Source organism: Triticum aestivum, chromosome 2A (genome assembly GCF_018294505.1).
Source record: "Triticum aestivum cultivar Chinese Spring chromosome 2A, IWGSC CS RefSeq v2.1, whole genome shotgun sequence".
NCBI classification, from domain to species: Eukaryota; Viridiplantae; Streptophyta; class Magnoliopsida; order Poales; family Poaceae; genus Triticum; species Triticum aestivum.
Window position 1 is genome coordinate 4,594,293 of NC_057797.1, and position 72,089 is coordinate 4,666,381.

General features: G+C 45.5%; 1 protein-coding gene across 1 annotated transcript; it reads left to right on the top strand.

Moving 5' to 3' along the window:
* The first annotated feature begins 14,769 nt into the window (after positions 1–14,769).
* On the top strand, positions 14,770–18,221 carry LOC123184161 (cytochrome P450 94B3-like). Its single transcript, XM_044596328.1, has 2 exons — positions 14,770–16,134; positions 17,484–18,221. Exons 1-2 carry the CDS (start codon positions 15,111–15,113, stop codon positions 17,993–17,995), a joined length of 1,536 nt encoding a protein of 511 aa, XP_044452263.1. The 5' UTR covers positions 14,770–15,110; the 3' UTR covers positions 17,996–18,221.
* The last annotated feature ends 53,868 nt before the right edge of the window (positions 18,222–72,089 follow it).

Below are 72,089 nucleotides of genomic sequence, written 5' to 3' on the forward strand. Positions count from 1 at the left end.
AAGTGTGACTTAGTTTCAACATGTGCTCCTGCTCCAAAAATCCCCCATATAACAACACGCTGCGAACATGAGGCATTAACATTTGCTATTTCTTGTACAAGCTGGAGATATCGGCATTTCTATATAGTTATCGGCTTAATTGATTTGAAAGTGAATTTTTTTAAGTATGCCCCCAAAGGATCTCGAATTCATTAAGATATAAAAGAGTTGCCCAGCTAAGTATTAATGGTGATGCTGGTAAGACTTAATAATCAGATGATCGTACGAAACGTACTGCTATGAAATGAGTATATTTCCATCAAGCGACCCGTATGACCCATAGTATCCAAGGTTATTCAATGATGATAAATGTGTGAAAGCTATATTTTTCTAGTTTCAAGGGAAATAGCGTGCACGTAATCGGAAATTGCTAATGGAGCTCGGGCTCCATGGAGCCTTAGTTTTTTAAAATCGAAATTCAAATGTGTAGTTATAAAAAATTTCTGAAAAAATTACACATGTATACAGAGGATTGTTGCAACATATCTGTAATTTTCATGACTAAATACATTCTGATGTGAGCTACACAGAAAAGTAAAATCATAATTTTCTAACACATACACTATTCACTGTGAAAGCTACACTTTTTGCGTAGACCACATCAAAACCTATTTCATCATGAAATTTTGCGGAGATGAAGTATACATCGCTATATGCATATGTATTTGTTTTCACAATTTTTTAAACTTAAAAAATTGGTTATTGAATTTTTCAAAGTAGTATCTATCTCCATGGAGTTTGGGATGCAAAATTCCACTCTCGCATGTAATTGTAAATACATCGCACAAAGTGTGACTTAGTTTCAACATGTGCTCCTACTCCAAAAATCCCACTCCGGCATATAACAACACGCTGCGAACATGAGGCATTAACATTTGCTATTTCTTGTACAAGCTGGAGATATCGGCATTTCTATATAGATATCGGCTTAATTGATTTGAAAGTTAATTTTTTAAAGTATGCCCCCAAAGGATCTCGAATTCATTAAGATATAAAAGAGTTGCCCAGCTAAGTATTAATGGTGATGCTGGTAAGACTTAATAATCAGATGATCGTACGAAACGTACTGCTATGAAATGAGTATATTTCCATCAAGCGACCCGTATGACCCATAGTATCCAAGGTTATTCAACGATGATAAATGTGTGAAAGCTATATTTTTCTAGTTTCAAGGGAAATAGCGTGCACGTAATCGGAAATTGCTAATGGAGCTCGGGCTCCATGGAGCCTTAGTTTTTTAAAATCGAAATTCAAATTTGTAGTTATAAAAAAATTCTGAAAAAATTACACATGTATACAGCGGATTGTTGCAACATATCTTTAATTTTCATGACTAAATACATTCTGATGTGAGCTACACAGAAAAGTAAAATCATAATTTTCTAACACATACACTATTCACTGTGAAAGCTACACTTTTTCCGTAGACCACATCAAAACCTATTTCATCATGAAATTTTGTGGAGATGAAGTATACATCGCTATATGCATATGTATTTGTTTTCACAGTTTTTTAAACTTAAAAAATTGGTTATTGAATTTTTCAAAGTAGTATCTATCTCCATGGAGTTTGGGATCCAAAATTGCACTCTGGCATATAATTGTAAATACATCGCCCAAAGTGTGACTTAGTTTCAACATGTGCTCCTACTCCAAAAATCCCACTCTGGCATATAACAACACGCTGCGAACATGAGGCATTAACATTTGCTATTTCTTGTACAAGCTGGAGATATCGGCATTTCTATATAGTTATCGGCTTAATTGATTTGAAAGTGAATTTTTTAAAGTACGCAACCAAAGGATCTCGAATTCATTAAGATATAAAAGAGTTGCCCAGCTAAGTATTAATGGTGATGCTGGTAAGACTTAATAATCAGATGATCGTACGAAACGTACTGCTATGAAATGAGTATATTTCCATCAAGCGACCCGTATGACCCATAGTATCCAAGGTTATTCAACGATGATAAATGTGTGAAAGCTATATTTTTCTCGTTTCAAGGGAAATAGCGTGCACGTAATCGGAAATTGCTAATAGAGCTCGGGCTCCATGGAGCCTTAGTTTTTTAAAATCGAAATTCAAATTTGTAGTCATAAAAAAATTCTGAAAAAATTACACATGTATACAGAGGATTGTTGCTACATATCTGTAATTTTCATGACTAAATACATTCTGATGTGAGCCACACAGAAAAGTAAAATCATAATTTTCTAACACATACACTATTCACTGTGAAAGCTACACTTTTTCCGTAGACCACATCAAAACCTATTTCATCATGAAATTTTGCAGAGATGAAGTATACATCGCTTTATGCATATGTATTTGTTTTCACAATTTTTTAAACTTAAAAAATTGGTTATTGAATTTTTCGAAGTAGTATCTATCTCCATGGAGTTTGGGATCCAAAATTGCACTCTGGCATATAATTGTAAACACATCGCCCAAAGTGTGACTTAGTTTCAACATGTGCTCCTGCTCCAAAAATCCCACTCTGGCATATAACAACACGCTGCGAACATGAGGCATTAATATTTGCTATTTCTTGTACAAGCTGGAGATATCGGCATTTCTATATAGTTATCGGCTTAATTGATTTGAAAGTGAATTTTTTTAAGTATGCCCCCAAAGGATCTCGAATTCATTAAGATATAAAAGAGTTGCCCAGCTAAGTATTAATGGTGATGCTGGTAAGACTTAATAATCAGATGATCGTACGAAACGTACTGCTATGAAATGAGTATATTTCCATCAAGCGACCCGTATGACCCATAGTATCCAAGGTTATTCAATGATGATAAATGTGTGAAAGCTATATTTTTCTAGTTTCAAGGGAAATAGCGTGCACGTAATCGGAAATTGCTAATGGAGCTCGGGCTCCATGGAGCCTTAGTTTTTCAAAATCGAAATTCAAATGTGTAGTTATAAAAAATTTCTGAAAAAATTACACATGTATACAGAGGATTGTTGCAACATATCTGTAATTTTCATGACTAAATACATTCTGATGTGAGCTACACAGAAAAGTAAAATCATAATTTTCTAACACATACACTATTCACTGTGAAAGCTACACTTTTTGCGTAGACCACATCAAAACCTATTTCATCATGAAATTTTGCGGAGATGAAGTATACATCGCTATATGCATATGTATTTGTTTTCACAATTTTTTAAACTTAAAAAATTGATTATTGGATTTTTCAAAGTAGTATCTATCTCCATGGAGTTTGGGATGCAAAATTCCACTCTCGCATGTAATTGTAAATACATCGCACAAAGTGTGACTTAGTTTCAACATGTGCTCCTACTCCAAAAATCCCACTCCGGCATATAACAACACGCTGCGAACATGAGGCATTAACATTTGCTATTTCTTGTACAAGCTGGAGATATCGGCATTTCTATATAGATATCGGCTTAATTGATTTGAAAGTTAATTTTTTAAAGTATGCCCCCAAAGGATCTCGAATTCATTAAGATATAAAAGAGTTGCCCAGCTAAGTATTAATGGTGATGCTGGTAAGACTTAATAATCAGATGATCGTACGAAACGTACTGCTATGAAATGAGTATATTTCCATCAAGCGACCCGTATGACCCATAGTATCCAAGGTTATTCAACGATGATAAATGTGTGAAAGCTATATTTTTCTAGTTTCAAGGGAAATAGCGTGCACGTAATCGGAAATTGCTAATGGAGCTCGGGCTCCATGGAGCCTTAGTTTTTTAAAATCAAAATTCAAATTTGTAGTTATAAAAAAATTCTGAAAAAATTACACATGTATACAGAGGATTGTTGCAACATATCTTTAATTTTCATGACTAAATACATTCTGATGTGAGCTACACAGAAAAGTAAAATCATAATTTTCTAACACATACACTATTCACTGTGAAAGCTACACTTTTTCCGTAGACCACATCAAAACCTATTTCATCATGAAATTTTGCGGAGATGAAGTATACATCGCTATATGCATATGTATTTGTTTTCACAGTTTTTTAAACTTAAAAAATTGGTTATTGAATTTTTCAAAGTAGTATCTATCTCCATGGAGTTTGGGATCCAAAATTGCACTCTGGCATATAATTGTAAATACATCGCCCAAAGTGTGACTTAGTTTCAACATGTGCTCCTACTCCAAAAATCCCACTCTGGCATATAACAACACGCTGCGAACATGAGGCATTAACATTTGCTATTTCTTGTACAAGCTGGAGATATCGGCATTTCTATATAGTTATCGGCTTAATTGATTTGAAAGTGAATTTTTTAAAGTATGCCCCCAAAGGATCTCGAATTCATTAAGATATAAAAGAGTTGCCCAGCTAAGTATTAATGGTGATGCTGGTAAGACTTAATAATCAGATGATCGTACGAAACGTACTGCTATGAAATGAGTATATTTCCATCAAGCGACCCGTATGACCCATAGTATCCAAGGTTATTCAACGATGATAAATGTGTGAAAGCTATATTTTTCTCGTTTCAAGGGAAATAGCGTGCACGTAATCGGAAATTGATAATAGAGCTCGGGCTCCATGGAGCCTTAGTTTTTTAAAATCGAAATTCAAATTTGTAGTCATAAAAAAATTCTGAAAAAATTACACATGTATACAGAGGATTGTTGCTACATATCTGTAATTTTCATGACTAAATACATTCTGATGTGAGCTACACAGAAAAGTAAAATCATAATTTTCTAACACATACACTATTCACTGTGAAAGCTACACTTTTTCCGTAGACCACATCAAAACCTATTTCATCATGAAATTTTGCGGAGATGAAGTATACATCGCTATATGCATATGTATTTGTTTTCACAGTTTTTTAACTTAAAAAATTGGTTTTTGAATTTTTCAAAGTAGTATCTATCTCCATGGAGCTTGGGATCCAAAATTCCACTCTGGCATATAATTGTAAATACATCGCACAAAGTGTGACTTAGTTTCAACATGTGCTACTGCTCCAAAAATCCCATTCCTTTCACTGCGAATGTATTTGCATTTTTAATTTGTTTTCTCTATAAAAGTACATTTTTTTTCGTTTCTCAACTTAAGTATAGGCTCAGATCCAGTTTTACGCATCATCTTGAATTGACCAATTACAAGTCGGCTCTTAGTCCTTTCTAAAGCACATTAACTTTGGATCTTCTACCGGCCCGAAATGTTATGGTGCTGGTTTTCTCATTTGAGCTGACACATTGATCCTCTCTCCCTCTAGGTAATAATGGTGAATCCGGAAAGACACAACTATGAAATGATCCTACCAAACGTACAATTATGAGAAGAGTGTATTTTCCATTCAAGTGAACCGTGCAATCCGACGTTATTTATTGATGAGTGCAGGAAAACAAGTCTTTTTGCTTTCGCGGAAAAATAGCTAGCACAGAACGGGCGGCTCGGGTGGAAACCCTAACCCTAGCCGCCTGGCACATCCATCCTCATCCCCCCCTCCGCTGCCGCCGGAGGAGGTCACCTGGCGAAGCCCCGGGCGGCTAAGGACGGTGGCGGATGCCCTCTTCCCTCCCACGTCGGATCGGGTGAGGGGGGTCACCCATGCCGCCGGAGCGTTTCGTCTCCAATCTGTGTCGCGGTCTTTCGGCTGTTCGCGTTTGGGGACGGCACAAGGCGGCGGCGTGGTGCTAGGCGGAGGCAGCGGAGCTCTGCTGGGCTTCTTGGAAGATCCGGTGGCATCAGCCACTCTGTGGGCACGCAGGCTTATGGCGGCCTTGGTCGCGGTAGCCTGTGGTGGAACATGGCCAGTTGCAGTGGCAATGTTCTGTCTGGATCCCGAGGTGGCGGCCCTAGAAGGTGGCGGTAGGTGAAACTCGGGCTCCCCGCGGCGGCATGGCGTGGTGCAACCCTGTCCAAGGCAGATCTGCGCCGGTGATCGGGTGGTTTTTGCTACGGATTGGTTCATATCAGAGACGGCGACGAGAACGTGAGATCCATCTTCGCGGCTCCTGTGGTTTGCCGAGAAGGGGTGGGAGCCCTCCTCCCAGGATCTAGTGGTGGCACGCTCAGGCAGTGGCAGGTGCGCTAGGGCTCCTACGGTGGCACTACCATTGTGGTTGGTCGCCGGATCTAGGCGGCTAGATCTGGGGCTTTGAAGGCAGTCGACACTGTGCATAGGTTGTCGGGTGGATTTCTTGGGACGGATCTAGGTGAAAACTTGGTCTTCGGTCGGCGGCCGGAGCCGGTGATGACGATGCCCTTATCATCGTTTCCTTCATGAAGGCATCATTGAGGTGAATCCCCCAACCCCACCCAATACCTCCGGGGAAAACCCTAGATGCGTCGGTCGGATGACGGCAGCAATCATTTGTCATTACCCCCTTGGGGCAGCTTTCTTGGAGGTGCACTCGGGCTCGAGGGACCAGCGGATGGCTTCTTTGGTGGAACAGTGTTTCTTTCTACATATGCATAGCGGCGGTTCTCGGTGGCGTGGAGCAGTGGAGGCTCGGCGTCAGATGTGTGGCAATGGACATGCGCAAGAGGACGGCGCTGTCTGGCGTCGTGGTGGCGTCGATAGCAGAGAGACCTGACAAGGTCAATGCGTCAGTATCTTCTTTGAGGATGTGTCGATGGAAGACGAAGGTGACGGCCCTGGACCGGAGTGTTACCCAGTCCCGCCTATGTGGCTTGGATGGGGTATCCGGTTTTAGATGTTAGGCTTTGGTGCAATGTCTGTTTGATATTTGGCCCGGACATTCGGCACCCCTTCAACAAGAGGATAGGAGTAGCGACATGTGTCTCTAGATGGTGGCCTCGAGCTTATTGATATATTTCTTTGTGAGGTCTTTGTGAATAATAAATAAAATAGTGGCATGCATCACCCAAATGCAAAGGCGGGGGTTGCATCCTCCTTTTCCAAAAAACACAAGGCGTGCTCTCACACTTAGTGTACCACGATTAGATATGGCAGAAACGACGACTACTATGACACTATAGTCTTAGGACGAACTCAACGAAGAAGGCTGGTAGAGGTGGGCGTGGCAGCGGGAGAGGTAGGAATTCTGCTACGCCTAACTTGCCGCCACGCTCAATGGATTCAGCCGACCATAGGACTGCTCCGTCTGACGTGGACCCGTCTCGGACTCCGGTCCATGAGCGTCCGGTCGCCGATCCATCGCCCCACCAGACTTGGGTTGTCGATCCTTCGCCCCACCAGACTCGGGTCGCCAATCCTTCGCCACACCAGACTCGTGTCGCCGATCCTTCGGCCCACGTGAGTCCGTTCCCAGAATCTTCGTCCTAGAAGACTCCGGTCACGGGGTCTTCATCCCAGAAGACTCTGATCCCGCAGTCTTCTTCCCACGAGACTCCGGAGGCTAGTGGCCCTATTGATGGTAGCGAGGACACCTTTTCAGATGATACCTACAGCGACGACCAGCTGGTTGAGAAGGCCAAGAAGGTCTACAATTGTGGCTGTACAAAGCTCCCGCCTGTGCCGATGACCCCCGACCAGAGGTGGTTGATTGCACCTAACGGGTTGAAGTAAGTGCATTTATTATTTTTTAACCTTTTTGACTTCATGTTCCTTCAAATTAATATCTAATGCATTGGCCTTGTCATACTGCAGGGGCTGGGAACACCCCCGTTGTGTCCGCAGGCCTAACCAGGTCCTTGGTGTGCTTTGCCGGCAGCACTTCCCAGGGTGGGTCACGTTGCCCGGTGAGGGTCAGGTTCCACAGCTAGCACTGAGCTGGGAGCTGTACTCGGTTGCCCCGACCCCGCCAGAGGAGATGGTCACCAGTGTCTTGTGCGAGACGGTGGCCGACATTGTGTTTCGTCGGTTTTGGGTAATTTCTCCTTTACAGAATTAAAATTCAACACTACCTAGTGATTGTTCTAACTAGTGTTGTCTTGTTTGATTGCAGACCTTCTAAAGGGTTTCAGAGGGAGAGCAGGAGGCCACGTGTATGGTTGTCGAAACCGAGTGCAAGCGCCTACTTCAGACCTTATGGCACGAGGCTCGGGTGCAGGCCGTTCAAGACTACTACGCCTCGAAGGATATTAGGAGGGCCAAGTCGAAGTGTCGCGGCAAGTTTCTGAGTAAGGAGAAGTACATGCAGGTAATTACCTATTCTTAAGGCCTTGAACTTAGTTTTCTTGATTTGATTTGTAGGCGTAGCGCTGAAATTTCTCTTGACTAAGTTAGGTGCCCGCGAGATGGTGTGTGGATAAGATGGACTGTTGGGAGGCGTTGGTGGATGCGTGGTGCTGTCCTGAATGGCTAGTCGAACACCATAGGGCCAAGGATAAGCGCGACCAAATGGAAGGTGTGCCACACCATCAAGGGAGCTCCAACCTGTTTGAGTATGGGAATAACTAGGTATGTGGTTTGCTACATGATTCATGCAATTTCATTCTTCATGCTAGCATTTATCCCTTCCAAAATGACTTAATATGTTTAGTTAGTTAAAAAAGGCATAGCTACCTTGGATAGTTCATTTATGACATATTTAGTCCTAAAATGACATAATAACCTTAGATAGCTCTATAAAATGACTTAATATGTTTTAGTTTGTTAGAAAATGGCATAACTACCTTCGATAGGTCAATAACGACCTAAACTAATCTTTGCTAGTTCATTCATGACATAATTAGCTCTAAAATGACATAATAACCTTAGATAGCTCTATAAAATGACTTAATATGCTTTAGTTAGTTAAAAAATGGCATAACTACCCTCGGTAGCTCAATAACGACCTAAACCAATCTTGGCTAGTTCATTCATGACATAATTAGCTCTAAAATGACATAATAACCTTAGATAGCTCTATAGAATGCCTAAATATGCTATAGTTAGCTAAAAATGGCATAACTACCTTGGATAGCTCAATAATGACATAATTAGCATAATTTGGTCAAAAATAGCATAATAATCTTGGTTACCTCGAAAATGACCTAAGCTTAGCTCATTTTCCTCGAAATGACATAATAACCTTTCTTAGCTCCAAAATGACCTATTTACATAGCAATATCATTCTTCATGCCAACTTGAGCCCTTAACTAATATTTTGATCCTCTCTCTCAGGCGCATCACGACAAGAAGCATGTGCCAAATCTGTTCGACCTCTATGGCATGACCCATATGGCCCCGTACAAGAAGGCCAAGCCATTCACGGAGTCTGACCTAGATCATCCAGAGAGCTTCACCAACATCTCCTCCCACCACAAGCTTGTGAAGTACAAAGAGGAGGGGAAGGCGAGGAAAGGGGAGGACTTTAACCTGAGCCAAGATCCTTTTGATACAGAGTTGGTGATGATATCTGGTGGCGGGAGGTCCCATGGCTCTCAAGCCATTGGTGATGGACTGATACGTTGTCCTAGGACTCTCCCGTAGATCAAGAAGCGCCTGAGTTGCTCTGATCTTGAGATAACGCCTCGTGCACGGCATGCGGAGCTCGCCATGGCGGTTAGCTATACAGACTCTCTCACCTTTCCTCCATTACATTGTGTGTGCGTTCGTCGATGATTACAATGCTAAGGAGGAGTGGTGTGTTACAGGCATTGGTTGAGAAAGAGAGATTGAAGACCCAGGAGCTTTTGGAGGAGGCAAAAAGGGAGGCGACGGAGAGGGAGAGGGAGATGGAGGAGAGGAAGGCTAAGCTGTTGGAGGAGGAGAGGAACCGAAACGAGGCGTCTAACCGGGCCCTATACGAGCTCATTGTGGTACGTTTCTCATGCATATTACCCCAATCATGCACGTAATGTTCTCATTACTAAATAATATGACTGACTCGTGAGAACCAATTGTGTAGACCATGTGCGAGAACCAATTGTGTAGACCATGCACGTAACGGTCTGGCCCCTCCGCCGATTCCCCAGATGGCACCGGCGACCACGGTGAGTTTGGTTTGAATGGTCCTTAGTTACTACTATTCACATTTCAGTTTGCATCATGCTAACGAGACATTATTGGAAATGATCTTTGGTGCAGCATGGTTCCCGACAAGCATCAACCAATCCTTCTGCTTCTTCCAATGTGGGAACCTCAACCGGTCCTTCACCTCCGTCTGCCACTGGCGCAGCCCCGACCATTCCTACACCTTACTCATAACGATATTTTTCTTCTTACTTAGCCCGTTTAGTCCATTTTGACATAATTTAGCCTATTTAGTCCACAAATGACATAATAAGATGAAGAAAATCAAGGAAGAGGAAGGAAAGAAGGAATAGGAAGAAAAGAGAAGAAGAATTCTTTTTCTTCTTCTTCTTCTTCTTCTTTTCCTCCTCTTACTTGTTTTTATTCGTAAATGGCATAATAACCTTGCTAACCTCATAAATGTCATATACTTAGCTTGTTGTCCTCTAAAATAACACAATAAACTTGGTTAGGTCAAAAATGGCATAATTAGCTAGGATAGCTCAAAATGGCATTTTTCTTCTTATTTAGCCTATTTAGTCCATTTATGACATAATTTAGCCTATTTAGGCCACAGATGACATAATAAGATGAACAAAATCAAGGAAGAGGAAGAAAAGAAGGAATATGAAGAAAAGCTTCTTCTTCTTCTAATCTTCTTCTTCTTCTTCTTCTTCTTCTTCATTTTCTATTTTTATTCTTCTTCTTCTAACTTTCTTGTTTTCCATTTTGTAGATTTAATTCACTATATGGAAGCTTGCATGGATAGAGTGCTTGTTTCCCTATTCTTCTTTTCGTTTGTATCAAAGAATAATGTGGAACTTGTTATATGGATGCATGCACTACTGGAATCAGCTACTTTGCCATCTGCCAGCTTAATTATTGCCGTCCGCTCTCTTTGCCGTCCGCCGCAGACGGCAAAGGGCCTTTGCCGTCAGCCGCTAGGAAGCAGACGACAAAGTAGCTGTTTACCGTAGCCTACTTTGCCGGAGCCTTTTGCCGTCCGCGGCTGACGGCAAAGGCCTTTGCCTCCGCCGTTCATGCCTTTGCCGTCCGCCGTGGCAGACGGCAAAATAGCTGATTCCTGTAGTGATGGAACAATGTGTTGGATGAACATTGTGACATTATTGTAATATGTATGGATCGAACTGTGTTTCTTATGTATGTATGTTGTCATGGATGGATCTATGTCACTACTAGGAAAAGGGGATATAGATGATATGAACATTAATGGCACACGATGTGTGTGGTGCGCCACTGCTATATAGCAGTGGCGCACCAGATACAGGTGCGCCATTATTGACATATTAATAATGGCGCACCTGGTGTGTGGTGCCCCATCAGAAGTTATGAAAAAAAAATTGTTAGTAATGGCGCATCATGGGATAGTGCGCCATTACTAGTTGACATAGTAATGGCGCACTGTCCACTGGTGCGCCATTACTAACAATTTTTTTTTCAAAACTACTAATGGCGCACCACACATCAGGTGCGCCATTAGTAACCCTGGTGCTAAATGCACCCCCCTGAACCGCCTTTTCAGTTTTAAAAAATAAATAAAAGAAAATGCTGGAAATGTCAAAAAAATAAAAGAAAATAAGTTTCTCATGTGATATGTGGTCTAGTTGTTGGGAAAATTTACAAATATGAATTTCGACTTTGTTTGCAAAATCTCTCTAGAATTCAGTAAAATGGGCAGAACTTTTGCATACGAACTCGGATTAAAAAGTTTTCTATATGAAAAATCATCTACTCAAAAAGTTACATACGAATTGAATCGGGGGAACGCTGTTCAACATCATCAAAATCCCCAAAAACCTAACAAAACGAAAGATACTCGGCTTTTAAGATCTAGAGGGGGGAATGAAAAAAAATCAAACTTACAAGTGGCGCACCATTTGCTAGGTGCGCCACTAGTAACAGAAAAAATGGTTTAAAAAAAGTATTTTTGGAATTTTTTTTCAAAATATGATACATAATATGACCGGGAAGTTTGAAATATTTTTTCAAAATTTCATCACACTCATGAATATGAACAAAGTCCTAGACATCAACAAGTGCCTGTGAAGTCAGCTGGTGCTGGGTTGGATAGAACTGCGAAATTACGCGTGCTCGGGCTGGAGTAGTGTGAGGATGAGTGACCTTTCGGGAAGTTTGACCACAGAGTGCGATTTGACTTGAGATGAAGCATATTGACCCAAGATTAAGCCATAGTGACTCGAGATTAAGAAAAAACGAAAACAAATTGAAAAAAAATTTGAAAAAAATTCTGAATTTTTTTTATAAAAAATTGTTAGTAATGGCGCACCGTGGGATATACTAATGGCGCACTGCGTGGTGCGCCATTAGTAAAAAATTCTAATGGTGTGATGCTAGTGGCGCCATTAGTAGCCAAAACAGATGCGCCACTAGTAGGCCTTTTCCTAGTAGTGTGTGTTGTATACATCATATGTCTGCTGTGCCTGTGAAAAAAATATGTATATATGTGTGAATTCCTGTAAAATTAAATGGATATAAATAAAAACAGGGAATATATAGCCTCTTTGTCGTCCGCTAGTGGACGACAAAGAGGACACATGGCAGCTACTTGTAGACACTGGGAACACTGGCTGTCTATTTGGTCAGCTATGACGTCTGCCAACGGATGGCAAAGACCTTTAAATCTTTGCCGTCTACTGGCAGACGGCATAGCTGCCACATAGCAGCTTCCCAGTGCTGGCCTAGCTGAGCTTTTTGTCGTCTGTTAGCGGAGAGCAAAGAGCGCCGTTAACCCCCTAACGGCTCTGACCCCACCCCACTGCCGTTTGTTGTCTTTGCCATCTGCTGGCCTTGAATGGCGGACGGCACAATCCTTTGTCGTCCATTTCTAAGAAGCGTACAACAAAGAAGGCCTATGCTGGCACGTATTTAGATGGATAGTTTGCCGTCTACTGGCAGACGACAAATAAATTTGCCATCCGGGATCTATGCCTTTGCCGTCCAGCATGGCTGACGGCAAAGAAGCTGATTCTAGTAGTGCTAGTTTCTTAATTCCCCGTTTTATAATATGTCAAAATTTACTTTTAAATGTAAAAGAAAATAGCTAAAACATATCATGGTAACTTCAGTGTAAACACCATGGCACCTCATGTGCAATAGACATGGCTACTTTTAAACCCATAATATCGTCGCGAGAGATTTAATGGTGAAAACAGATCTACGATCGGAATTTTCATTTAAGAGATCAAATATTTTAAAAACTTAAAATTCAAAAAGTTTTCCACATGCATGCATGCGGTGATATGGCGCAGTCTGTATGTTATAAGGCATGTGTTCGTGTTTCGCTTCCACCACAGATGTAGGCGTTGGCGTTGTCCTACTTAAAAGAACAGGCACATGAATGCAATATGGTGTGACTTCTCATCAGAATTGATATTTCCTTGCTTACACCACCTAGACTATTGCTTATGCATTAGGCGAGGCATTTGGCCATAGCCTAGCATCTAAGCATTCCTGAGCGCCTTCCAGGTATCGCCTTCTTCAACAGAGGCATGTCGGTATAGTACTATAGTTACGTTATGTCATGCATGTACATAATTCATTTGTTCTCACCACATTATTTCTATTATAAAAATATTTTTTAACCATGTAGGCTTATCTTAAAGTTGTTGAACTGCCTTGTGATGTCGGTGTTTTCATATTCTATCGTGAGAAAACAGCCATAGAGTAACCAAAAATGGACTAACAAAGCACTCAAACACATTGAAAACCAATCATTCAAAAGTGGATAATCCACGGCAATGCCAAGCACTGCCTTAAACTGACGCCATTCATGCAGGTATGTGGAACACATATCATCTTGAGTAAAAGAGCAGGGGCATCAACATACAGTGCCAGGCCAATTCTATGTGCACACTAGCATGCTCTCGTTGGCGGTCAAGGTAAGAGCAACTCCAACGAGACGATCCAAATGGACATAAAAGGTGACTGTCTTTTGTCTATTTGTGTGGACAGGAGGGTTGGCTTCGGCCCCTTCTTCGCCTTTTCCTTGTCAGGGCACCCAACGTGCCGACCAAATTTGTCCAACATGTCTCTTTTGTATCAACCTGTCATTTTTTCCATTCTATATATTTACAACGAAATAAATAAAATAATTGAAACATATCACATGATTAAACAAACAAGTCACATAGTTTACAACTAAATAAATAAAAAACACATAGTAACAACCCAATAAATATAAAACTCATAGTTTACAACTAAATGAATTTAAACTTATAGCGAATCAATTGGAATAAAATGAGAAGATACAACTATTGGTTTCCTATGTGACTCCATATTTGCTCAATCAAATTATTTTGAAATTGCATGTGAGTTGCCCGATCATGCATTTCATAATGAAATTGGCTGAATTGTACAAACGTTGCCGCTCCACTCTAATGCTCAACCAAATCACCCTTGTAATCCCATCGGAAGTAGCTTCCATGATCCTTTGGAGTGATGATTCCAAACCTACCAAATAGGTCGGGGGAGCGGTGGAACACCTTGTCGACGGCAACCAACGTCAACAGCCACAAGCGTGGAGCAGTCTCGGCCGGTGAAGACCACCATCCTTGCCGGTTCCAGGAGCAGGCCCGTCAAATTCCACTTCACCCAGCGGTGGTGGCGGTGTGCCAAGGGCACGCGATGACCATGGGTAGAGTGTGGGTCGTGAGCTACAACGTCAGCGGCAAGAGGTGGAAACAATGTCGGCGGTGGGGGCGGGGGTGGCTATGTAGACGAAATCTAGGTGACGGTGGCGGGGCGGAGAGGCTTAGGAGGTTGGGTTTGGTAGGGTGTGGGGGAGCTGCTGGCCTGCATGCCACCGACAGGTGGGCATGGGGAGGACAAGCAGAGGACACCACAGCATGTCTGCGTGCACACAAATGCAGTCCAAATTTGGGCTGGAAATGGGTAGCGGGCAGTGAAACAAACGTCGGTCCGTTCGGATCGCCACGTTGGGCCGTGTTATTTGTCCGCGCGGATAGGAACGGACATGGTGGACGAAATGTGTCGGCCCGTTGGAGTTGCCATAACCCGGACGACCTTCCCGGTGTTGGATCGTGTCCAATGTGGTGATTGCCTCTAGCAACTCCGCTAGAAGTGTATTTGCCTTTAAATTATCCACACCCCTCGCGAACAGCAGGCAAGAGTAGGGCAAAAATCACAATGGAACTCTCCTGGTCCTCCTCGCTGCTTCTTCTCATCCCTCTCCTACCTCTTGTTTACTTTCTCTACTTGCGTCAGGACCCCAAGAAGCAGCCTCACGCCCATGGGCTCAAGGTCTACCCCATTCTCGGCACGCTGCCACACCTCGTGAAGAACAAAGACCACTTCCTCGAGTGGTACACCGGCGTCATGCAGAGCAGCCCCACACATACCATGGTCTTCAAGGTGATCGGTCTCACCGGCCAAGCCATCACGGCCGACCCGGCAAACGTGGAGCACATACTCAAGACTAACTTTGGGAATTACCCCAAAGGCGAGCTTACCGTCTCCATGTTCGAGGACTTCCTTGGCCACGGCATCTTCAACTCTGATGGCGACGAGTGGCTGTGGCAGCGCAAGGCAGCTAGCTACGAGTTCAACAAGCGCTCGCTTAGGAACTTCATGGTGGATGTCGTCCGTTTCGAGGCAGTCGAGCGGCTGGTGCCGCTGCTGCAGCGAGCGGCGCGCGACGCCCAGACCCTCGACGTTCAGGACGTGCTGGAGCGCTTTGCATTCGACAACATCTGCGGCGTGGCCTTCGGCGAAGACCCAGGCTGCCTGGCCGTCGCCGACGAGGGCATGGCCGCGCCCCAGAGCGCGGAGTTCATGTCCGCGTTCAACGACGCGCAGAACACGATCGTGGCCCGGGTCATGTCGCCTATCAAGTGGAAGTGGCTGTGGCGCGTGAAGAGGTTGCTCGACATAGAGCCGGAGAGGCGGATGCGCTTGGCGCTTGCGACGATCCACGGCTACGCTGACAAGATCGTTCGTGAGCGTAGGGAGAGTGGAGAGGATGGGCTGGCGCGGAGGGACGACTCTCTTCTGTCGCGCTTCGCTGCGGCTGGTGAGCACAGCGATAAGAGCCTCCGCGACGTGGTCACCAACTTCATCCTTGCCGGCCGCGACACGACATCGTCGGCGCTAACCTGGTTCTTCTGGTTAGTGTCCACGCGGCCCGACGTGGAGGACAAGATCATGAGCGAGATCGGCGCAGGGCCGGTCCTGAGATTTTGGGGGCCCGGGACGAAACTAAAACTAAGGGGCCCTTAATATATATTGTTTCGACAGGTCTATAGACCTATTGATATGATCATCATAGCAATTATAGTAGATACAAGCGTATATATATTACCAACAAACATTACAGTAAATTTGCCAAAAAAAATAATAATTCCGAAATCAGTATTGATATGAAATTGTTTATACACACAATGTTGAAATAAAGAAATTTTGCATCAAAAGTACTCCCTCCTTTCCTAAATAAAAGTCTTTTTAGAGATTCAAATAGAGACTACATATGAAGCAAAATGAGTGAATCTACACTCTAAAATATGTCTATATACATAAATATGTAGTCTGGATTAAGATCGCAAAAGATTTATATTTAGAAACGGTAGGAGTATGACAAACAAACAATGCATCATGTTGATAAAGATAATTACTTAATTATCAATTAACGTATAAGGAATAATGAATGATAGTTTGACCAATGATTAAAATCGTCAGAGAAAGGAAAACGCAGCAACCAAATTTACAACAAAATTTTAGCCTAAATCAGCACGACCAAATTTACAACAAAATTTTACCCTAAATCAGCACGATCTCCCGTGATCTTGGCCTAAATGTCAATCGCGGATAAATTTTCATGCAGTATTGCACTGCAATCTTGGCCATGTCGCCCGCCATACAAAATCATGAATATGATATTACCTTAGATCGGTTGAATCGGTGTCAATAATTGTCTGATCGGGTGCTCGGCATTGACGCGGCGTGTATATGTGTCTGGAGCGAGCGCTTGGCTATGTGATGATCACGTGTGTGCTGGCCTGCTGGGTGATTCCCGTGATGGCGTTGATGGAGTAGAGCACTAGAGATGAAAGAGCGGAGTTCAGCCATGAAACGGCAACTCCGTTTAGAGTTCGCAATCGCGGCTGGGATACTCGAAGACTTTAAGCCTCGATCTGATCTGAGAATGAAATTAGGGAAACTCTTTTAAACATAGATGTGAATTAGGATACTTCTTTTAAGGAAGGGAATTATAGGAAGCTTGAACAGGCATCACACGATCAACTCGTACGACCCTACAACGACTACAAGGAGTTCGACCTATACACGGGCCCTGACTGAACGAGTGGGATATGTGCATGCGTGTGGGCTACCGAGTTGCATGTCGTGACTGCTTGCCCAGCCCAGGGCCAGCGCGTAGCTGCCAAACTGCTGCATATCTGCCGATCTTTAGGTCGGTAGGCTGCCACGTACGTACCTGGGTGGGGGCCCCTGGAGTTGGGGGGCCCGGGGCGGCCGCCCCCCTGCCCCCCCTCAGGGCCGGCCCTGTCCGCGCGGTGCGCGTGTCAGGAGTAGGCGCATCCACTTTCAGCTTGGACGAGCTGCGCGAAATGCACTACCTCCACTCGGCCATCACCGAGTCCATGCGGCTGTACTTGCCGGTGGCTGCCGACGTGCACAGCTGCAAGGAGGACGATGTCCTTCCGGACGGCACATTCATCGGCAAAGGGTGGCTGATGACATACTGCGCTTTCGCGATGGCGTGGTTGGAGAGCATCTGGGGCGAGGACTGCCAGGAGTTCAGGCCGGAGAGGTGGCTCGACGGAGAGGGCGTGTTCCGGCCGGCAAGCTCGTTCATGTACCCTGTCTTCCACGCGGGGCCGAGGATGTGCCTCGGAAAAGAGATGGCCTACATCCAGATGAAGTACATCGTGGCGTGCGTGTTGGAGAGGTTCAGCCTCCGGTACGTCGGAGGCGAGGGGCATCCAAAGCTCGAAATGTCAATGACGCTGCGGATGGGACGCGGCTTGCCAATGCAGGTGAAGAACAAGGGAGGCTAGCTCGGCTACTTGGAGGAGTCAGTTTCATCACAAATCACAACTACCGTCTACTCCATTGCTCTAGCTAGTACTGTTCTTACTTGGTCTGGGAAATAAATCTTCAACTATCGGGTTGCCAGCGCCGCGCATTTGTGCTGCAAAGTTTATATTTATAATAACTAGCAATAGGCCAGTGCGTTGCAATGGAAAATAAATATCTCACGTGAGATTTTAGGCAATCTACGATTTTTAGTTAAGCATGTTTACTAGCATTTACTTTGAAGTTAAACATCTGTCCAGTGTATACCAACAGTAGAGAAATATACATATTAGCACACAATGCAACATTTTTTTATACTCACATTTGCCAGTATTGAGCCCACGGGCCACACCTCACCCTCTCAACTCTCTACGCAACTTTCATCCCAGATTATAGCCACATCTCACCTTCTGTTTTGTTTATTTCCATCATTGCTAGATTTTTGCCACATCTTATCCTTTGTTTTGTTTATTTCCGTCATCATCGATGATAGCCACACCTCACCTTCTATTTTGTTTATTTCCGAAAAGCTTGTTGATAGTCTATCTAGGGGCATATATAAAATTGGTGGGACCATTTGTAAATCAGCGAGGATGTACTATTAATTAATATAAGAATAGTTTTTGGTAGAACCAAAAGCTGCCCCAATAGCCCAATAGGGAGAATCGTATGACGTGCCCCCTAACCTCCCACGTAGCCACGCAGTCCTCCCTGAGTTGCATACGCACGATGGACATAAAAAACAAAAACTAAAGACAGGACCCGAAATAACCAGGATTGAAGACGGAAAAACTGAGGACAAAAAGTTTGGTTATTAACTCAGCTATAACGGAAGACAAAAACTGAAATCACTTCGTTGAGTTTGATCGTTGGAGTCTGCTGGCCTAAGTGCCGAAATAACCAATATGCATTATACTTAAGAAAGCCTAGCTAATTAAGCCCCATGGCGCATCCATGCTAATCTATCCAACAAGACAAGCTAAGTAGCAATTATACATGAAATAATATAGCACTCTTTGGCTTTTGATTTTTGTAAAATCAGTCATGAATTTAGGAGCTAAAATTTTGAAGCTCACAATTTAGTTAATCATGCACTTTCTCCCGGGGGTGGCCGCCATGTACGGTTAGGTTACCTTGGAGATCTTCCTTCCGTTCCTGTAAACATTTTGACGAGTTAATAAAAACTTGGCGAGATTTTTGTCTAAAAAAACTACACGAAGCAATTTCCAATTGAGTTAGAATCTAATTTGCAAATCATGCCCACAACCAATTTTCTTGGGTCACATGTATTTTAAGGATACCAAGAAAATTTACATTCGCGTAGATTCATCACCTAACCCTCTCTATCTTATACTCCCTCCGTTCTGAATTACTTGTCGCAGGTATGGATGTATCTAGATGTATTTTAGTTCTAGATACATCCATTTCTAATGACGAGTAATTTGAAACGGAGGAAGTATCTTTTTGTGTTAATTAATAAAGAGAAAGAAGAAGAGGAGCAGGAGCGCAGCATAGCAGCTCCCTCTGCTCCAGTTAGCCCAGCGGCCCACCTAAACCTTCCTTTATCCTTTAGAAAAAAACAAAAAACCTCGACCCCCTCATCCTCTTCCTCGATCCCCTTCCTCATTCCTCCTGAGCGCCGCCATCTTCCCCCACTTCGGCCATTGAACCAGACCGCACCACCCTCCTTCCTCTTTCGCACGTCGTTCCTTGCGCTGCTGGCCCGCCTCTCCTCGTGCCGTCATGCAGCTCAGCCGAGCCACGGACTCCGCTGCACGCGTCCATGGACGACCGCCTTCAGTCGTCCTCTGCTCCGGTCTCCCTCCTCTTAGCTCTTGCGCCGTGCCCGTGGCTCTGTTATGGCTGCCTATCACCTGCCATGGCTGGTCACTAAGCGCCCCCTCCCTGTTACTCCTGCGCGCGCCTCCCTAATTCTCCCGTCGCCTCCGGCGACCTCGTCGGCTAGCAGCCACCGGCCATCGAGCTCCCGGTTGCCTCCTTCCTGCCATCTCCGACCCCTGCCTCGCTCCACCTCCTCCCGTGTTGGCCACGTTTGCTTCTGGCCATGGCGCCGCTCGCTTGCGCCTCCAACACCACCCCTGCTGCCGCCAAGTACCTTGGTCGGTGACGCCAACCGCGATCCCTCCGGACGCCGGTCATTAGGGCAACCACACCATTCGCTACTACCATCTCTCCTTCTCCTCCATCCTTCTGCCTTCTCTTTCCCTGCCTCACCGACCACCTGGCATCTCTTCTTTTCCTCCATCCCTCTGCCGTCTCTCTCCCTGCCTCTCCTCTCTCTCAATCTGTCCAGGACGCTGCCGACCCGCCAGGCAATGGACCGTCTCCGGCCACATCTTGACCGGATCCGGTGACCCCGGATGTCGCCGCCTCAGATCCACGCGCGCGCCCCTGACCTCCTCACCTCACCTGCAGCCGCGCTAGGAGCTCCCTATTGTGCGCCATCACCCGCTTGTTCTTTTTTTAATAAAATCGCTCGCTTGTTTTTCTGTGATGGGAGACGACAACCTCCAGCACAAGCCCTGCCTGAGCCGTCAGGCCTGCCTCGCTAGATCCAACCCCATGGGCCGCTACCGGATGGGTTGAGGCCCAGGTATGCAAGACGCGCTCAATTGAATTGCCCAACTTTCCATGCAACATGAAAAATTTAGTACCACCTTGGATAGCTAAAAAATAAAAAATAGTTATATGGGTGAACGGATGAAAAAACCGTAGAAACGCACCTTGCTTTATTAGTAGGTATAGATTGCACTTGTACTGATATCCGTTATTGTTGTATTTACATCCAGGAAATAAGATTATGTTGCATCATCGATATTTACTGCAATTTGCTATGATTAGTTATTTTTATTTTTACTAACTACCTGTGTGCCCTGAGCACTTGCGGGGCTAGATTTCCAATATATTTTTATATGTAATTATAGTTCACAATGTACTATGTTTTTCTAAAGGGCAACGTTACGCATCGGTCGGTGGATCTTTTAAAATGATCCGCCGCCTCGCGAGCCATGGGATCAGGCAGATTTAGTGACTGAGCGTCATCCTCTATTACTGCAACACAGGTGGTGTTGCGGAAAATTCCTGCAACACGGATTATGTTACAGAATTTTTTGCAAACAAAGGTCAAGTTGCAGATTTTTTTTGCAATAGAGGCCTGTTGCAAAATAATTATTTTTGCAACAAAAGCTCTATTACAGTTTTTTGGCAACAGAGGCCTTGTTTCAAAAAATAAATTGCATCGGATCCGACAATTGAGCGAGCGTCACCCTTTTATCATTGCAACATAGGCCATGTTGCCGGAAATTTCTGCAGTACGAGTCATGTTGTAGAAATTTTTGCAAGATTTTTTTTTTTGCAAGAGAGGTCTTGTTGCAATTTAGTTTTTTTGCAACAGAGGTCTTGTTTCATTTTTTTGTTTGCAACAGAGGTTTTGTTGCAATTTAGTTTTTTTGCAACAAAGGTCTCATTGTAAATTGAAATTTTCTGAAACAAAGGTCTTGTTGCATTTTTTACTCCAACAGAGGCCTTGCGGAAAGTCATCGTAGTGGGCATTGAGCAGCAAGCAACGAGCAATGGCTAGGATGACAGAAAGAAAGAAAAAAGACCGCTCCTAGGGGACACGTGTCATACGGACGAGCCGGCGGATGCTCGCGTGGGATCCGCTGGTAGAAGCCAAGAGTTTTCCTTTTCTAAAAGGATAATAGACGATTGTATTACAATAAGTATAACATAAAATAATAAATAGTAAATACAGTTCTGAATCTATAATTTGAAAAGTTTCATTGCACACAAAGACATGTATTAATGAACCAAGGGGCATCGTCGAATTTTATTTGACCAATGTAAATATTTACTATATACTCCCTTCGTCATTGTTTGTTAGTACGGAGGGAATATAATGGTAGACAGAGTTATAAAGGGAGTACGTACTATCCTAAATCTACAATGTGACGATTCATTGTTTGTTAGATAATGTTTTTTGAGGGATTGATTGTTAGATAATTAACTCCGCCTATGTTGTCTCAACATAGCCGGTCCCAAGCCCGGGTAAAGGAGGAGGGTTGTGATAGGCTTGGCGAGCCAACGTAAAAACTCAGCCACTCTTATGGAGATGAAACCCAAAAGATTTTCGTTGGGGCGTAACCCTCTCAGCGACGCGCCACATCGGAACCCGGGTGTGGTGGAAAATGGGCAAGGGCCGGGCCGTCACCCCCAAGTGGCGCACCGTATCTTGATCCGGATACGGTGGCAAGTGAGCGAGGATCGGGTCATCGCATCCTTAGTGGCGCGCTACATCGGCGCCCGGATGTAGTGGAAAATGAGCAAGGGTCTTCGCATTTGACTCGACGAGTGCGAAGGGTAAGGAAGCTAGCCGAGCCTAGGAGGATTCGCTTAGGTAGCTGGAACGTAGGGTCTCTGACAGGGAAGCTTCGGGAGCTAGTTGATGCAGCAGTGAGGAGAGGTGTTGATATCCTTTGCGTCCAAGAAACCAAATGGAGAGGACAGAAGGCGAAGGAGGTGGAGGATACCGGCTTCAAGCTGTGGTACACGGGGACGGCTGCAAACAGAAATGGCGTAGGCATCTTGATCAACAAGAGCCTCAAGTATGGAGTGGTAGACGTCAGGAGATGTGGGGACCGGATTATCCTGGTCAAGCTGGTAGCTGAGGACTTGGTTCTCAATGTTATCAGCGCATATGCCCCGCAAGTAGGCCACAATGAGAACACCAAGAGGGAGTTCTGGGAAGGCTTGGAAGACATGGTTAGGAGTGTACCGATTGGTGAGAAGCTCTTCATAGGAGGAGACCTCAATGGCCACGTGGGTACATCTAACACAGGTTTTGAAGGGGCGCATGGGGGCTTTGGCTATGGCATCAGGAATCAAGAAGGAGAAGATGTCTTAAGCTTTGCTCTAGCCTACAACATGATTGTAGCTAACACCCTCTTTAGAAAGAGAGAATCACATCTGGTGACTTTTAGTAGTGGCCAACACTCTAGCCAGATTGATTTCATCCTCTCGAGAAGAGAAGATAGGCGTGCGTGCCTAGACTGTAAGGTGATACCTGGGGAGAGTGTTGTACCCCAGCATAAGCTGGTGGTTGCTGACTTCCGCTTTCGGATTCGTGTCCAGCGGGATAAGCGTGCCAAGGTCGCTAGAACGAAGTGGTGGAAGCTCAAGGGGGAGGTAGCTCAGGTGTTCAAGGAGAGGGTATTTAAGGAGGGCCCTTGGGAGGAAGGAGGGGATGCGGACAATGTGTGGATGAAGATGGCGACTTGCATTCGTAAGGTGGCCTCGGAGGAGTTTGGAGTGTCCAGGGGAAGGAGAAGCGAAGATAAGGATACCTGGTGGTGGAATGATGATGTCCAGAAGGCGCTTAAAGAGAAGAAAGATTGCTTCAGACGCCTATACCTGGATAGGAGTGCAGACAACATAGAGAAGTACAAGATGGCGAAGAAGGCCGCAAAGCGAGCTGTTGGTGAAGCAAGGGGTCGGGCATATGAGGACCTCTACCAACGGTTAGGCACGAAGGAAGGTGAAAGGGACATCTATAAGATGGCTAAGATCCGGGAGAGGAAGACGAGGGATATTGGCCAAGTCAAATGCATCAAGGACGGAGCAGGCCAACTCTTGGTGAAGGACGAAGAGATTAAGCATAGATGGCGGGAGTACTTCGACAAGCTGTTCAATGGGGAGAATGAGAGTTCTACCATTGAACTGAATGACTCCTTTGATGAGACCAGCATGCGTTTTGTGCGGCGCATCCAGGAGTCTGAGGTGAAGGAGGCTTTAAAAAGGATGAAAGGAGGCAAGGCGATGGGCCCTGATTGTATCCCCATTGAGGTGTGGAAAGGTCTCGGGGACATAGCGATAGTATGGCTAACCAAGCTTTTCAACCTCATTTTTCGGGCAAACAAGATGCCAGAAGAATGGAGACGGAGTATATTAGTACCAATCTTCAAGAACAAGGGGGATGTTCAGAGTTGTACTAATTACCGTGGAATTAAGCTGATGAGCCATACAATGAAGCTATGGGAGAGAGTCATTGAGCACCGCTTAAGAAGAATGACAAGCGTGACCAAAAATCAGTTTGGTTTCATGCCTGGGAGGTCGACCATGGAAGCCATTTTCTTGGTACGACAACTTATGGAGAGATATAGGGAGCATAAGAAGGACTTGCATATGGTGTTCATTGACTTGGAGAAGGCCTATGATAAGATACCGCGGAATGTCATGTGGTGGGCCTTGGAGAAACACAAAGTCCCAGCAAAGTACATTACCCTCATCAAGGACATGTACAATAATGTTGTGACAAGTGTTCGAACAAGTGATGTCGACACCGATGACTTCCCGATTAAGATAGGACTGCATCAGGGGTCAGCTTTGAGCCCTTATCTTTTTGCATTGGTGATGGATGAGGTCACAAGGGGTATACAAGGAGATATCCCATGGTGTATGCTCTTTGCGGATGATGTGGTGCTAGTTGACGATAGTCGGACGGGGGTAAATAGGAAGTTAGAGTTATGGAGACAAACCTTGGAATCGAAAGGGTTTAGGCTTAGTAGAACTAAAACCGAGTACATGATGTGCGGTTTCAGTACTACTAGCTGTGAGGAGGAGGAGGTTAGCCTTGATGGCCAGGTGGTACCTCGGAAGGACACCTTTCGGTATTTGGGGTCAATGTTGCAGGAGGATGGGGGTATTGATGAAGATGTGAACCATCGAATCAAAGCCGGATGGATGAAGTGGCGCCAAGCTTCTGGCATTCTCTGTGACAAGAGAGTGCCACAAAAGCTAAAAGGCAAGTTCTACAGGACGGCGGTTCGACCCGCAATGTTGTATGGCGCGGAGTGTTGGCCGACTAAAAGGCGACATGTTCAACAGTTAGGTGTGGCGGAGATGCGTATGTTGAGATGGATGTGTGGCCACACGAGGAAGGATCGAGTCCGGAATGATGATATACGAGATAGAGTTGGGGTAGCACCAATTGAGGAGAAGCTTGTCCAACATCGTTTGAGATGGTTTGGACATATTCAGCGCAGGCCTCCAGAAGCCCCAGTGCATAGCGGACGGCTAAAGCGTGCGGAGAATGTCAAGAGAGGGCGGGGGCGACCGATTTTGACATGGGAGGAGTCCGTTAAGAGAGACCTGAAGGATTGGAGTATCGACAAAGAGCTAGCTATGGACAGGGGTGCGTGGAAGCTTGCTATCCATGTGCCAGAGCCATGAGTTGGTTGCGAGATCTTATGGGTTTCACCTCTAGCCTACCCCAACTTGTTTGGGACTAAAGGCTTTGTTGTTGTTGTTGTTGTGGTTGTTGATTGTTAGATAATTAATTCCACTGTTGACTAATAATCAAATGTAACCAATCTATGCATACTGATTCGACAATGTTGAACAATTATCTCTCGATTAGCCATTAAGGTTCCCCTATAAAGTTTGCATTAAGACATAAAGTTCTTTTCTTTTTTAAATTTCATGGATAATTTATAGCTTTCTTATCCACTATAAAAAAAATTCCATATAGAAATAATGACTGATCTAGATAGTTTAGATGTCACATGGAACTCAAAAGAATGCCAAATTCTTAATTTCCTTATATTCTTATTTCTAGTCTAATTTTCATTTTGTATACATATTATTATGACCAGAAATATTTCTAGATGTTTCGTCGATCGAGTTCATAATAAACCTAAATTATTGTTAAATTTTATGCTTTCTTATAATCCCAATTTTATTATATATAACATGGTTGCATATTATGTCCACCTAATAAAGAGTTCTATTCCCTGTAATTCTTTTAAAAGATTTGTATTGCTGCATGTTTTTTTAACTTAAGCAATATGGTAAATTTGCATCGTAGTAATTAAGATGCATATGATATGTGCATGAAAATGATTTTTTATGCTACACCGTATTGCATGTTCTTTTTTCACACCTAAAATAACAACTTTCTTGATCCTTCTTGGGTAATCTGCCTATTGTTAGATCCAATGCAGTACATCTTGTCGACGATTGACATTGCGATGTTCCGAGCAATAGCATATTTTAGTTGTCATTGAGATGTTGTGAGCTATAGCTTATTTTCCATTCTCAGTAATTCTGATAATTGAACAACAATGTTGGCATATTTAATTCCACTACAGTTTTTTGGATAATCAGTGAAAGAGCAATCCTCACGGAGGAAATCAAAACTTTTGTTGGAGTAAACATTGTCAAATGTATAAAATCACTATCACATGTGTTTGCTAAATTAATTAGAAATATTTCTTATTAAAAATATTTTTTATTTCTCATGTCAAAGAACCGGGTGTACCCTGGTAAAAAAAAGATCCACATGGATGTTGAAATATAGGGATTGGCCTTGGGCCCATCTAATAATTTCAGAAAATCTCTAAGGGCCCATGTGGGTTATGTGACAATGGGCGTGGTGAGAAGTTTAGTCCCATACCGCAAGTAGAAGAGGAGTTGGACCTCTTTATAAGATATCCTCTTCCACATGCTACCAGAGCTTCAGAAGAGAAGTGAACCAACCTGTGGTTGGATGGTTAGGGAGACTGTGGTATTCTCAGCCCACCAGGGTTCAAATCCTGGTGCATGCATTTATTTCAGGATTTATTTCAGTATTTCCGGTGATGCGCATTCAGTGGGAAGAGACGTTCCCGTCGACGACAAGGCGCCTACGGTGACTTCGTAAATCTTAAGATGATATGCCGGCTCAGTCTTTTGTAGGTTCTCATAGGGATAGGTTGTGCGTGTGTGCGTTCATAGGGGTGAATATATGTGCGTGTATATGAGCGTTTGTGTATGTACTGATGTTAAAAAAAAAGAGCTTCAGAAGAGAAGTGGTTCCCATGTGCTCCTCCTTCACCGCCCGCCACGCCACGCCTGCTGATTTTGACTTTAGGTTTAGTTATGGATATGGATGCTTTTGTAATTTGTTCGTGTACCACCGCTTCTGTATTAGTGATGGATACGTTTCTAACGAATGCTATCGGAAAGTGGCGTGGGCTTGTAGCTCAATGTACGATTGGTTGTATGCCTACTAGGTAGTATTAATTAGTAGGACCGGGCTAGTTGGCGCATAGGCGCTTGTTGACGTTCGCAAGCACACTGCCATATATGTTAGGTATATGTCGATGTGTCCAACTGTCTATCCTGAAAGGAAAATTGCCAGCCACATCCCCTAGCGTATGTTTCTATCATGGAAATCAGCCAAGATCATATTCCGTGTATACTTATTTCAAAATTCACAACTTTTGATTCAGGTGTCGAAATTCGAATTCATTTTCACTGTTGGGTTCCCAACGACGAGGTCTTCAAAACTAGGTCCCATACGGGTAGATTTCGTCGAACTTTTTTTCGAACAACTTTGGGTGCAATATAAAAAACTTTAGTGCTAGAGGGAAGCAACTTCTTCTTTTTGTCTTACTAGGACTGCCTATTAGGTTGGTTTGTCTAAAAACAAGAAAAATCACAAAAGGTCATGAGGCACCTTCAGTGCTACATATAAGCAATTTCACTTCGTTATGTGTACTTGTGAATTTTATTAACATTATCCCAACTTGTCTATCATGCTTGCTAAGTTGCCTAAGGTTGATGCTTAGTTGCCTGTGAATACTATGAAAATTGCCTCCATTTGCCTGCAATTGGTAATTAGTTGCCTGCTATTGCTAATTAGTTGTCTACCATTGTTGCTCAGTAGTCTAACTTTGCAAGTTAGTTGTCTACAATATTGTGAAGTTTCTTATCATTATTTTGTAAGTTGCCCACAAACACTCTGAAGTTGCCTACCGGTGATGCTAAGTTGTGTGCACTACTAGGAAAAAATATATACAGAGAGACTTATCAGTAGCGCTTGTTAAAACAAGGTGCTCCTGATATCTAACAGTAGCGTGGGTGGATAAAGCACGCTACTGCTACATATATAGCAGTAGCGCGTCCCTCATAAAAAGCGCTATTACTATAACTATTACACCATTGCCTCCATGCTTGGTATAGTAGTAGCGCCCTTCTAAGAACAACGCTACTTCTAACAAAATACTAGCAACACGTTTTAAGGCGACAGTGATGCAACTAAGAAAAGGAAAAGAAAATAAAATAAAAAAAAGAAAAAGAAAAATAAAGATAAAGAAAAAAGAAAAGCAATAGCTACATCGGGTTTTCGCCAAAGTGCTATAGCTACTTTAGCTATAGCGGGTTTTCACGAACAAGTGCTATAGCTAACTTATCTATAGGAGCAGCGCGTTCCTTCAAAAAGCACTATAGCTAAGTAGCTATAGAGCTTGTTGGGAAAAAGCTTTACTACTAAGTTTGGCATGTCCCTGCACGGGTGTTCCTCCTTCCCCCAATTCTCCCTTCTTCTCGCGTCTCCCCTACCTCTCCCTCGCTGCCCCTGCCTTCGCCGTCGTCACCGGAGCAGCACACCCTGTACGCCCCCGGAGCCACCCTTGTCTGCTGCTCGATGCCCCTACCTCCCTCGACACCCCTGCCCCCCTCGCCATCACCGGAGCCGCTGTAGACACCATCGGAGCCACCGTCGACGCCCTCCGCGCCACCGTGTCCCCCGAGCACCTCCCCCCAACCGTTCCCCCAAGTCACCCTCGACGCCCTCCTCTCTGTAAGCCCCCACACCTCCTCTCTAGGTTAATTTACTCAGGTGAATTTAGTTATGAACCCTAGGAAATAGCTAGGTTAAGTAGGTTAACTAGGTAGGTTAAGTAACTAAGTGAAATAGCTAGGTTAATTTGGTTCATTAGGTTAACTAGCTAGGTAAACTAGGTTGGCTAGGGTAGAGCAAAATTTTAGTTTAGAGCAAAAATTTATTTTGGTCAGTAGGGTTTAGAGAAAAACATTTAGTTAGGGCAGTAGGGTTTAATTATGGTTTTTGTTTTCATAGATGTTCTTTTAAAATAACAAAATGAAGAAAATGTTGCAGAAGTGCTGCTAGTAGTATATATAGTGGTACTAGTAGATGTTAATTAGGTTAGGACAGTAGTGGTACTAGTAGATGTTAATTAGATGTTTTTTGTTAGGGAAGTAGGGTTTTACTAGGTTAATTAGTAGTTAACTGAATGTCCTAAGTGAATCAAATTAGTAGTTAACTGTGTTTTTTTATTTCATAATTATAGAGCACTAAAGTTAACTGAATTTTCTTCTATTAGTACTTAATTGAATTATCTTCTACACTTAGTTTATGAATTAGATGTTAATTAGGGCAGTAGGGTTTAGTTTAGACAAAAAAATTAATACAAAAATATAAATTTCTATTAGTGATGCAAGTCCAATAGGTTCTTAATTTTTACTGATTTTTTATTATGACAGAAATGTAGGACATAATTTGAATTGAGTTCTAGGGTTACTAATTTGAAATTTAGGACAAAAATTGAGTTATAGGGTTCATAATTTATATTACACTATTGGAAACAGAGAATTTGCCATCAGTCAGATATTTGTCGTCCGCTAACGGATGACAAAGAAGGCCTTTGTCGTCTGCTTCTAAAAAACGGACGACAAAGAACTAGCTGACGAGAAAGAACCTATTTGCCATCTGCCATTTCTTTGCCGTCGGCTGGCGGACGGCAAAGAGGTGGGTGGGGTCCAGTGGAGTCCCAAACCCTAACGGCCCACCAGCCCCCCTCTTTATCGTCCGCTAGCTGACGGGAAACAACGTGCCCACTAACGGCCACCCCCTCTCTTATCCTCTCTCTCCACCCCCCCCCCCCGCCCACACCGCCGCCGCCCCACCACCCTTCTTGCCCCAGAGCCCCCTGCCCCCCGCCATCCCGTCGCCCTTGCCTCACACCGTTGTAACACCCCGGATGTAACTTGCCATATTTGTAACTCCGACTCTTGCCATTTTCATCTTTAAGTTATGAGATTCCCTTCTTTTTTGTTCAAACAAAAGCGCTTAGTTTAAGTTTAGCCTTTGTTTCCTCTGTGCTGCATCTTCTTTAAAGATCCATCCAATGGAATCCCAATTCCCTTTCTTTTGGATTTCCATTCTATTTAGATATGGCGTATGTAGATATAATTCTTATATAAAGAAAACTTTCTCGTTTCACTTTGTCTCGCTTTCTCTAGAATCTCTACAAAAAGGAATAGCTCTATCCTTTATTTAATATTTAATAATAAACTAATAAGAGACTATTAAATAAAAATGAGAATACTACTAAATGGTTGGGGTTTTGCCTTTGTTTTGCATTTTGTTCATGTCATGCATTTCATATCATGTCATCATGTGCATCACATTTGCATTTGTGTTCGTCTCATGCATCCGAGCATTTTCCCCGTTGTCCGTTTTGCAATCTGACACTCCCACGTGCACCGGCACACCCCTCTTGTCTCTTTTCGTAAGAGGGTGCTAAATGTTCTTGGAATGGACCGAGATTTGTCAAGTGGCCTTGGTACACCACTGGTAGACCTCCTGTCAAATTTTGTTCCGTTTGGAGCTCGTTTGATGCTCCAACGGTTGACCGGGTAACCGCAAAGGCCTCTTGCGTGTTGCAGCCCAACACCCCTCCAAATCAGCCCAACAACCCATCTAAACCACTTCCATGCCCTCGGTCGTCGGATCATGATCGTGTGGGCAAAAACTACACCTCATTTGGACACTCCCACCTCCTTCTATCTATAAATATGTGATCCCCTCCATTTTTCGCGCAGATGAAACCCTAAAATGCTCCCCCGCTGACGCCGGACAAAAAAATTGGCCACCGCCCCATAGCCAACCGGGACACGCCACGTGGCACCCCGGCCACCGCGCACGCCGCCTGCCCCCCAGGCCCGTGGCCGGCCCCCGAAGCCCGAGCCGCCACCCAGCTCCTCCCACGCACGCGCGCGCGCCGCCGTCCTTCGCCGACACCGGCCGCCGCCACCTCGCCGGCACCGCCGCGCGCCTCTGCTGGCATCGCCGAGCTCCTCCGCCACCCGCGCCTCCTCGAGCTCCGGCACCCTCTCCCTCACCTCCGGCCGTCGTCCTCTTCTTCCCCCTCAAGTCCGGCGATGAGCTCCGGTGAACTTCGTACCACGTGCACGAACCCTAGATTTGAGATCCGGAGGGTATATTTTCATCTAAGTCCTTTTCCCCTAACATTTTATGCCCCTGTTCATTGCCTCATATCTCCATCACCGTACCCACCTTTCATGCATATGATATATCAAAAGGTTAGTTGTGAGATGCTCTTCATTTCATTCCATTGTGGCATGCTTCTTGGAGTTCATCTTGACGACCTAAACATTGCTGAAAGAGTGCTATAAAATGTTTACTGCTGCTACTTATCAGTTTATGGTGATTTTTCATTTTTGCCACATTTGATGTGTGCTTCATATGAGCATGAGCTCTACAGGTGTTTTGATCTACAACATGCAAGCTTTACAGAGGTGCTTGCCTTGAATTTTTGTGATCAATGTGGTAACTAGCACAAGCATGCAAACTAGGCTTTGTGATATTGTTGTTTTCAGGGACTTAGGATTTGCCTGCTGTTATTTTGATGCCATGTAAACTTGATGCTACAGTGCTATCAATGCCTATTTTGAGATGCTTCAGTAAGGATGTTTTGAACATATGGTTATGCTCTATCCATCCATGCCACTGTGCAATTATGGAGTTCCCTAGCATGCCTTGTTCTTGCTCTACTTTTGCTATAAAATGTTTGTGGCAGAATGTTAACATGTTAATCAATTTTGCCATGGTTGTTGATAATGATACATGCATCCTATGAGCTTGCTCTTGGCATGGTTAGCTTCATGAACATGTCATCTTGCTATTGATATGCTTAGATTTTCATGCAATGCTTTATGGTGAGTGGTTTGAGATCGCAAAGTTGCTATCATAATTCTGTTTATGACATGCTCTGTTTTCTGCTAAGTCTGGAATTGTTAATAAAACTTGCTATGTTTACATGGGTGCCATCATATCTTCTGTGCCTTTTTGGCTCATGATCATTAATGGACTTTTGTTCTATGCATTTAGTAGAATCATGCCATGCCTTTATTTGCTATGATATTTTCCTGTAGAATGTTGTTTACTTTCTCTAAACATGACTTCCTGATGTTAATTCTGGCATGTTAGTATTTTCACCAAGTATGTGAAGCTGATATCTTTTGCACTTTTCCTATGCTTGTTTGAACCTGCTCGTGTGTGATTTAGCCGTAGCTTAGTGTTCATGTTTTGTTAAGAATCTTGATTACATCACTGCCATATGCTTTGTTGCTATGTTGGTGTGCAGTAGCTTAGTTTCTTGTTGCATTCCAGGTGGCATCGTGCTGTTAATCCCAGAATTGTGTCATTCTTGTTTTGCTTGCCATTTGCAAACCGTGCATCCGTTTCCGGTGATCTTTATATCGATTTCAACCGAAATCATCTCATCTTTCCAGCGGCATACTTGGTTTGCCAAGTTGATGCCTTGATCTTTCTTTTCCTTCTAGAGCATGCATATGCATTGCATATCATGACATATTTTGCATCATGTTGCTTGTGCATTGCACTGTGATTGATTGTTGGTCCTTTGCTTGTGTTCTTGCTTTGGGTAGAGTCGGGAGATGAGTACGTGACTGAGGAACCTATTGAGTACGCGAACGAGGATCAAGTTTTCGACAACTCTGAGAACTTTGCAGGCAAGATGACCATACCCTCGAAATCACTTCCATCTTTGCTTGCTAGTTGCTCGCTCTATTGCTACGCCGCGCTACCTACCACTTGCTATATCATGCCTCCCATATTGCCATGTAAAGCCTCTAACCCACCTTTCCTAGCAAACTGTTATTTGGCTATGTTACCGCTTTGCTCAACCCCTCCTATAGCGTTGCTAATTGCAGGTGAAGATGAAGTTTGTTCCATGTTGGAACATGGATATTGTTGGGATATCATTATTATATCTTATTTATATTAATGCATCTATATACTTGGTAAAGAGTGGAAGGCTTGGCCCTATGCCTGGTGTTTTGTTCCACTCTTGCCACCCTAGTTTTCGTCATACCGGTGTTATGTTCCTTGATTTTGCGTTCCTTACGCTGTTGGGTGTTATGGGAACCCCTTGACAATTCTCTTTCAATAAAACTCCTCCAGCAAGGCCCAACCTTGGTTTTTAACATTTGCCACCTAAGCATTTTTTTCTCTTGGGTTTCGCAGACTCAAGGTCATCTTTATTTTAAACCCCCGGGCCAGTGCTCCTCTGAGTGTTAGTCCAAACTGGGCGATGTCTGGCGCCCCATGGGCAACCAGGGTCTATTCCAACCCGGCATCTTGCCGATCCGGTGTGCCCTGATAACAAGATATGTGCGACTCCTATCAGGATTTGTCGGCACATCGGGTGGCTTTGCTGGTCTTGTTTTACCATTGTCGAAATGTCTTGTAACCGGGATTCCGAGACTGATCGGGTCTTCCCGGGAGAAGGATTATCCTTCATTGACCATAAGAACTTGTGATGGGATAAGTTGGGACACCCCTGCAGGGTTTGAACTTTCGAAAGTTGTGCCCATACTTATGGGCAGATGGGAATTTGTTAATATCCAGTTGTAGAAAACTTGACACTTAACTTAATTAAAATGAATCAACCGCGTGTGTAGCCATGATGGTCTCTTTTCGGCGGAGACCGGGAAGAGAACATGGTCTTTTGTTATGTTTGAATGCGGTCTCTTCTCGCTCTCTTTTGCGTATGTTAGCCACCATATATGCTAGTGCTTGCTGCAGGGCCACCTTACTACCTTGTCCTACCCATAAGCTTAAATAGTCTTGATCGCGTGGGTGTGAGATTGCTGAGTCCTCGTGACTCACATATACTTCCAAACAGTTGCAGGTGCCGACGATACGAGTGCAGGCGATGCTACCGAACTCAAGTGGGAATTCGACGAAGACTTGGGTCTCTATTATGTTTCCTTTCCAGATGATCGGTAGTGGTGCCCAGTTGGGACGATGGGGGATCTAGCATTTGGGGTTGTCTTTCTTTATTTTGGTTCCGTAGTCGGACCTTTGTTTGTATCTTGTATAATGTGTGGATTATTTATGTATTGAGTGAAGTGGCGATTGTAAGCCGACTCTTTATCCATTCCTTATTCAGTACATGGGATGTGTAAATATTACCCCTCTTGCGACAGACCTACCACGCGGCTATGCCTCTAAGTCGTGCCCCGACATGTGGGAGATATAGCCGCATTGTGGGTGTTACAAACTGCCTAGCCCTCCACCTCCACTACTGCTCAGTCGCCACCGCCGCCACACCCCCTCCTCCATCGCCGCCCATCGCCAACGCTGCCCTCTCTATGCTGAGCTCCACCGCTGCCCTTTCTTCTTTTTTTTCTATTTTTTAAGATTTACTTTAGTTTAAGCTTAGTTTAGTTTAATTTTCGTTAGGTTGATGGCAAAAACAATAATGCTATGTTGCTCATCTTTCGATTTCAATGTGCATTTGTTTCGTCGAGGCGAGGGTCTAGTGTTCGACGGGCTCCACCCCTGCATTCGTGGGTGAGCACAAATGACATCTCCTCCCCCTTAAGTATTTGCTCTGTTCCAGCCTTCGTGCCGATAACACTAGCTAGGTAACTACAATCGTGTAACCAGTATGCGTCTCCCGTCCGAAAGGGTTGCATTGATAAATACGCATTCATTTGCATATTTATTACCATAACTCATTTGGATTGTCCAGCGATTTCCATGGACAACCCTAGGATGTGTAGATTGAGTACGTTCTCCATGCTCTACCCCATTCCGAGACAAAATTTCTTCAGCGCCCCCCTGTTGTTCTCCGGATGCACATTCTCTCGGCTTTTTGCTGAGACATGTATCAGGAGAACAACGGGGAGGTGATGCCGAAATTTTGTCTCAGAATGGGGTAGAGCATGAGAACGTTCTCAATCTACACATACTCGGGTGGGACTAGGACCTATCTTTACCTATTGGAGTATAGGTTTGCATGGACGTAATAAAATTGACAAACTAGATGAACTGATGAATATACAATGTGAATTATATATATTTCTTGTCTGTCCAGTAGCTTAGCAAGATGAGTGATCATTGGTGGATGTACACCGGTCGCAGTAGTAAGAAAACGATTCCAATGAATGGTTAGAAAAAACCAAGGGGTTTGTGAAAGCTGCATCTGCAAATGGCTAGAGGAAAAACTGGTACCCCTGTGTCCGGTGCACGAATTGGGAAAAGAGGACGCATGATGAAATGGGAAAACACCTACAGAAGAGTGGTTTTATGCCCAATTATATGGAGTGGACATTTCTTGGTGAGTCTTCCCAACGTGCCAGAGCTGAGGTGGTTCATCGTCGCACCGGGGAGCGTGGTATAGGGATGGAAGACATCATGAAAAACTTTGATAATGCTCGGGATTCAGACCAATAGATGGAGGAATCTGCAAAGGCCTTCAATGAAATGTTGGAGCCTTCAAAACATCCTCTTCACAAGCACACTGAGCTTTGTCAGCTAGATGCCATCTCACAAAAGATGGCCCCGAAGGCTCAATTCAACTTGGGTAGAGAATGCTACGACGCGATAATGACAGTATTTGGACGCTTTCTACCCAAAGGCCATGTACTGCCTGCAAACCAATACCAGTCAGACAAAAGCTTCCATGCTCTTGAGATGCCCTAGGAGAAGGTACATGCCTGTGAGAAAGGATGTGCCTTATTTAGGCTTGAGTATGCAGACTTGAACTATTGTCCCATTTGCAAGTTCTCCAGGTACATTGTGGTAGACAACGGTATCGGTGAGAAGACGCAGACCAAAATCCCGGTTAATGTTCTTCGATATATGCCAATCATACCAAGACTTCAACGTCTTTTCATGGTCGAAGAGATGGCCAGATAGATGACATGGCACAAAGAGGGCAAAAGAACCGAACTAGATGTAGATGGGAATCTAATGATGGTGAAGCGTGGAAGTGCTTCAATGCATTATATGCGGAAAAAGCGGCAGATCCAAGGCATCCTCGAGTCGGTGATAACCCACAAGTATAGGGGATCACAACAGTTTTCGATAAGTAAGAGTGTCGAACCCAACGATGAGCTAAAGGTAGAACAAATATTCCCTCAAGTTCTATCGACCACCGACACAACTCTACGCACGCTTGACGTTCGCTTTACCTAGAACAAGTATGAAACTAGAAGTACTTTGTAGGTGTTGTTGGATAGGTTTGCAAGATAATAAAGATTACGTAAATAAAAAGTAGGGGTTGTTTAGATTAAGAAACAATAAAGTAAATATAGCGAGTGTGGAAAAGTGGTGGTAGGAGTTGTGAAATTGTCCCTAAGCAATTGCCTACTTTACTAGACCGATAGCAAGTATTATGTGGGAGAGGCCACTGCTAGCATGTCATCCCTGACTTGGAATTCAATGCACTTATGATTGGAACTATTAGCAAGCATCCGCAACTACTAACGTTCATTAAGGTAAAACCCAACCATAGCATTAAGATAATTTGTCCCCCTTCAATCCCGTATGCATCAATTTCTATGCTAGGTTAAAGCTTCTGTCACTCTTGCCCTCCAATATATAGTCCTATCAACATACAACTAACCCTATGGTGTGATCCATGCGCGCTCTCATATGATGGGCACGAAAGTACAAAAACATAACCACAAGAAAATTAAATCAATCATAGCAATTCATCAACCTCCGATAGGACAACGAAAATCTACTCAGACATCATAGGATGGCAACACATCATTGGATAATTATATGAAGCATAAAGCACCATGTTCAAGTAGAGGGTATACGGGTTGCGGGAGAGTGGACCGCTGTAGATAGAGGGGGAAAGTGATGGAGATGTTGGTGAAGATGGCGGAGGTGTTGGTATAGATCGCGGTGATGATGATGGCCCCCGGTAGCACTCCGGTGCCACCAGAAGCGAGGGGGAGAGAGCCCCCCTCCTTCTTCTTCTTCCTTGACCTCCTCCCTAGATGGGATAAGGGTTTCCCCTCTGGTCCATGGCCTCCATGGCATGGGAGGGGCGAGAGCCCCTTCGAGATTGGATCTGTCTCTCTGTCTCTTTCTGTTTCTCCGTTCTTAGATTCTACCCTTTCACCATTTCTTATATTCCTGGAGATCCGTAACTCCGACTGGGCTGAATTTTGGACACGATCTCTATCCGGATATTAGCTTTCTTGCGGTGAAAGAAGGGCATCAACCGCCTTACGGGGTGGCCACGAGGGTCAGGGGCGCGCCCCTGCCTCATGGGCCCCTCGAGCATCGTCTCGCGTGGAATTTTATTCCCAAAAAATCATATATATTCCAAAAAAATCTTCGTCAGTTTTTTTCCGTTTGGACTCCGTTTGATATGGATATTCCGCGAAACAAAAAAACATGCAACAAACAGGAACTGGAACTGGGCACTGGATCAATATGTTAGTCCCAAAAATAGTATAAAAAATTGCCAAAAGTATATGAAAGTGGTGGAATATTGGCATGGAACAATCAAAAATTATAGATACGACGGAGACGTATCAGCATCCCCAAGCTTAATTCCTGCTCGTCCTCGAGTAGGTAAATGATAAAAAAGATAATTTTTGATGTGGAATGCTACCTAGCATAATCTTGATCACATATCTAACCATGGCATGAATATTAAGATACGAGTGATTCAAAGCAATAGTCTATCATTTGGCATAAAAACAATAATACTTCAAGCCTACTAATAAAGCAATCATGTCTTTTCAAAATAACATGGCCAAAGAAAGTTATCCCTACAAAATCATATAGTCTGGCTATGCTCCATCTTCTTCACACAAAATATTCACATCATGCACAACCCCGATGACAAGCCAAGCAATTGTTTCATACTTTTGATGTTCTCAAACCTTTTCAACTTTCACTCAATACATGAGCGTGAGCCATGGACATAGCACTATAGGTGGAATAGAATATGATGGTCGAGGTTGTGTAGAAGAAGACAAAAAAGGAGAAAGTCTCACATCGGCATGGCTAATCAACGGGCTATGGAGATGCCCATCAATTGATGTCAATGTGAGGAGTAGGGATTGCCATGCAACAGATGCACTAGAGCTATAAGTATATGAATGCTCAAACTGAAACTAAGTGGGTGTGCATCCAACTTGCATGCTCATGAAGACCTACACTACTAGGGAAAAGCCTATACACAGAATCTTACCAATAGCGCTGTACAAAATCAAACGCTACTGCTACTTAGTAGCAGCGCGCGTAAATAAACCGCGCTACTGCTATGACTTTTGCAGTAGCGCGTACTAGCGAAAAGCGCTGCTACTATGTTTGAACTGGGCGCGCATGGCTAGCCCTGAAGGAAATATGCCCTAGAGGCAATCATAAAGTTATTATTTATTTCCTTATATCATGATAAATGTTTGTTATTCATGCTAGAATTGTATTAACCGGAAACATAATACATGTGTGAATACATAGACAAACAGAGTGTCACTAGTATGCCTCTACTTGACTAGCTCGTTAATCAAAGATGGTTATGTTTCCTAACCATGAACAAAGAGTTGTTATTTGATTAACGAGGTCACATCATGAGTTGAATGATCTGATTGACATGACCCATTCTATTAGCTTAGCACCCGATCGTTTAGTATGTTGCTATTGCTTTCTTCATGACTTATACATGTTCCTATGACTATGAGATTATGCAACTCCCGTTTGCCGGAGGAACACTTTGTGTGCTACCAAACGTCACAACGTAAATCGGTGATTATAAAGGAGCTCTACAGGTGTCTCCAAAGTTAGATGTTGGGTTGGCATATTTCGAGATTAGGATATGTCACTCTGATTGTCGGAGAGGTATCTCTGGGGCCTTCACGGTAATGCACATCACATAAGCCTTGCAAGCATTGCAACTAATGAGTTAGTTGCGGGATGATGTATTACAGAACGAGTAAAGAGACTTGCCGGTAACGAGAATGAACTAGGTATTGGATACCGACGATCGAATCTCGGGCAAGTAACATACCGATGACAAAGGGAACAACGTATGTTGTTATGCGGTCTGACCGATAAAGATCTTCGTAGACTATGTAGGAGCCAATATGGGCATCTAGGTCCCGCTATTGGTTATTGACCAGAGATGTGTCTCAGTCATGTCTACATGGTTCTCAAACCGTAGGGTTGGCACACTTAACGTTACGATGACAGTTATTATGAGTTTATGCATTTTGATGTACCGAAGTTAGGTCAGAGTCCCGGATGTGATCACGGACATGACGAGGAGTCTCAAAATGGTCGAGACATAAAGATTGATATATTGGAAGCCTATGTTTGGATATCGAAAGTGTTCCGGGTGAAATCGGGATTTTACCGGAGTACCGGGAGGTTACCGGAACCCCCCGGGAGCTATATGGGCCTTAGTGGGCTTTAGTGGAAAGGAGAAAGGGGCAGCCCAAGGTGGCCGCATGCCTCCCCCCTCCCCTAGTCCTATTAGGACTAGGAGAGGTGGCCGGCCCCCCTCTCTCTCTTTCCCCCCCTTAAGGAATCCTATTCCAACTAGGATTGGGGGGGGGGGGGGAATCCTACTCCCAGAGGGAGTAGGATTCTCCTGGCGCGCCCTCCTTGGCCGGCCAGCCCCTCCCCCTTGGCTCCTTTATATACGGAGGCAGGGGGCACCTCTAGACACACAAGTTGATCCTTGAGATCGTTCCTTAGCCGTGTGCGGTGCACCCTGCCACCATATTCCACCTCGATCGGTAGAACATCAAGATCGTCACCACGCCGTTGTGCTGACGGAACTCTTCCCCGACGCTTTGCTGGATCGGAGCCCGGGGATCGTCATCGAGCTGTACGTGTGCTAAGAACTCAGAGGTGTCGGAGTAACGGTGCTTGGATCGGTCGGATCGGGAAGACGTACGACTTCTTCCTCTATGTTGCGTCAACGCTTCCGCAGTCAGTCTGCGTGGGTACATAGACAACATTCTCCCCTCTCGTTGCTATGCATCACCATGATCTTGCGTGTGCGTAGGATTTTTTTTGAAATTACTACGTTCCCCAACAGTGGCATCCGAGCCTAGGTTTTATGGTTTGATGTTATTTGCACGAGTAGAACACAAGTGAGTTGTGGGCGACATAAGTCATACTGCCTACCAGCATGTCATACTTTGGTTCAGCGGTATTGTTGGACGAGACGACGCGGACCGACATTACACGTACGCTTACGCGAGACCGGTTCTCCCGACGTGCTTTGCACATAGGTGGCTTGCGGGCGACTGTCTCTCCAACTTTAGTTGAACCGAGTGTGGCTACGCCCGGTCCTTGCGAAGGTTAAAACAGAGTCTATTTGACAAACTATCGTTGTGGTTTTGATGCGTAGGTGAGATTGGTTCTTGCTTAAGCCCGTAGCAGCCACGTAAAACTTCCAACAACAAAGTAGAGGACGTCTAACTTGTTTTTGCAGGGCATGTTGTGATGAGCTGAATTTTATTGTATGAGATGATCATGTTTTGTAACCGAGTTATCGGCAACTAGCAGGAGCCATATGGTTGTCGCTTTATTGTATGCAATGCAATCGCGATGTAATGCTTTACTTTATCACTAAGCGGTAGCGATAGTCGTAGAAGCATAAGATTGGTGAGACGACAACGATGCTACGATGGAGATCAAGGTGTCGCGCCGGTGACGATGGTGATCATGACGGTGCTTCGGAGATGGAGATCACAAGCACAAGATGATGATGGCCATATCATATCACTTATATTGATTGCATGTGATGTTTATCATTTTATGCATCTTATCTTGCTTTGATTGACGATAGCATTATAAGATGATCTCTCACTAAATTATCAAGAAGTGTTCTCCCTGAGTATGCACCATTGCGAAAGTTCTTCGTGCTGAGACACCACGTGATGATCGGGTGTGATAGGCTCTACGTTCAAATACAACGGGTGCAAAACAGTTGCACACGCGGAATACTCAGGTTATACTTGACGAGCCAAGCATATATAGATATGGCCTCGGAACACGGAGACCGAAAGGTCGAGCGTGAATCATATAGTAGATATGATCAACATAGCGATGTTCACCAATGAAACTACTCCATCTCACGTGATGATCGGACATGGTTTAGTTGATTTGGATCATGTGATCACTTAGAGGATTAGAGGGATGTCTATCTAAGTGGGAGTTCTTAAGTAATTTGATTAATTGAACTTAAACTTATCATGAACTGAGTACCTGATAGTATCTTGCTTGTTTATGTTAATTGTAGATAGATGGCTCGTGCTGTTGTTCCGTTGAATTTTAATGCGTTCCTTGAGAAAGCAAAGTTGAAAGATGATGGTAGCAATTACACAGACTAGGTCCGTAACTTGAGGATTATCCTCATTGCTGCTCAGAAGAATTACGTCCTGGAAGCACTGCTGGGTGCCAGGCCTGCTGCTGGAGCAACACCAGATGTTATGAACGTCTGGCAGAGCAAAGCTGATGACTACTCGATAGTTCAGTGTGCGATGCTTTACGACTTAGAATCGGGACTTCAATGACGTTTTGAACGTCATGGAGCATATGAGATGTTCCAGGAGTTGAATTTAATATTTCAAGCAAATGCCCGGATTGAGAGATATGAAGTCTCGAATAAGTTCTATAGCTGCAAGATGGAGGAGAACAGTTCTGTCAGTGAGCATATACTCAAAATGTCTGGGTATAATAATCACTTGATTCAGATGGGAGTTAATCTTCCAGATGATTGCGTCATTGATAGAATTCTCCAATCACTACCACCAAGCTACAAGAGCTTCGTGATGAACTATAATATGCAAGGGATGAACAAGACTATTCCCGAGCTCTTCGCAATGCTGAAAGCTGCGGAGGTAGAAATCAAGAAGGAGCATCAAGTGTTGATGGTTAACAAGACCACTAGTTTCAATAAAAAGGGAAAAGGGAAGAAGAAGGGGAACTTCAAGAAGAACAACAAGCAAGTTGCTGCTCAAGTGAAGAAACCCAAGTCTGGACCTAAGCCTGAAACTGAGTGCTTCTACTGCAAGCAGACTGGTCACTGGAAGCGGAACTGCCCCAAGTATTTGGCGGATAAGAAGGATGGCAAGGTGAACAAAGGTATATGTGATATACATGTTATTGATGTGTACCTTACTAATGCTCGTAGTAGCACCTGGGTATTTGATACTGGTTCTGTTGCTAATATTTGCAACTCGAAACAGGGACTACGGATTAAGCAAAGATTGGCTAAGGACGACGTGACGATGCGCGTGGGAAACGGTTCCAAAGTCGATGTGATCGCAGTCGGCACGCTACCTCTACATCTACCTTCGGGATTAGTATTAGACCTAAATAATTGTTATTTGGTGCCAGCGTTGAGCATGAACAATATATCTGGATCTTGTTTAATGCGAGACGGTTATTCATTTAAATCAGAGAATAATGGTTGTTCTATTTATATGAGTAATATCTTTTATGGTCATGCACCCTTGAAGAGTGGTCTATTCTTATTGAATCTCGATAGTAGTGACACACATATTCATAATGTTGAAGCCAAAAGATGCAGAGTTGATAATGATGGTGCAACTTATTTGTGGCACTGCCGTTTAGGTCATATCCGTGTAAAGCGCATGAGGAAACTCCATACTAATGGACTTTTGGAACCACTTGATTATGAATCACTTGGTACTTGCGAACCGTGCCTCATGGGCAAGATGACTAAAACACCGTTCTCCGGTACTATGGAGAGAGCAACAGATTTGTTGGAAATCATACATACAGATGTATGTGGTCCGATGAATATTGAGGCTCGTGGCGGATATCGTTATTTTCTCACCTTCACAGATGACTTAAGAAGATATGGGTATATCTACTTAATGAAACATAAGTCTGAAACGTTTGAAAAGTTCGAAGAATTTCAGAGTGAAGTTGAAAATCATCGTAACAAGAAAATAAAGTTTCTACTATCTGATCGTGGAGGGGAATATTTGAGTTACGAGTTTGGTGTACATTTGAAAAATTGTGGAATAGTTTCGCAACTCACGCCACCCGGAACACCACAGCATAATGTTGTGTCCGAACGTCATAATCGTACTTTACTAGATATGGTACGATCTATGATGTCTCTTACTGATTTACCGCTATCGTTTTGGGGATACACTCTAGAGACGGCCGCATTCACGTTAAATAGGGCACCATCAAAATCCGTTGAGACGACGCCTTATGAACTGTGGTTTGACAAGAAACCAAAGTTGTCGTTTCTGAAAGTTTGGGGCTGCGATGCTTATGTGAAAAAGCTTCAACCTGATAAGCTCGAACCTAAATCGGAGAAATGTGTCTTCATAGGATATCCAAAGGAAACTATTGGATACACCTTCTATCACAAATCCGAAGGCAAGACTTTTGTTGCTAAATTCGGAAACTTTCTGGAGAAGGAGTTTCTCTCGAAAGAAGTGAGTGGGAGGAAAGTGGAACTTGACGAGGTAACTGTACATGCTCCCTTATTGGAAAGTAGTACATCACAGAAAACTGTTTCAGTGACACCTACACCAGTTAGTGAGGAAGTTAATGATGATGATCATGAAACTTTAGGTCAAGATACTACTGAACCTCATAGATCTACCAGAGCGAGATCTGTGCCAGAGTGGTACGGTAATCCGGTTCTGGAAGTAATGCTACTAGATCATGATGAACCTACGAACTATGAAGAAGCAATGGTGAGCCCAGATTCCGCAAAGTGGCTTGAAGCCATGAAATCTGAGATGGGATCCATGTATGAGAACAAAGTATGGACTTTGGTTGACTTGCCCGATGATCGGCAAGCAATTGAGAATAAATGGATCTTCAAGAAGAAGACTGACGCTGACGGTAATGTTACTGTCTACAAAGCTCGACTTGTCGCGAAAGGTTTTCGACAAGTTCAAGGGGTTGACTACGATGAGACCTTCTCACCCGTAGCGATGCTTAAGTCTGTCCGAATCATGTTAGCAATTGCCGCATTTTATGATTATGAAATTTGGCAGATGGATGTCAAAACTGCATTCCTGAATGGATTTCTGGAAGAAGAGTTGTATATGATGCAACCGGAAGGTTTTGTCGATCCAAAGGGAGCTAACAAAGTGTGCAAGCTCCAGCGATCCATTTATGGACTGGTGCAAGCCTCTCGGAGTTGGAATAAACGCTTTGATAGTGTGATCAAAGCATTTGGTTTTATACAGACTTTCGGAGAAGCCTGTATTTACAAGAAAGTGAGTGGGAGCTCTGTAGCATTTCTGATATTATATGTGGATGACATATTACTGATTGGAAATGATATAGAATTTCTGGATAGCATAAAGGGATACTTGAATAAGAGTTTTTCAATGAAAGACCTCGGTGAAGCTGCTTACATATTAGGCATAAAGATCTATAGAGATAGATCAAGACGCTTAATTGGACTTTCACAAAGCACATACCTTGACAAGATTTTGAAGAAGTTCAAAATGGATCAAGCAAAGAAAGGGTTCTTGCCTGTGTTACAAGGTGTGAAGTTGAGTCAGACTCAATGCCCGACCACTGCAGAAGATAGAGAGAAAATGAAAGATGTTCCCTATGCTTCAGCCATAGGCTCTATCATGTATGCAATGCTGTGTACCAGACCTGATGTGTGCCTTGCTATAAGTTTAGCAGGGAGGTACCAAAGTAATCCAGGAGTGGATCACTGGACATCGGTCAAGAACATCCTGAAATACCTGAAAAGGACTAAGGATATGTTTCTCGTATATGGAGGTGACAAAGAGCTCACCGTAAAAGGTTACGTTGATGCAAGCTTTGACACTGATCCGGACGATTCTAAATCGCAAACCGGATACGTGTTTACATTAAACGGTGGAGCTGTCAGTTGGTGCAGTTCTAAACAAAGCATCGTAGCAGGATCTACATGTGAAGCGGAGTACATAGCTGCTTCGGAAGTAGCAAACGAAGGAGTCTGGAAGAAGGAGTTCATATCCGATCTAGGTGTCATACCTAGTGCATCGGGTCCAATGAAAATCTTTTGTGACAATACTGGTGCAATTGCCTTGGCAAAAGAATCCAGATTTCACAAAAGGACCAAGCACATCAAGAGACGCTTCAATTCCATCCGGGATCTAGTCCAGGTGGGAGACATAGAGATTCGCAAGATACATACGGATCTGAATGTTGCAGACCCGTTGACTAAGCCTCTTCCACGAGCAAAACATAATCAACACCAAGACTCCATGGGTGTTAGAATCATTACAGTATAATCTAGATTATTGACTCTAGTGCAAGTGGGAGACTGAAGGAAATATGCCCTAGAGGAAATAATAACATTATTATTTATTTCCTTATATCATGATAAATGTTTATTATTCATGCTAGAATTGTATTAACCGGAAACATAATACATGTGTGAATAGATAGACAAACAGAGTGTCACTAGTATGCCTCTACTTGACTAGCTCGTTAATCAAAGATGGTTATGTTTCCTAACCATGAACAAAGAGTTGTTATTTGATTAACGAGGTCACATCATTAGTTGAATGATCTGATTGACATGACCCATTCTATTAGCTTAGAACCCGATCGTTTAGTATGTTGCTATTGCTTTCTTCATGACTTATACATGTTCCTATTACTATGAGATTATGCAGCTCCCGTTTGCCGGAGGAACACTTTGTGTGCTATCAAACGTCACAACGTAAATGGGTGATTATAAAGGAGCTCTACAGGTGTCTCCAAAGGTAGATGTTGGGTTGGCGTATTTCGAGATTAGGATTTGTCACTCCGATTGTCGGAGAGGTATCTCTGGGGCCTTCTCGGTAATGCACATCACATAAGCCTTGCAAGCATTGCAACTATGAGTTAGTTGCGGGATGATGTATTATAGAACGAGTAAAGAGACTTGCTGGTAACGAGATTGAACTAGGTATTGGATACCGACGATCGAATCTCGGGCAAGTAACATACCAATGACAAAGGGAACAACGTATGTTGTTATGCGGTCTGACCGATAAAGATCTTCGTAGAATATGTAGGAGCCAATATGGGCATCTACGTCCCGCAATTGGTTATTGACCAGAGATGTGTCTCAGTCATGTCTACATGGTTCTCGAACCGTAGGGTCCGCATGCTTAACGTTACGATGACAGTTATTATGAGTTTATGCATTTTGATGTACCGAAGTTAGTTTGGAGTCCCGGATGTGATCACGGACATGACGAGGAGTCTCGAAATGGTCGAGACATAAAGATTGATATATTGGAAGCCTATGTTTGGATATCAGAATTGTTCCGGGTGAAATCGGGATTTTATCGGAGTACTGGGAGGTTATCGGAACCCCCCGGGAGCTATATGGGCCTTAGTGTGCTTTAGTGGAAAGGAGAAAGGGGCAGCCCAAGGTGGCCGCGCGCCTCCCCCCTCCCCTAGTCCTATTAGGACTAAGAGAGGTGGCCGGCCCCCCTCTCTCTCTTTCCCCCCTTAAGGAATCCTATTCCAACTAGGATTGGGGGGGGGGGAATCCTACTCCCAGAGGGAGTAGGACTCTCCTGGCGCGCCCTCCTTGGCCGAACAGCCCCTCCCCCTTGGCTCCTTTATATACGGAGGCAGGGGGCACCTCTAGACACACAAGTTGATCCTTGAGATCGTTCCTTAGCCGTGTGCGGTGCCCCCTGCCACCATATTCCACCTCGATCATATCGTTGTAGTGCTTAGGCGAAGCCCTGCATCGGTAGAACATCAAGATCGTCACCACGCCATTGTGCTGACGGAACTCTTCCCCGACGCTTTGCTGGATCGGAGCCCGGGGATCGTCATCGAGATGTACGTGTGCTAAGAACTCGGAGGTGCCGGAGTAACGGTGCTTGGCTCGGTCGGATCGGGAAGACGTACGACTACTTCCTCTATGTTGCGTCAACGCTTCCGCAGTCGGTCCGTGTGGGTACGTAGACAACACTCTCCCTCTCGTTGCTATGCATCACCATGATCTTGCGTGTGCGTAGGAATTTTTTTCTAATTACTATGGAACCCAACAAGCCCAACCTAGCAGTAGCGCGTATACTGGCCCAACACTACTGCTACTCTCCTTAGCTGTAGCGCGCTTACGTGTAAGGCGCTGCTGCTACCGGAAATAAAATAAAGTGAAAAACAAGTAGAAAAGCAAATGAAAATGGAAGAAATAGAAAAAGGAGAAAGGAAAAAAATAAAATGTAAAGAAAAATAAAAGGAAAAAGGGGAAAAGGAGAAAGGAATAGCAGTAGCGGGTTTCAGGAAACGCGCTATAGCTAACTTAGCTATAGCGCGTTTTCGGAAACGCGCTACCGTTACATTTCACTTAAACAGCGGTTCCCCCCCCCCCCCCCCCGCCCCCCCGGCCACCACTTCTTCCCCAAATCCCTCGCCCTCACCGCCGTCTCCCCCCGAGGCCGCCGTCATCCTCACCGCCGCCACCCGAGACCGCCCTCGACGTCACCGTCGGCGCCCTCCACCTCATCACCGCCCGAGCCCGCCCAGGACCGCCGTTGCCCGTGCCCGAGCCCGCCCTCTCCTCCCCTGCCTCCATCACCGAGCACCTCCCCGCCACCGTCTCTCCCCTCTCTGTAAGTCCCCCACCCCCCACTCATCTCTCTCTGCATTCTAGAGAAAAAATTAGTAGAGCAAAAGTTTGTTTATAGCAAAAAATTTAGTTTAGAGCAAAGGATGTTAAGTAGTAGATGTTAGAGCAAAAATTAGTTTAGAGCAAAAAATTTGGTTTACAACAAAAGTTAGTTAGGGCAGTAGGGTTTAATTAGGGTAGATGTTGCTTGTATAGTATATAGTGATACTAGTAGATGTTAATTAGGTTAGGGCAATAGTAGTACTAGTAGATGTTAATTAGATGTTTTTCAGTTAGGGCACTAGAGTTTTGCTAGGTTAATTAGGTTAGTAGTGCTGCTAGTAGTATTGGTACAGTAGGTTAATTAGGTGATGTTAAATGAATAACCTAAATGAATGAAATTAGTAGTTAACTGAATTTTTTCCTTTCATCATTATAGAGCACTAAAGTTAACTGAATTTGTTCTATTAGTAGTTAAATGAATTTTCTTCTACACTATTTGCACATGTGGTTGCTCGTGTATATTTGGACACTGTTTGCAGGGAATGATGCTTAGTGGCCTATGTTTTGCCGGAATGTTGATTCATTTCTTTTCCGGCAAATTTCAGGTTCTCGATTTGTCCACTTTTTAGCAAAGCTCATGCCGAAATTTTCCATGAATTTCGGCATCACTTGTGCTACAAACTAGGACATATGGAGTGCCCGTGATTTGCCGCACCAGGAAGGAGTCAACATTCCTGCAAAACAATAGGCCTTTTTTATGTCATTATTCATTTTATTAGGTCTAGAATTAATTGACTAGATTTAATCATAGGAAACATGGCTAGCAACGATGAAGGACAGGGTTCTGGTGATTGCGACGACGCCTACCGGGCGGTAGACGAATTTTTTAGCCTTACCGATGATCAACCGATGTTATTGCTGGGCCCACCGGTGGCCGGGGACTAAGACCGACACGCAGACCGGTGCTGAGACTGAGACCGGCGCTGCCTCGGGGAGCGGAGCCGGTGTAGAACCGAAAGCAAAGAGGCAACGGGTTCCTAATAAACTCAGACTACTAGAACCGAAAGCAAAGAGGCAACGGGTTCCTAATAAACTCACGTGGACGACAGCAATTTTGAGCCAACGGCGCCCAAGGAAGCGCGTCGATGCTACAACAATCAAATAGGCTGCATCGTACGGACAACCGCCACCATCAACGATGAGAAACTACAAAAGATAGAAAATATGAGGAGCTCCCTCCTAAAGAAGTTTCACCAGATATTCTTGTTCCCGGGCCGGAATGAGAAGGATTATAAAGACCCAGATGAGGACCCGACAATGAATAAGATAAACAAACACACCATGACCAAGTTTAGCGACGCGTTGGCTGCTTGGAAAAATCGAGTGAAAGCAAGGATCATCGACAAGAAGGAACCCTACTCGGAGATTGTAAAGGATAATCCGACAATCACGGAAGAGCAGTTTCAAATATTCAAGGAGGCTTGCAAGGCCGAAGATGACAAAAAAAGTCTAAGTACATGAAGGGGCTTCAAGATAGGAACATTGGGAGGCACCACCTCGGAAGCCGTGGTTACGGCGGAAAGAGGTCCAAATGGGCCAAGGAGGACACGGAAGCCGCGAGTCTGGGCATCCCAGACCCCTTGGCGGAGTTCACCATCCCGCAGGAGCGTGACGTCCTCAGGGCCCAGCACCATTGGGACCCAGTGAAAAAGGTTTACGAGACAACACCGGTCATTACGGAGTTCATGAGACTGCTGGTAATTTTAGTTTCTGATCAATTCGACTGCACACGTTAGTCATATTTGTAAACGATCGTTGTGCCTTTTGCAGAGAGAGCAGCACAGGATTGCGGCCGAAAGCGACTCGCCGTCTGAGGCATTGGCGAGGCCCAAGTGGGACACTCCATTCAACCGGGCGTTGAACACATTGAAACAACAACCGGTGGATTCTCGACCGTCGTATGGACGCGTGCACGGTGTCGGAGACGGCGCCATGTGGAAGAAGTACTACCGTGAGACCACGAAGGAGAGAAAGGAAAGACGAAGGTTAAATGAAGAAAACATCGACAAGAGGGTTGAGATTGCGGTTGAGAAGAAATCAACTGAGACAGTCGCAACAGCGGTAGCTGCCGCAAAACAGGTGGCTTTAGATATTTCTACTACCTTGGTTTCGGCCATTTTCAATTGCACCATGCAAAATCCAAAAAAAGATGCAGCGGACTTTCCCCTTGCTGACTTCTTGGCGGGGAGCAGCTCGACTAGCGTTGCACCAGCACCTGCAGCTGCACCTGCTCCCGCACCGGCTCCCGCACCGGACGTGCTAGGCGGTGCTTCGTCTTTGGCTGAGCTCGACGCCCTCACGGTATCTGTCACACCGGCCCCCTTCAATATAAATGTATAATCTCCCGTTTTCGTTGCCTTTCGGATGTCTCACGTCGCAGACTTTTCTTTGCAGGCCAACGAAACCCCATGCACCATATTGTACACCATCGGCGACCAGAAGGTGGACGTGGGGAAGGCGACGATAATGGAGCCGAAGGAACCATTGTTCCACAGCCGGCCGATCCCCCCGAACGTCTTCAAGGTTTCCGTGGCCAGTGTCAAACCGGGCCACGAGAATTTGCCTCCTCCAGTACTACTGGGGGATGACGATGAGACACCGCGGCGGCTTGGTGATTGTTGCAATGCTGGGTGGGTCCTGTTGTGGCCAAAGAGTCTGCTTCGTCTGGAGGCGGCCGGGAGCACACCCACGAGCACGCAGCCTCAACAAGGTATCAACATCAACACCCCACCTACCCAATTATCGTCGGGTGTCGGGTTGGGTGATAGCGGATGGGGTAAGGAGGAGGCTCCATTAGTTGCTGATGACGTCGCCATGGATGAGGATGAGGACGACGATGGCGCTGCTGAACAATATGTCTATACTAGCGCCTCCTCAGGGTTTGAGCGTCATGAGTTGGTGCCTGAATTGCCGTCTCAACATATTATGGACGACCTTCCGGTAGTAAAGAATTTTAGGAAGAGAGCGAGGAAAGGCAAAAAAGCCTCCTCAGTAGCCTCAGCAGCCTCGGCTTCAGGACCATATAGATATCCCCGGTGCGGATAAATGGCATATCCCCGGCCAACCAATCCTACCTGCAACAGCGCTACGGGCCAGATTCCGCGATCTAAGGAGACTTCATGACGATGTGCTGCGGGTAGAGAAAGACCTCATCGCCTCGAAAGATCCAGGATACCCACTCTACGTGGTTAACGTTCCGCGGCAAATGTCGTACGTCGACAGCTTCCCCGCGGATGAGTTCTTCCTCCGATTCAATTACATATTCGACATGTTTCACGTGAAGAAGCTGGATTTTACGTTTGTCCGCCTTTATGCCTTGCACATGAACTACATCATCGGGGTTGAGCAGATATCTCATATCTGTGTCACTGACCCGTACTACATGCACGAGGCCTTCTTGGGAGTCTGCGCAAATCACCATGAATACGCGAGGGATTACATCGTCAGTTTCATACTCACCAATAAGGACAAGGGAGCGATTCTCGTGCCTTATCATCCCGTGTAAGTCATTCGCGCTGCTATCCTTCCTTCCATTTCAATCATTCATTTGCACGGCGGAGGCTAATTAATTTGAGGACTTATTTTGCGCAGCGGCGGGCGCGCCGTCCTCATCATCCTCTACCCCCAATTCTCCCACGCTCTTTACTTGGACTCGTCGAAGAACATTCACAAAAAGGATTACACCCACATCAAGGATGTTCTCGACAGTGCTATGTTTTACTACCAAGCAAGGGGTGGAGAGGTCAGGGACAAGAAGAGAAGGGGCGGCAGGGTCGCCTTCGGCCATAAGACCGACTTCTGCTGCATCCAGCAACCGAACGATTCTCTTAATGATGGATTCTATGTCCTACACCACATGCTGGAGTACAGATGGGATCAGCAGAACCTTCGTATGTCACCTAGATCCGGCGATGCCCATATTCTGCAATGGGCAAAGGACATAGGAGTTTTCGAGGATCATCGACTTCGAGCTCAGTTCTATAACATCCAGCGCGAACTTGCCCAAATCATCATGAAGGAGGTCGTCAGAAAAACAGGGATGTTCTACGAAGAAGGACAAATGTTGCGGGAAGACGTCCGAACATGGATAGCCTCTCGGCGTCTTGACCTGAAGCCTTTCACTAGGCTCGGGGACTATCTCCCTGACTTGGATGGATGGAACGACATGTTGGAGTGATTGTCGATATATGACAATGTGTCCGTTTAGTCCATACTTTCTGTATGACAAAACTTTGAGTTATGCATGGTGAAACTTTATTTGTGATGTAATTAAACCATCCTCCTCCTCGACAAGCGAAAATCACTCTAGTTAGGGCATTTTCGGGTACGATGAACTTTGTTATTTATGCTTATGATATGTTGTTTTTATTTTTGCCAAGTCTGTCTCTTTCTGTTGCTCAACTATATATGTTGCATATCATCGACTCATGTGATGATGCAGGTGCATAGATCATAGATGGCGAAGAAGTGCTATGCTAGGAGTATATATACGACAAGTGGCCGGAGTGTCAGGCCCTTCCGGTTTCCAAGCGACAGGCAGTAGTTAGTTTAGAGGTTCACGCTAATGCAAAAGAGGGATACGAACTCATGTTCTCAAAGTTATAGCTCTTCTTGCGTATATCATTGTTTAGATGGATGATGATGTATTTGCATATCATTCGAGACTTGTATCGCTATTTTCGAGATGATGACGAGAGACCACTTTGTGTTGGATGATGATTATGATGATGACATGATTTGATGAGACTAATTGTATGTATATGTTATGATTACATTTGTATGTGTATGATGTGCTAAAGATTATTGTATAAAGCCTATTCAAATACAAAACAAATATGCAGGAAAAAAACTAATAAATAAACTAGTAGTAGCGAGGGGGAAATTTAGCAATAGCGTTGCATTGTCAGTAGCGCGTCCCAGCAAACAGCGCTGCAGATAATATCAGTAGCGCCCTTTCCCAAAGAGCGCCACAGCTATTAATGTATAGCAGTAGCGTCGGACAACCGGCGCTACTGCTATACGTTAGCTGTAGCGCCTTATTAGTAGCGTCGGTGCTCGCGCTACTGAGAGGCCCAAAACTCTCGCTGCTGGTAGGCTTTTCCCTAGTAGTGCTAGGGCATTTGAGGAAGCCCATCGTTGGAATATACAAGCCAAGTTCTATAATGAAATTCCCACTAGTATATGAAAGTGATAACTCAAGAGGCTCTCTACATGAAGAACATGGTGCTACTCTGAAGCACAAGTGTGGTAAAAGGATAGTAACATTGCCCCTTCTCTCTTTTTCTCTCATTTTTTTATTTTCTTTTTATTTTCTCTTTTTTTGGGCCTTCTTTTTTTGGCCTTTCTCTTTTTTTTCCGTCCAGAGTCTCATCCCGGCTTGTGGGGGAATCATAATCTCCATCATCCTTTCCTCACCGGGGCAATGCTCTAATAATTATGATCATCACACTTCTATTTACTTACAACTCAATATCTAGAACAAAGATATGACTCTATATGAATGCCTCCGGCGGTGTACCGGGATGTGCAATGAGCTAGCGTAGCTATGACATCAAAAACGGACAACCCATGAAAACATCATGCTAGCTATCTTACGATTGTGCAAAGCAATATGACAATGAATGCTCAAGTCATGTATATGATGATGATGGAAGTTGCATGGCAATATATCTCGGAATGGCTATGGAAATGCCATGATAGGTAGGTATGGTTGCTGTTTTGAGGAAGATATAATGGGGCTTATGTGTGATAGAGTGTATCGTATCACGGGGTTTGGATGCACCGGCGAAGTTTGCACCGACTCTCGACGTGGGAAAGGGCAATGCACGGTACCGAAGAGGCTAGCAATGATGGAAGGGTGAGAGTGCGTATATTCCATGGACTCAACATTAGTCATAAAGAACTGACATACTTATTGCAAAAGTCTATTAGCTATTGAAACAAAGTACTACGCGCCTGCTCCTAGGGGGATATATTGGTAGGAAAAGACCATCGCTCGTCCCCGACCACCACTCATAAGGAAGACAATCAATAAATACCTCATGCTCCAACTTCGTTACATAACGGTTCACCATATGTGCATGCTACGAGAATCACAAACCTCAGCACAAGTATTTACACAATCCATAACCACACACTAGCATGACTCTAATATCACCATCTTTATATCGCAAAACTATTGCAAGGAATCAAACATATCATATTCAGTGATCTACAAGTTTTATGTAGGATTTTATGACTAACCATGTGAATGACAAATTCCTGTCATCTCTCTAAATAGATACAAGTGAAGCAGGAGAGTTTAATTCTTTCCACAAAAGATATGCCCACGCTCTAACAAATATAAGTGAAGCAAAAGAGCATTCTCCAAATGGTGGTTGTCTATGTGAAGAGAAACAGGCAATCCAAACTTCAAATGATATAAGTGAAGCACATGAAGCATTCTATAAAGCCATACTCAAAAGATTTAAGTGAAGTGCATAGAGGATTCTATAAATCAACCAAGGACCATCTCATACCAGCATGGTGCATAAAAGAAAAAAAAATGAAAACTAAATGCAAAAGATGCTCCAAGATTGCACATATTGCATGAACGAAACGAATCCGAAAACATACCGATACTTGTTGAAGAAAGAGGGGATGCCTTCCGGGGCATCCCCAAGCTTAGACGCTTGAGTCTCCTTTAATATTTACTTGGGGTGCCTCGGTCATCCCCAAGCTTGAGCACTTGCCTCTCTTCCTTCTTCTCACATCAAGACCTTCTCGATCATCGAGCACTTCATCCATACAAAACTTCAACAGAAAACTCGGTAAGACCCGTTAGTATAATAAAGCAAATCACTACTCTAAGTACTGTTGCAAACCAATTCATATTTTGTTTTTGCATTGTGTCTACTATAATATAACTTTTTCATTGCTTAATCCACTGATATAAATCGATAGTTTCATCAAAACAAGCAAACTATGCATCAAAAACAGAATCTATCTAAAACAGAACAGTCTGTAACAATATGAACATTCACCATACTTCTGATACTTGAAAAATTCTGCCAAACTTAGGAAAAATTAAAAAATTGTATAAAAAGAAAGTGCAAAAAGAATCAGAACCATTTGACATTCCAGTAAAAAAATGTAAAATCGCGCACTACAGCCAAAGTTTCTGTCCTACACCGTACAAACCAACAAGCAAAGTAAACATCCTAAAGGCAAATCTTGGCACATTATTTTTATTTCTAAACTTTATAAAAGAACACAACAGAAATAAATGACTCTCTAAAACTTCCGGGTTGTCTCCCTGGCAGTGCTTTCTTTAAAACCATTAAGCTAGGCATATAGTGCTCAAGTAGTGAATCCACCCGGATCCCAAGGTATATCAAAGCCAATTTTAATTAGCATTGAGTTGGCATTTAGTAGTGAGCACAAAGCAACATATATCAAGAAACAACGAAGTCTAACTCTCTTCCTATGCATCGGCATGTCATAAAAGAACAATCCACACTACTGGAATCAGCTACTTTGCCATCTGCCAGTTCTTTGTCGTCCGCTAGCAGACGGCAAAGAAGCTCTTTGCCATCAGCTTCCAAAAAGCAGACGGCAAAGAACTGGCTGATGGCAAAGAACAAATTTGCCATCAGCCAGTTCTTTGCCGTCTGCTAGCAGACGACAAAGATTCTTTGCCGTCGGCTAGCGAACGGCAAAGAGGGAGGGGCCCCACTGACGAGCTGCAAAAAAAAAAACCTAACGGCCCCCCTCTTTGCCGTCCGCTAGCGGATGGCAAAGAGCAAGAAGGCGGACGACAAAGGGTGGCGGACGGCAAAGAGGGAGGGCCCCACGTAACGTTAACGGCCGCGCCACACACCCCCTCTCTCTCTCTTTCTCTCCCACCTGTTACTCTCGCCACCGCCCCGTCGCACCACCCCGCCGCCGCCCCAGCGCCCCCCGCCCCGGCGCCCCACCACCCCGCCGCCGCCCCGGCGCCCCCCCGCCCCGTCGCCCCCGCCGCCCTGCCGTCTGGGCGCCGCCACGCCCCGGCGCCGCGGCACCTCCGCGCCCCGCCGCCCCGGCCGGGCCCGGCGCCGCCGCCCCAGGCCGCCCCGCCCCCCTCCTCTGCCGCCCCAGGCCGCCCCGCCCCCCTCCTCCGCTGCCCCAGGCCGCACCGCCCCCCTCCTCCACCCAGGTGAGTCTCTGCTTCCTTTTTTCCTTTTTTTTTGTTTTAGGTTTATGTTTAGTTTAGATTTAGTTTTAGTTTTAGGATTAGTTTTAGGTTTATAGGTTTAGTTTTTGTTTAGTTTTAGGTTTAGATTTAGTTTTTTCCGTTTTCTGGTTTTTTAGTTTTAGGTTTAGGTTTGGTTTTAGGAAAGAAGAAGAAGAGAAAAAGAGGAGAGGAGAAGAAGAAGAAGAGGAGGAGGAGAAGAAAAAGAAGAAGAGGAAGAAGAAGAAGAAAAAAGAGGAGAGGAGGAGAAGAAGAAGAGGAAAAAGGAAAGGAGGAGGAAGAAGAAGAAGAAGAAGAAGAAGAAGGAAAAAAAGGAAGAAAAGGAAGAAGAGGAAGAAGAAGAAAAGGAAAAAAAACCCGACCCGACACGGTACCCAGACCCCAACCCGGCACCCCGACACGACACCCCGACCCCGAGACCCCGACCCCGACCCTGAGAACACGACCCCGACAACCCGACCCTGACCCCGACCCCGACCCCGACACCCCGACCCCGACACCCCGACCCTGACCCCGACACCCCGACCCCCCGAGCCTGACCCGACACCCCGACCCCGAGCCTGACCCCACACCCTGACCACGAAACAACACCCCGACACCGACACAGCACTACCCCGACATCGACACGACACCCCGACCCCCCGACCCCGAAACAGCACCCCGACCCCGACACGGCACCCCGACACCGACAGGACACCCCGACCCCCGACACCTCCCAAAAAGGTGTTCTTTGGCCTTCCAGAGGCCGACGGGGTCATATATTTGTGAATTATTAGTTAGGTCATATATTTTTCGATTTTGTTATGAAAAACATCATATATAATTGTGTTGATCATGTAGTTTTAAATGTGCAGTTGTTTCATCACTGCGAGGTTTGGTGTTCGACGACCTCGCCGTGCGTTTGACCAGCTCTGCCCCTTCGTTCGTGGGTGAGCACAAATGACAAGTCCTCGTCCCCCATTAATTAGTTGATCTATTCCGATGAAACTTGATAGCTAGCTATATATGTGTCTTGAATCATCAGTAGGCGTAACCAATATGTGTCTCCCATTCGAAAGCGTCATAGTTATAAATATGCATGCATTTGCATATTTATAACCTTGATTCTTTCGAATTGTCCAATGTTATCCATGGACAGCCCGAGTATGTGTAGATTGGGTTCGTTTTCCCATATGCTTTCCTCCGGATCCGACGCATATATTTCGTCAGTGCCTCCCCTGTTGTTCTCCGGGTACACATCCTCTCTGTTTATTGCAGAGACGTGTATCAGGAGAACAGCGGGGAGGTGCTGCCAAAATTTTGTGTCAGATCCGGAGCATAGCATGGGAAAATGAACCCAATCTACACATACACGGGTGGGATTAGGACCTATCATTACCTATTAGAGTGTAGGTTGCATGGACGTAATAAAATTGACAAAGTAGATCAACTGATGAATATATACATGGTGAATTACATATATAATTGTTGTGTGTCTAGTAGCTCTGAAAGTCAAGATGAGTGACCGTGCGTGGATGTATACCAGTCACACTGGTCAGAACAAATGGATCGCTGAATGGTTCACAAAAACTAAGGGGTTTGTGCAAGCCGCATTTGCAAATGGCCAAAAGAAAACCTGGTGCACCTGTTTCCGGTGTGGCAATTGGGAAAAGAAGACAGAGGCTGAAATGGGCAAACACCTGCAGAAGAGTGGTTTTACGCCCGATTATACGGTGTGGACATTTCATGGTGAGTCTGCCCAACGTGACCGAGCTGAGGTGGATCGTCGTCGCACCGACAAGCATGGTACCGGGATGGAAAACATGGTGCAAGGCTATGATGATGCTTGGGATTCGGACGAGGAGATGGAGGAATCTGCAAAGGCCTTCAATGAAATGTTGGAGTCTTCGAAACGTCCGCTCCACGAGCACACTGAGCTTTGTCAGTTGGATGCCATCTCACAAGTAATGGCTCTGAAGGCTCAGTTCAACTTGGGCAGAGAATGCTATGACGCAATTATGACAGTATTTGGACGCTTTCTACCCAAAGGCCATGTAATGCCTGCAAACCTGTACCAGTCGGACAAAATCCTCCGTGCACTGAAGATGCCCTATGAGAAGATACATGCATGTGAGAAAGGATGTGCCTTATTTAGGCTTGACTATGCGGACTTGAACTATTGTCCCATTTGCAAGTCTTCCAGGTATATTGTGGTAGACAACGGTATGGGTGAGAAGACACAGACCAAAATTCCCGTTAGTGTTCTTCGGTATATGCCAATCGTACCAAGACTTCAACGTCTTTTCATGGTCGAAGAGACGGCCAGACAGATGACATGGCACAAAACAGGCAAAAGAACCGAACTAGATGCAGATGGGAATCTGATGATGGTACACACATCGGATGGTGTTGCGTGGAAAAAGTTTGATGAATTACATGCTGACAAAGCAGCTGATCCGAGGCATCGTCGAGTCGGCATCAGCACGGATGGGTTCAGTGTGTTTGGTATGACGGCAGCCCAATACAGTTGTTGGCCCGTATTTGTCTTTCCACTCAATCTCCCCCCCAGACAGATTATGCAAAGAAAGAACATTTTCCTGACGTTGTTAATTCCATGACCCAACTATCCGGGCAAAAATATGAATGTGTACATGCAGCCCCTTAAGGACGAATTGCAAGAAGCCTGGGATAATGGGTTCAAGACATACGACGCGTTTAGCAAACGGAACTTCATAATGCGTGTCTGGTACATGTACTCGACGCATGACTTGCCGGCGTATGCGCTATTCATTGGCTGGTGTGTGCATGGAAGGTTCCCGTGCCCCACATGCAAGGGAGCTCTTGAGTTTCGTTGGCTTCAGGCCAGTCTCAAGTTTTCTTGCTTCGACATGCATAGACAGTTCCTGGATTCTCGCCATAAGTTCAGAAAAGACAAGAAGAACTTCATCAGGGGTAGAGTTGTCAAAAACTCTGCACCACCTGCATTGACAGGCCAACACACTACTAGAAAAAGGGCTATAGATGGGATTGATACTAATGGCGCACCAGACAAGCGGTGCGCCATTAGTATACGAATGGCGCACCACCTACTGATACAACATTAGAGTTGAAAGTACTAATGGCGCACCTGGCCCAGGGTGCACCATTAGTATCAATTTTTTTTAACTAGTGCGCCTGTCCAAACATACTAATGGCGCATCCAGATACAATGCGCCATTACTAGTTGTAACTAGTAATGGCGCACCAGCCGGAAAGTGCGCCACTAATGTTGTTTTTTTTATTATATTTTTATTCCCTTTTTTGCAAAACTACTAATGGCGCACTGTTCCACCGTGCGCCATTACTAGTTTAAACTAGTAATGGCGCACTGTGGGACAGTGCGCCATTAGTAATTGTTTTTTGCAAAATTACTAATGGCGCAACACTAGGAGGTGCGCCATTAGTAACCTGGATTACTAATGGCGCATTTAGAGTTGGTGCGCCATTAGTAAGTGGGCAGCAACAAGATATTTTGGACAGCCTCTCCTACCCACACTCACTTTCTCCCCACTTCATTCTCTCCACCTCCTCCTTGTCTCGGGTGCCTCCTCTTTTTCACCTCATTTCCACCATAGATTCATTCAATTTAAGTGGTTAAATTACCTTGTTTTGATAGGTAAGTAAGGGGGGAAGCTATATTTATGTTGTTCTCCCTACAACAATGTGCACATGCACTTTTTATGGCCTAGCTAGATCTATGTATGTTCGTGGTGTTGCATATGTTTGTGGTGTTGCATATGTGTTTGTGTTTGGAGGTGTACCGGTATTTGAAATTCGATAGTTGCCAATATTTTGCCGGAATGTTGATTCATTTTCGTTTCGGCGAGAATTTTGGCATTAAGCATTCTTTTTCGTCCTATTTTTAGGGAAAGTCATGCCAAATTTTTTCTTGGTTCTAAAATATCGTTTTGCTCTACCCCGCAGGCGACCATGGTCCGCATGATGACCGAAGGCATCGTGAATAGGTTTTTGAGGTCCGCGAAGGCCGAGATGCTTCAAAAGAACGAGACGGAGATAAGATGTCCGTGCCGAAGATGCAAGCTAAAGAGCCTTATTGCGGACCCGGAATCCGGGCAGGTGCGGGACCACCTGCTCTTGCGTGGTTTCATGGATGGATATCGGTGGCAAGGTGATGAAGATGACTACGAAGTCGTCCATGGGGGCCGGGCAAGAAATGAGGAAGGGCAGCAAGACAACCACCGCGGCTCGGGCGGGCGAGAAGATGAAGAATCCCGAGGAGATGATCACGACGGTGATGTTGTACACAGTCATCATGTAGAAGATGCAGGACATGATGATGAGGAAGATGCCGGAGCAGTCGACGGGCATGATCATGAAGATGATGATGCCGGCGGAGCAGACGACGCTGGACCATCGATGGGATGGGTGCAGGACCCTCATATTCAAGAGCTGCTTCTCAAGCAGACGGATAACGCAAGAGCTGCCGCCCGAGAGAAAGCCAAGATGGATCAACTTGAGTTAGATGCAGTTACTCCATTGTATGAAGGATGCAGGCCCGAGGATACCCGCCTGAAAGTAACGCTCCTGGCTCTGGAGATGAAGGTAAAACACAAAATGACCGACGCATGCTTCGACGAGAACATGTCATTCTGGCACGTGAAATACCATGTGTGCATGAACAATTGCATCATTTATCGGGATGAGCACGCGGAGTCTACCATATGTCCGGTGTGCGGCGTCACTCGATACAAGAAGAGGAAGAAAGCTCCTCGAAAAGTGGTGTGGTACTTTCCGATCACTCCTCGTCTGCAGAGGTATTTCGCGGACCCTAAGGTAGCGAAGCTCCTGCGTTGGCACGCGGATAGGGAGGAGAAGAAGCGAGAAGATGACGCAAATGATCCGGAGATAGATAAAAAAGACAAGATGCTGAGTCACCCTAAGGATGCGAGCCAGTGGCAAGCGTTGAACTTCGAAGACCCAGAATTTGGGAATGATCCAAGGAACATCGTGCTGGGCACGAGCACCGATGGAGTCAATCCGTTTGGCAGCCAGAGAAGCACACATAGCACCTGGCCTGTGTTTGTGTGGATGTACAACCTTCCCCCCTGGTTGTGCATGAAGAGGAAGTACATTCACATGAGTATGCTAATTGAAGGACCGAAACAACCAGGGAACGACATCAATTTGTATCTGGGGCTCCTGAAAGAGGAGCTTGACACGCTGTGGAAAATGCCAGCCAATACGTGGGATGCCGCAGAGAAAGAATATTTCCCTATGAGAGCCGCGCTGCTCACGACGGTGCACGACTATCTCGGTTACGGATATGTCGCGGGGCAGGTGGTCCACGGATTTTCTGGATGACACAACGTATCGCCAGCTAGATAGAGATCCCGGGTCTTCGAAAACCATGTTCATGGGACATCGAAGGTGGCTTCGCGACGATGACCCGTGGAGAAAACGCAAGGATCTGTTTGATGGTGAAACCGAACCCCGAGGACGCCCGCATACGAGGAGCGGCGAGGAAATAGACGAGTTGTTGAAAAATAGGAAAGACTGCCCACTGCCGGGAAAGAAATAAAAGGCGCCAGAGCCGGGAAAGAAGCGAAAGGCGCCAGAGCCGCTACTGAAGGTATGGAAAACGAGGTCTGTTTTCTGGGACTTGCCGTACTGGAAGATCCACCGTGTGCCTCACAACCTTGATGTCATGCATATCACGAAGAACATGTGCGAGAGTCTTCTTGGTACCCTGCTCAAGATGCCAGAGAGGACCAAAGATGGGCCGAAAGCAAAGGCAGACTTGAAATCAATGGGCATCAGGTAGGAGCTTCACGCTATATATGATGATGATGATGATGATGAGGCGAAGCAGGACACGGAAAGTCGTCACAAAGGCAAAAAGGCCAAGATGACCGGAAATGACTACCCTCCTGCGTGCTTCACTCTAAGTCAGGAGGAGATCGAGCAGTTTTTCACCTGCCTCGTAGGAGTAAAACTTCATTACGGTTACGCGGGGAAGATAAGCAGATACCTAGACCTAGCGAAGCTGAAGTTCAGCGGGATGAAGTCTCATGACTGTCATGTGCTGATGACGCAGATACTTCAAGTTGCAATCCATGGGATCATGGACGCGCACGTCCTTGAAACCCTATTTGGCCTATGCAACTTTTTCGACGTCATCTCTCGGAAGTCTGTTGGCGTGAGGCAACTCAGAAGGCTACAGGAAGAGATCGTGGTGATACTATGCGAGCTTGAGATGTACTTCCCGCCCGCATTCTTCGACGTTATGGTGCATCTGCTGGTCCATATCGTGGACGATATCATCCAACTCGGGCTGACGTTCCTGCACAGCAGGATGCCGTTCGAAAGGATGAATGGTGTCATCAAAGGATACGTTCGCAACATGTCACGTCTAGAGGGAAGCATAGCCAGGGGCTTTCTGACCGAAGAGTGCATCTCCTACTGCACGAATTATCTAGGCATCGAGAACCCCATTCGTCTGCCCGTGAACAGGCACCTCGGCAGGCTCGCTGGATGGGGTCACCGTGAGGGTCATCGCGAAATGCATGTCGACTTCGAGGGTCGACTCGCCGACTTTGAAAGAGCAAACCTAGTCGCGCTACAACACATAGACGTGGTCGATCCTTTGGTGGTACAGCACAAAACCTTTATTAAGAAGACGTACAATGACTGAGGCCAACAGAGGACGGACGGAGATATACTCAAAGAGCACAACTCATGTTTCACGCATTGGTTCAAGCAGAAGCTTCTGTCGTACCCTTTACATGAGGATTCTTCCGCGGAAGAACAACTCATATTCGCCTTGTCACAGGGCGCCGAGCACAACCTGATGACCTATGAGGCGTACGATATCAACGGCTACACATTCTACACCGAGGCCAAGGACATGAAGAGCGATGGTTATCAGAACTCCGGGGTAACGATGGAATCCTACACCGGTAAGGACAAGGACAGATACTACGAAAGGATCGAGGAGATCTGGGAGCTGAGCTACGCTGGAGAGAAGGTCCCGATGTTCCGTGTCAGATGGGCCAAGAGCGTCCTAAAAGAAGACCGGTATTTCACCACCATGGTTATACCCGAAGCCAAATCCAAGACCGCGGGCGCAAACGTCACCGCGAAAAATGAGCCATGGGTACTGGCTTCCCAAGTGGACCAATGCTTCTTCATTACTGACCCGTCAAAGCCCAGTCTTGTTGTCGTGAGGAGAGGCAAAAGGAAGATCATCGGAATGGATGGAGTAGCCAATGAGCAAGACTTCGACAAGTATGGCGACCCGAGGATCGAACATGACGACGATGATGAAGTAGCAACATACACCACAAGAAGAAGCAGGACCACCCTACCTAAAGGACGTCCGTTCCACAGAAGAACTCCATTTGCGAAAAAGAAGGATAAGAAGATTGTGAACAGATAGCTAGCTAAGATCGATTGTGTTTAAATCGTAGCCTTCATTTCTCGATTTTATTTCATGGGCACTTTTTGAACTACCATGAATATTTTTAAATTTCATGGACACTCGATCTCGATCCCCCTCCATCTCGATTGCTATCCCACCTCGCCAGATCCGGTCCCCCTCGCCGCCGAGCACCCCCCGGTCCACCGGCCGCCGCCGCCGACCCCTCGCACCCTCGATTCCCCTACTCAACCGCCGCCACCGACCCCCCGCACCCCTCCCCTACTCAACCGCCGCCGCCGACCCCCCGCACCCCGCGCACCCTCCCCCGCTCCACCGGCATTACTGTTTGATGTAATTTTTTAAAAAATTATTACTGTCTTATAAAAAAAATATTACTATTATGATTTAAACAAGTTTGAACATATTTAAACACAAATAAGTATCAAACAACATTTTAAATGGATAAAAAAATTGTGGAGCCTGGGAATCGAACCCAAGACCTCCTGGTGTGAGAACTGGCTGCTGACCAGTCGAGCTAGTAGAGGGAACTTGGTGTGGATCAGGTCAGGTGGAAGATAACCTGTTGGCTCGAGCAGAAATCAAAAAAAAAATACTAATGGTGCACCACGGTGGGGGTGCGCCATTAGTATGGATATACTTATGGCGCATAGAGGGGTGGTGCGCCATTAGTATTGTGCCCGGCCCCATCCATATTCCCCTCCCTCCCCGGCCCCTCCCTATCCCCTCTCTCTCCCTCGCCCTCGCCCTCGATCCCCTTCCCCTCTCCTCTCCCGACGCCGCTGCCCCGCCGCCCCGACGCCGCCCCGACGCCGCCTCGACCCCGCCCCGACGCCACCTCGACCCCGCCCCGCCGCCCCGACATCCTCCCTGCGCCCAGCTCCCCGGCATCCTCCCCACGCCCCATCCCGCTCTTCACCTCCGCCTCGCCCTCTCACCACGGCCACAGAGGCTCCTGGATCTGGACCAGCCGCCGCCGGACAGCAGCAGGTCAGTAAGCCTCTCTCTCAGCAGCCGGAGATTGTCCAAGAGCAAGTGCAACAACAACTCGGAGCGACGATCACCGCCATTGTGCCTACCTTGATCCAGGGGATTAGTGTGTGGATTGCGGGCGGCCAACAGGGGCCGCCCCCGATTCCTAGCTTCACGGCCAGCAACTCGCAGAACGCAATGGCGGGGCCATTGGTGTCTCCGGCGGAGGCGGCATTGGTGTCTCCGGCGGAGGCGGCAGGGGAGCTTAATGCACCCGGGTGTACGCCGGCCGGCACCTCTGCAGCAAGCGGCCCCTCCGTCAACTGCACGCCCGCCGTTGGCGGTGCCTCGACATTAGCCGAGCTCGACGCCATCATCACGGTAACTAATTAAGCCTCTCTCGGCCGAGGACTTCATCTCCTTGCCTTTGACTGGGTATCCCTGACGCCCTACATGTTTTCGCAGGGCTCCGCCGACGTTCCGTGCACTCTCCTGCACTTCGTGAACAACGAGTTGGTCGATGTCGCCAAGGGAAAAATCATTCAAGCGGGCAACCCCTTGTTCCACGGTACCCAGATGCCACCCAACTTGTTTAGGGTTCAACTGGTTCGGGTGCTGCCAGGCTGCGACGAGTTGTTACCTCCAATTCAACCCGTCGGGGCCAACGATGATGACGTGATGACCCTCAGCGCTTGCCTGAGCTGGCCCCTGCTTTGGCCGAAGAGCCAGATTCGTTTGGGGGCGGGGGACACCACCCCAAAGACAACACCGCCAGTCGTGCTGCCGCCAAGTCGGCCCCATGGCAAGACCGCCGCAACGGTGCCGGACATCCCTATGCCACTGGATCCAAACATGCATATGGCACAGGATCAGAATGACGACGACGACGATACATTTGCCAACTTTGATCAGTACTTTGCCGATCATGGGTACGGTGGCGACTTCATGGGGCCTCCTTCTCAAGAACCCAACCCAACAAAAGACGTGCGCGATCTAGCTGGTACCGCGGAGAAGCCAAGTTGCAACAGGCGTCGTCTGCAGTTCAGCTCTCAGGAAACGCCTCCAGCTGCCGACTTCACCAAGCCTCAGATAGGCGAGGTGCGAAATATGATCAGCCCCAACACACTCAAGAAGGTGGTCTGTGAGCAGAACTCGGTCCCATTACAGGAGAAGAAGAAGGCACGCAAAAGAAAGACTAACAAGGGTGCGGGCCAGCTGGCACCGAGTACGATCCATGCTCAGGACGGGCCACCTTCACCTGAGGATATCTCGAGGAGGGTGCATGTGGCGGGTAGGCCGATGCTACCGAGAAATATGCTCGATGCTGCAACCGGTGCTATGCGGAGTCTGCATGACAGTGTTCTTTCTTTGGCGAAGCGGCGTCTCGGAGAGAAGGATGTGGCATACCCGGTTTTTGCGGCCAAGGTGCTAGAGGGCAAGGGCTTTGTGGATAACTCCATCGGGGGTACGATCGTCCTGCGGTTTGATGACATCCACGCTATGTTGAACCTTCATCCGCTGCACTACACCTTCGTTCGGCTATTTTCGCTGAGTATGGAGATGCGGATCATTCGCGACAAGACCCCGGACATCTTGATAGTCGACCCCTTCTACATGCGTGCCAAGATCTTGGGCAGCGCTGGGGACCGGCAAGTCGCGAGTTCTTACCTCGAAGGCGTCATTCTGGCAAACCAAGATAAGGACAACTTCCTCGTGCCTTACTTTCCCGAGTAAGTCCTCCCCTCAACCGCCCTGTAACATATGAATTCTTAGATTTCGATCGTTTTTCTTTTAACATTCCGTGTTTTCTGCAGTGACACACATTGCACGCTCATCCTCCTAAGCCCCAAATATTCCATGGCCACATATTTCGACCCGGACCGTCAGTCGAACGTAGACTACACAAATGTCAAGAAGGTTCTTGATGATGTTCTCCCCGGCTACGTCAAATCTGGAGGCACCTTCACCAGGCCTATTCGTAAGTACGGCAAGCACGTGTTGTCTCACAATACGATGTTCTGCTGCGTCAAGCAGCCGCCTGGCGGTCAGAAGGGTGCCTACTACGCCATCCATCACATGCGGGCGATCGTACGGGACCATCATCACCTTCTGCTACCGAGTAGACTCAAAGATTGGGCCGCGAGCGTGTCGGCAATCTAGGATACAGACATCAGACAAGAATTCTTTCGCATCCAGTCGGAGTTTGCGAAAATCATCCATCAAGATGTCCTTCGTACCTCGGGGCAGTTCTACCTCAGAAATCAACCGTCCAATAGTGACATATTAGTCTCTGGTCCCTTGAGTCGAGTCGAAAGAAGTGATGTTGTGTCTAGTTCTGAAACATCGATTCGATCATGTTGTAATTAAACTTTAATGAACTTGTAGTATGTCTCTTTGGTTTCGAGAGTCGTTCAACTTAAGATGTAATCGATGCTATTAATGTCTTGCTTTTCTCTTTCGATCGTTCTGTTGCATACTTATATATTGCTTATGTATTGTCTGTGAATTGGTACTAACATTTCGTTTGGCTACTGCATAGCGATGCCGTGGTATGTCGTGTACAAGGGTAAGGTTCCCGGAGTCTACGACGATTGGGAGGAGTGTCGGAGACAAGTTCACCGATTCAGCGGCAACAGTTACAAAGGGTACGCCACTAGGGCCGAGGCCGAATCTAGATACACACACTATCTGGCGGGAGAGGGGAGGGAGCGTTGGAGGAACCGGATGAAGACGAGTTTCATCGTGATGATGCTCATCGTAATGACCGCAACTCTCTTCTATGTGATGGTAGTTTAGATGATCGATATCGACTTGTAATGTGAAGACAAACTCGCGGTCTCGAGACTTGTAATATAATGTTCTATCTTTGTTCGGTCTTTTCAATTCGGAGACTAATATGATGAATTGTATTCGGAGACTAAAATGATGAATTGTATTCAGAGACTAATCTTCTATTGTATTTGAATATGTTGTTGATGTGTGCTGTTTATATTTTGTCCAATTATACATTTTGTAACCTGTGCAAAAAACAGAAAATTAAAAAATAAAAAAACCTAATATTCATAGTAATGGCGCATCACATCATAGTGCGCAATTAGTATGCCAAAGGATACTAATGGCGCATCATTAAATAGTGCGCCATTAGTATGCCGAACTTACTAATGGCGCATCTCGTTGTCGTGCGCCATTAGTATGCCAAAGCACCTGGGTATACATGGCCCCCTGGGAGGCATACTAATGGCACACTGTTATATATACTAATGGCGCATCTGAGGTGCGCCATTAGTATACCAGATACTAATGGCGCACCCGTGGTGCGCCATTAGTAAAATATACTAATGGCGTGCTACTAATGGCGCACCACTAATGCGCCATTAATTGCCAAATTAGGTGTGCCATTAGTAGGCCTTTTCCTAGTAGTGACAGACCCTGGATCAGTTAAACGCTCTCGAGCCAGATCCACAACGTCCAGGGTACTTCAAGGGTTATAATACTTAGCACGCGTGGACTCACAAAACATGCTTATGGGATCTTCCTTACTTCAAAGACCTCCTTTGCCCACACAACATCGACGTGATGCACACTGAGAAGAATATCGCCGAGGCACTTTTTGGTACATGGTTCGGCATAGATGGGAAGTCAAAGGATAATACTAAGGCTAGAGTCGATCTAGAGGCGGTATGTGATAGGCCGTTACAAAACATGAAAGAACCGAAAGGAAAGCAGAACTGGACGAAGCTAAAGGCATGGTTCAATCTTGGAAGGCCATCTATGAGGGAAATTCTCTTGTGGGTGCAACAACAGTTGATGTTCCCTGATGGGTATGCAGCGAATCTAAAGAGGGGAGCGAATCTTGATAAACTGAAGATATTTGGTCTCAAGAGTCATGATTGGCACATATGGATTGAGCGGGTAATGCCGGTGATGTTGCGTGGCTTCATCCCTGAGGATGAATGGCTAGTACTGGCAGAACTCAGCTATTTCTTCCGTGTTCTTTGTGCGAAAGAACTATCGCCTGGCGTGCTAGAAGAAATGGAAGAGTTGGCGCCGGAGTTGATCTGCAAGTTAGAGAAGATCTTTCCACCGGGCTTCTTTAATCCAATGCAGCATTTGATTTTGCATCTCCCGACCGAGGCAAGATTGGGGGGGCCCGTGCAAAATCGTTGGTGCTACCCAACTAAGAGGATGCAGAAGACGCTTCGAGAAAAATGTAAAAATAAATGTAGAAATGAAGCATCGATGGCTGAGGCATTCATCACAGAGGAGGCGGCAAACTTCGTAACAGCGCACTACGAAGCCAAAAATCGTCATTTGCATAACCCGAAGCCTCGGTACAATGCTGACGAGCCTAAAAAGGGTGGATCCAACCTCAGCCTATTCAAAGGGAATCTCGCATCAGCTAGTGTTTCACATCCAGTATCTTTGGATAACGAAGAATGGCGGACCATTTCGTTGTATATCTTCAACAACCTGATAGGAGTGCGGCTGTACATCGAGTAAGTTCTCGGTACATTGTTTCGCAACTTCTATTTCCTTTGAACTACTCTTATTCCTGGATATGTCATATAGTCGATACGTCGCCATATTCTCGTATGGAGCAGAGATCCAAAAGGATTCCATCGAAGAGTATGAGCTTCTCGCAAAGCAAGGAGGTGGCTATCCCGGTTTCATCTCTTGGTTCAAACAAACGGTAATTTCTATTAGACAATTTCATTTCATTCGCTAATTTGTGCATAATGCAACAATCCTTTCATATTAAACTTGTAGGCTAATTCAGAGTCTATGGATGCTGAATTGAGACAAGTCGCTAATGGTTTTGACTATAAGGTCCGTTCATTTGACAAGTACGACATCAACGGGTATCGCTTTCGTACCTATGGCAAAGAGCTATCTATGGCCGACCGAAAGTCTACAAATTGTTGTGTATCTGCTATCGGCGAAGGAGGTACCGAGTATTATGGGAGAGTTGAAGCAATTTATGAACTTCTGTTCTATGGTGAAAACCCACCGAATGTTGTAGTCTTCAAATGTTATTGGTTTCAGCCGAAGGAGACTAGAAGGACTCATGAACATATAGGGCTAGTTGAAATCAACCAAAGCACTCATTTAGGTGTTCCTGATGTCTATATTATGGCTAACAGGCGACCCAAGTATTCTATCTACCGTGGGCCTGCCAAACTAATCCAAATCTGAAAGGGGGATGTCGTTTATGAAGTGCCGCCACGTGCTAGACTTTCTCCCCCAAAGGAAGAGGATTATGAACCTCACATTAACCCAGACACATATGAAGGAGAAATCTTCCAAGCGACACGTCTTTCCAAAAAGCGTTTCAAGAACCGCTATACTTCACCCCAAAACATTGAAGTAGACAGCGACAATGAATCCGACATCACCCCAGAGGAGGAACAAGAAGAGCCGGAACAAGAAGAGGTTACTGCTGCGGATGACCTGTCAATGCTTGACCGATTACGTCAAGGTGGCCTTGCACATGTTGATGCCAATGAACCCTATGAGCCCATCATTGATTACAATGATGATGATGATTATGCATTTATTGATGATACTGATCGAGATTATTAGTAGTGTCAGGTATTCAATTTTTTTTATGTTGTACTTGATGATGATGCACTTAAGTGATATACATATTATTATTCATGTCGGTACTTTTTTTATGTTGTACTAATTTCGTTTATTCTTTGTCATGGCAGGTGTTGATAGATGGTGGGCGCTGGTCGGGAGCGCGCCGAGGCCCCTTCTTCGTCGGTGCGTGGTGAGAGGTCTTCCATTCCACACGCACCTCTCCGCCGAGCATTGCTGGACAGTATGGCGACACCGCCGGGCCCTTCTTCGTCGACCGCGGTGCCCAACAGGGGACGAGGTAAGAAGAAGAGAGGAGGTAGGGTGACTCTTACGGCGCCTTCCTCGCCACCGCCCCCAGCTGTTTCACCCGAGCACGTGACTGCTAGGGTGGACTCGTCTGAGGAGGAGGCTGCACGGACTCCGGTCCACGAGCCTCCGGTCCACGAGTCTTCGGCCCACGAGCCTCGGGTTGACGGGCCTTCGACCCACGAGACTTGGGCCCACGAGACCCCAGAGGAGCACATGTCTGGATGGGGTACCTGGTCGGGTCAGCCTGAGGATGGCAGGGAGCCGAGTGGCCATGCTGATGATGGCAGGGAGCCGACTGATGAGGAGGGGGACGAGGGGGGCAACGTCTACCAGCATGGTGCTACACGGCTCCCGTCCGTGCCGGCGACCCGCGAGCAGAGGTGGTTGATTTTCCCTGATGGGGAGAGGTAAGTGCATTTAATCTTTTTGTACCTTCTGCATTCACGTTTCTTCAAATAACTGATGTGTTGGCCTTGTCATGCTGCAGGGGTTCGGACCACCATGAAAGTGTCCGCCGGCCCAACTCCGTCCTTGGAATTCTGATTCGGCAAAACTTCCCGGGGTTTGTCACGTTGCCTGGTGAGGGTCGGCTTCCAGAGGTTGGATTGACTTGGGAGCACTACTTGGCTGCCCCGGCCCCGCCGGGTGAGATTATCGACGGTGTCTTGTGCAAGATGAGGGCAGACGTCGTGATCAGGAAGTTCTGGGTAATTGCTCCTTTACACAATTAAAAATCTTCAACTAGCTAGTTATTAATTGTACTAATCAACATTGTCTCATTTGATTGCAGACATTCTACAGGTGTGAGGAGGGATACGAGGAGGAGGCGGATCATGTTATCCACAAGGAGTGCAAGCTCCTACTTCAGAACTTATGGAATGATGTTCAGGTGCAGGCTGTTCGAGACTACTACGCCGGGCATGGTATCAAGAAGCCCAAGCAGGAGTGCCGCAATAAGTTCTTGAGTAAGGAGAAGTACATGAAGGTAATTCTTAAGGCCTTGTACTTGAAGGAAATATGCCCTAGAGGCAATAATAAAGTTATTATTTATTTCCTTATATCATGATAAAATTTTATTATTCATGCTAGAATTGTATTAACCGGAAACATAATACATGTGTGAATACATAGACAAACAGAGTGTCACTAGTATGCCTCTACTTGACTAGCTCGTTAATCAAAGATGGTTATGTTTCCTAACCATGAACAAAGAGTTGTTATTTGATTAATGGGATCACATCATTAGTTGAATGATCTGATTGACATGACCCATTCCATTAGCTTAGCACCCGATCGTTTAGTATGTTGCTATTGCTTTCTTCATGACTTATACATGTTCCTAGGACTATGAGATTATGCAACTCCCATTTGCCGGAGGAACACTTTGTGTGCTACCAAACGTCACAACGTAAATGAGTGATTATAAAGGAGCTCTACAGGTGTCTCCAAAGGTAGATGTTGGGTTGGCGTATTTCGAGATTAGGATTTGTCACTCCGATTGTCGGAGAGGTATCTCTGGGGCCTTCTCGGTAATGCACATCACATAAGCCTTGCAAGCATTGCAACTAATGAGTTAGTTGCGGGATGATGTATTACAGAACGAGTAAAGAGACTTGCCGGTAACGAGATTGAACTAGGTATTGGATACCGACGATCAAATCTCGGGCAAGTAACATACCGATGACAAAGGGAACAACGTATGTTGTTATGCGGTTTGACCGATAAAGATCTTCGTAGAATATGTAGGAGCCAATATGGGCATCCAGGTCCCCCTATTGGTTATTGACCAGAGATGTGTCTCAGTCATGTCTACATGGTTCTCGAACCGTAGGGTCCGCACGCTTAACGTTACGATGAGAGTTATTATGAGTTTATGCATTTTGATGTACCGAAGTTAGTTCCGAGTCCCGAATATGATCACGGACATGACGAAGAGTCTCGAAATGGTCGAGACATAAATATTGATATATTGGAAGCCTATGTTTGGATATCGGAAGTGTTCCGGGTGAAATCGG

What these genes read in the sequence shown, in the direction of transcription:
- LOC123184161 (XM_044596328.1), top strand. Translation starts at nt 15,111, where the DNA reads ATGGAACTCTCCTGGTCCTCCTCGCTGCTTCTTCTCATCCCTCTCCTA. An exon ending in GGACAAGATCATGAGCGAGA is followed by an intron (nt 16,135 to 17,483) that starts TCGGCGCAGGGC and finishes GGGCCGGCCCTG; the next exon opens with TCCGCGCGGTGCGCGTGTCA.